The sequence below is a fragment of the Scomber japonicus genome, chromosome 4, assembly GCF_027409825.1.
Source record: "Scomber japonicus isolate fScoJap1 chromosome 4, fScoJap1.pri, whole genome shotgun sequence".
Classification (NCBI taxonomy): Eukaryota; Metazoa; Chordata; class Actinopteri; order Scombriformes; family Scombridae; genus Scomber; species Scomber japonicus.
The window spans coordinates 21,019,916-21,080,863 of record NC_070581.1 but is presented as its reverse complement, the minus strand read 5'-3'; the positions used below and the strand labels follow the sequence as shown (position 1 = coordinate 21,080,863).

Sequence of the window (60,948 nt, the reverse complement as noted above, 5' to 3'; positions counted from 1 at the left end):
CATCATTCATTTTGTTGAATGTCTGAAGAGTTGATTGTGAAATTTGAAAACTATATATACGCATGTCTCTGGTTCTTTAGCTTGTATGAATTTATGGTTTCTTGCAAGCTCATGCAGGCTGGGTAAAGTTGTATGCATGACACAATGTTAAAAACTATTAACTATTAAAACTATTTATTCTTATTAAGAAGCATGAACATGGATTACAATATAAAAGCTTTTTATTCCTATGAAAAAGTTGGAAAAGGTTAGACTTGAAAAATACGAGAATTGTGAATAGGAGTGAGTTTGTGCATGTGTGTGTGTGTGTGTGTATTCACCGAGCACTTAATTAGTAACACCTGTACAATCTCATGTAATCCAATGCAACAGCTCCACAATAAATTCCACTGTCACGAATCTTATTCATTTTAATTTTTTTGTTGACATTGTCAGACAAGTCATAATTCTACTTTGTGTTTATTATTGAGGTCATAGTAGATGGGGGTGGTCTATTGGAGTATTATGTTTATGATAAAATGTATGTATGTATTATGTTAAAAAAGTGTCTCGTGTATGTTAATAGGGTGGACAACACCAGCCCATTGACAAAGTGAGTGTGTGTGTGTGTGTGTGTGTGTGTGTGTGTGTGTGTGTGTCTGTCAGGGGAGGGTATACAGTGAACCTTGTGTGTGGATGTCTGTAGTAATGAGGAACTGCGGAGGAGCTTGTTTCTTAGGAAATGTGTGTGCTGTGATCAGGAATCGTTGTAGGTTTGAGGAAGTGGGAAAGTTAATGGGGAAGAAAGCGGGTGGAGCAGCTAAGCATGTAGTGTGTGTGTGGGTGTGTGTGTGTTTGTGTGTGCGTTGAGAAAGAGTGATGTGTGGCATGACACAGCAGGGGGTAGAGCCCGGCCTGAATCAGTCTGGGTAGTTGGCTGCTGAGGGTCGGATAACGGAGAATGTCAGGCCATGTGGATTAAGGCTGTAGGTCTGTAATGCCCAGGCACAGATCTCTCTCTCTCTCTCCCTCTCTCTCTCTCTCTCTCTCACACTGTTCCTCTCTCACTATCTATCTCTGTCTCTTTCTCTCTCTCTCTCTTCGAGTAGGGTCCGCAAACACAATCCCTGCCTGAAACAAGCTGCTTTACTCAAAGCTGTACTCCCTCCTGCCAACGTGTTCCTCCAATCCGCCTGACATGACAAGCATGACCCCAGCGTACCGCTATGCCACCTCCTCAACCCTTACTTCTTCCCCCCTCTCCCTCTGTCTGCTCATGGGTTTAGGCATCATTAGGCCACTTACACATGTATTCAGTCCGGGGAACACTCATAACAACAATCCTCTCAGGAGTGAGAGTGGTGGTGTGTGGGGCTAGCGGGAGGTTTGTACAATGGTGTTGTGCCTCTGTGTGTGTGGTACTTATATTCAGGAAGAGTCCTTGAAACACAAGGTGGTAGGGGTGTTGTAGACTTGTGTGTATGTTCGTGTGTGTGTGTGTGTATGTGCGTGTGTTTGTATTGAGGAGGAGGTTCAGTGTATCAGACTGAATAGCACTCTTTTATAATATTCTGCTTTTCCGAACCCTAACCCTAGTTTGACTTTTAAAGAATTAGTGTAAGCATGTTGTTTTCATTTTTAAAGTTTGTCTATGAGGCTGGTGAGATGGCATTAAAAAGCAGACATTGAAAAAAGAAACACACACATCGGTGCATAGCGCAGGAAGTGAAACCAGGTCCCTTCATGATGACTTGCGTTTGAACTGCGACAAAGGGATGAGCAACATAAACGCACTTGAGGAAAACTTTTTTGAAGTCATGCATTAATTTACTCTACCATCGCGAACCCCTGCTGAGGAACGCAGCAGCATAATTGGTCACATCGAATTAAACAGCAAAAAAATCTACAACTGTCATAAAAATAGCACAAGGTGCTTTCATAGCCCCATCCACCACCCTTCACTATCAATTTACCAAGGGGAACAGCTGTGTGCTGCTTGTGCCATCCTAGCCCTGCTTGTATAGAAAGCAGAGCCTGCGGCTGAAAGAACACTATCTCTACCAGGTGCAGGCAGGGGATGGGGGAAGGCTTTACAAAGGAATATTTGGCACAAGGTGTGAGACAACAATATGTGTGAAGGTGCAGCTTAGTGATACTCAAATCAGTATTGGGAAATGACAAGGCTTTTATAAAGAGTCCTCCCTCAGAGAGAAAGAGCAAATTAAGAGTATGGGAATGAAGTCCATTGGTGGTAGGAAGGAAGCAAGGGAAGGAAAGGATTGAGGGGCAAGAGGAAGGAGGGAAGGATGGTATTAATGAAGGAGGAAAGGAAGCCAAAGAATGAGCAGATTTCTCAAAGAAAGTGGAAATGAATGAAGCACGATGAAGAATGACACCAGGAGAAGCAGAATGAATCGAGGTTATTGGATTTAAAGGATGTATAATCATCCGGAGGATACAGAGAATGTGTTTGTGCTTGCTGCCCACACATTTTGTTCCCGTGTGAAGGCGACATGCAGGGGGGTGCTCATGCTGTTCACACCACTGCCTGTCCTCGTGTCACCCATAGGGCTTCCTCTCGTCCCTAAGGCCTGTATGTCTATTGTATGTATATGATTCGGAGATGCCTCTGGACGAAAGTGCAGACAGCACCCTCATCACCCCTCAAGTTGTGGTCTTCTTTGATAAGGACAACTCCTGGCTGACCTCACTGTGTCCATCTGCATGTGTGGAGAAAACACATGTATTTTCCCCAGTTAAGGGATGAAATAATCTTCCTCCCAGATGAAAAATATTCAGGCTTTTCATGCCCTGGATTTCTGAGGTTTCAGCCCCCGTATGCCTTGCTCTAACCCTCCTAGCAGCTTTGTTTTATAGGGAATTCAGATCTTTTCCTGTTTATCATATCTTAGCTCCCTGTGTTATGAATCCCACATTAAACTGCCCTCTCTCCCTCTGCATCTCGCTATCTCTGTCTCTCTTTCTGCATGTCTACCCTCTTGATCCCTTCCTCCACTTTGCTACCCCCTCCAAATCTCATTTACTCCATTGGAAGTAGTGGGAGAAAGAAAAGAGAGGAGTACAAAACGACCTTCTCTTCCCCGAAGCAAGAACATCTTCTTATTGTGGAGGTCACCGTCTCAGTGCAGCCCCACGCTCTGAACACTACTCTGCTTGTTTTAATGATGCACAGAGCGGAGGGAGAGGGAGGGAAAGAAAAAGAGAGAGACAGAGAGGGAGGGGGGGTGGATGAAGATGGGAGGATTGGCTATTTTTTTCTGTCGACTCTCTTCACCCCCACCCCCTCTCCTACCTTCCCTCCCCCTCTTCTTTGCAGAAAGTGCACCTCTCTTTCCACATCCATCTTGAAAGGTTCTTCTAAGCTGTCTAACCTCTCAGCAATATTATATATTATTGCTTGCCTCAACCCACACTGAAACCTGGGTTGCTATGCTACAATAATATGACCTCTCATCTCTTCTCCTCCACTACATTTCCTTTCTCATCGCTTCCTCCTATTTCTGCAGGGAGGCAGGGGAAGGGGTTAACAGCATCCCCCGTTCACCCCCCCCCCCCCACCAGTGCCGCTGTTTGATTTGACCCCACTGACCGTGTGGGGTCATGACCCTATTCCACACCACAACAAATTATCTTCAACCCTTATGGAAGGAGGGTTCTAATAGTAAAGTCATCCTCTATCTATGGAATTATGTACAGTATATGGATTGTATGTAATCTAACTATTCATGGCTTCTTTATTCCTTCAAAAAGTAAAAATGATAGAGAGATAGAAATATAGATAGATACAGGCTGATATGAACTGCTGGTTCTGAAACTCTCAACCCAAATCATAATGCACAGCCAAAAATCCCTGTTACATCATCCATCTCCAATCCCTTCCTCCTCCTCCTCGTTCTCTCCCTGTGCCATCCTCTTCTTTCTCTCTTATCTCTGCTGGCCTCGTCTCTTGGGGGTCGTTCGTTTTTGTCATAATCACCTTGGAGATTGGGGACCGGTGCCCATGGCAGAGCTGAGCAGAGGAGAGGAGGAAAGAGGATGACAGAGAGAGAGGGAGAGAGAGAGAGAGGGGAGGTGTTGAGATGAGCAGCGGAGGACAGTCTTGCATGGGGGTGGGGTGGGGGGGGGGAGTGGAGGGGCTGACGGCTTGTCTGGCTCAGCCCCGGCTAATGTGAGGGGACAGCCTTGGCTTTGCCTAAACCACACTTACGCCGTCGATGCCAGGCAGAGCGGGGTGGAGAGAATAGACGGATGAAACGCTCTCCTTTTCAGCGCTGCCTTCTCCCACCCGCTCTGACTGCATTTGGAGGTGCGTGGGGCCCCAATGTCACACCCTGTAGGTGTTTAAGCTGCTTACTTACACCAACAAGAGAAAGAAATGAGGCAATAGAAGACAGGGGGAGAGAAGGAGCTGCGAAAAGCATGAGAGAGGGAGAATGGGAGAGAGTTAGAAGAGGATGGGGGCGGAGGTCACGGTTGTGGGAGGTTGTAATCTGTAAGTATCCCAGTTTGACTGTCTTCGCACCAAGGAAGGGTTGTTTTATGTGGTGGATATTCATCAGTCATTACACCAGTGCAGTTTGAGTGTCTGTCATGTATCTGAGTATGACGATTACGTACTGCTTTGACAGAGACAAACGGAAAGAGGCATAGTCATCAGGATGATAATAAGATAAGTCTTTTTCTCCTGCTCCACCCTGCTGACACTAAGAGTTAAAACATTTCCCAGATTTTTACACCCAACAAGTAGGAGAGGCTGACTGGGAAGGCGTGGGATGGACCAGTCAGGAGATGGTTTCCTCAGAGAGGGGGGGGACTAAGGTTGCTGTGTTTTCCAAAAATCCTATCTTGCTGTAAGGCATGTGTATGTGTTTAGGCCTATGATTGTTTCACTGAGGTGTGAGAGGGTGATGATGACGCATGTTGGAGGGGTTTAGCATGGGGGCAGGGAGTGATAAGGGGTGGACACAAGAAAGGCCTTTGTTAGGATCATTTAGGGCTACTATGCAAGAGTGGACACATACACATAGAAGCAAAGGGTCAGAGGGTGACGGCTGGACAAAGACGACTCACACCAACACACACGTTCAACATTGTGCACTCGCTCTTTTTCTCTGTGAGTCGCTCTGGCTGTTTTAACTCCTATTTCTGTCCTCTCAGCAGCCTTCTTGTTGATGCATGCTGGGTAGGTTCTCAGACACTCCCTCCTCAGGTCACTGGCTCTGTTTGTCCTAGCCCTCCTTTCCTTCAACCCCTCCCCTCCCCCTCATTTCCCTCCAACTCCCCTCTGCCTCTCCTCCTCGCCTGACCAGTTCTTCTAATTTGGTTTCTAATTTTTTTTTCTGTACCTCATCTCCTCTCCCTTCAGCTATGTGGGGGTAAAGTACAGCCCCTCCCTCTTGGCTGTGTTTGTGTTTGCTCTGTGCTTATGTGTGTGTGTATTTGCACTGAGTGTGTGTGTGTTGTGTGTGTGTGTGTGTGTACACACCCGCTTGAATGTAAATCCCCTAAAGTACCCAAGGTTTTAGGCTGCATGGTCCTTCTTCAAAATAATGATTTAACACTGATGGCCTTTGGGAAAACAGGTCCCGCACATATACCACAGTTAACATGTAGAGAGACACACAGTAGCCTAATGAAAAAAGAAAAGACTAGCAGACCAGACAAACGTGTTAAATGTGATCCACAAGTCAGACTACAATCCCATTTTGTTATACATCTGCACACCAGATTTTTTTCAAACATCAACTTGACAATGCGTGTGTGTGTGTGTGTGTGTGTGTGTGTGTGTGCGTGCGTGTTTGAGAGGGAGATAGAGAGGAATTGAGCACAGCGTGGTGGTAGAGCTTACAGTAAATGGAGACATTTAGGAAAGCAGTAGATAGACAGACACAAACACACAGATCAAAGAGATTTGAGCATTACAGTACACTTGGGAACAAAAGGAATAGCGAGAGAGAGAGAGAGAGAGAGAGAGTCAAAGCGAGGATGTGAGTGAAGGTGAATAGAAATCCCAATCAATACACCATCCAAGAACTGTTCGAGCCAGTGAAGGAGCAGAGAAACTGAAACAGAGAGAGAGAGGTAGAGGAGCAGAGAGAGGAAAAGTGGGTCAAATAATGAGATGAAAGGATGAGGACACAGAGATGGAGGGAGGGAGAGATGGACGGAGCTGTGATAAAACAAGAGCGAGGTCGGAAGAGAGAGGAAAGAGCATGAACGAGGGAGTCGTGAGCTCCCGACCCCTGCTGACCCCTCAGCCAGGAGGGCCCAGAGAGAGCAAGGCAGGGGAGGGGATGGAAGTGGGGGAGGTTCGGAAAGGGAGGTGATATTGATGTGGCAAAAAGACGGGGGATGGGAGGCAGTGTGTTGAAGAGGGTGAGGAGGAGGAGAGAGGGTCAGGGTCACAGGGTTTGGGGATTAGCTGACCATCCAAGGACAGTATAAGGAAGTGTTTTCTCTTCACCAAACCCGAGAACAAGCAGTCTGTCATTACAGTCATCAAATTTAATTCACCTCCACATCTTTCTTGAACACTATGTATTGCTTTACACAAACCATTCTGATAACTAACTATCATTTAGCATCTTGTATACGTCACACATTTGACAGGATAACATCACAGTTCCTATTAATTTCCATTGAGAGCTTTTCATTAACGCTTCGGGGTAAAGAACACTTTAACTATATAATAGTGAGACTCAAATTATCCCACAATGCAACATAATATGTAGTGAGTACCTAGAAGATTAGCAGTCATGAATCGAGTGCCAATAATCACCATCCACTGTCAAGGCTGAATTACCAACTAGGAAAAGCATGCCTCGGGGTCCCATAACTAACTCCAAAGCCCTGAAAGCTTCAGATTTGCTGTGTCATCTGGTTTGTGTCAGGTTATTGAAAATTTGTTTGGGAATATTTAAGCACTAAAGCACAATATGACATCATAAGGGCCTCGGACAGGTCCATACAACAGGGACAGGTTTTCCAGCATAGAAAAACAGGTAGTACTGTACCAGCTACTAACAGGCTACGACATATGCTACATGCTTTCAGTTGCCAATAATAAGAAAAGATGCAGGCTTTACCTGAACCCTGTCGAACTCCACTGGTTTTAAACCATAATACTTCCGGGATGAGGGTTATTATTTATTGTCCATCAAAGCCTCAACAAAAAGTTTCAGCAGCACGCCACTTCCATATGTTCCTATCTCTACTCATTGTGTCTGGTGTCTGCCCTCTGATACCCCTTTTCCACCGAGCTGGAGCCAGTGCTGGTTCGGAGCTAGTGCTAGAGCCAGTGCTCACTAGATGCTAAACCAAGCACCTCTTACCAACAGGTTGCTTTTCCACCGGCAAGGAGCCACGCAATTGCGTCACTGTATAACGTAGCCAGCGCCCGCCTTTGAAGCACTTCCATGATTCACCAGTGAGAGGCAGCAACATGGCGCAAGGCATCTAGCCTGCCGGAAACGAAGGAGAAGAAGAAGAAGAAGAAGAAGAAGACAGCCCTGGCAAAAAAATGATGAAAAAAATACTTTTAATCAACAAATCTTTAACCCTCTGTAAATGCTACGCTAGTCTGCTAATGAACGTTAACCCCGCTAGTCTGCTAATAAACGTTAGCCCCGCTAGTCTGCTAATAAACGTTAGCCTCGCTAGCTGGCTAATAGACACTAGCCGCGCCCCTAGTCCGCTGACGTCATCGGTTCTTGCTTTAGACCAGCAAAGAGTTGGTGCTTGCTCTGGCTCCTATTCTGAGGCTCGGGACTGGAGATTTGGCGGTGGAAAAGCAAAGAACCGGTGCTTAGTCAGGCTCTGGCTCCGAACCAGCACCTCTCTCCTAGAAATGATGTATTTATACTACTAAGCTTCAACAGCAAATACGTCTGACTAGATCTAAAAATGTTGGTTCTGTCGTATAAGTAAAATGTTCAGTGACAAAAAAAAATTTTCCACTAGCATATCAGATTAGTGGGTTTTTATGGTTGTGTTTTGGTACTTTCAGCATGTGGTTAAGGTTATTTAAATATCATGGTCTGTTTAATACAAACAAGTCTTCAGTGACTCAGCATGAGACACAACATGATTTTAATATCTAATAACAATCTCTCAATGACTCAAACTAACCCTTGGAAACAGTGTTGGTTTGATAAGACCTGGCCTCTTGAAGTTTGGTAACCAATCAAAATGATAAATACTGACCTGTAAAACTGTGTGGGAGGAAGAGGGGTTGATTGGGGGCCCTTTGCAGGTCATTCCAGCCATTATCATCCAAAACATTTTGATATGATAGAATATGTCAGGTGTAAATAATAAAATGAATGATGGCTGAATTCCATTTAGCTGCTTCCACTCCAGGGTTCTGGTGTTGTGCATACTGTCATGGCCTATAATATAATATAACTTTCATATAACACAAGCATAATTAATGTAATTTGTAACACCTGCACTTTTCCTACTCTTTGCATTTACAGACATTTACAAGTTATTTTTGATAATTATTAAGTTATTTTTGTAATGTTGTTGCTGTTGTTTTAATTTTGCAAGAGGACCCACTGTATGAACCTCGTAGTGCCAGTGCTACATTTCATAATGTACATCTGAAATCATCAACATAAAAATTTAATGAGCTTTCGGATACAAAATGAAGTATGATACTGCATCTACGGGGCAAACTTAGAGAGTTTTGGGTAAATTTGAATTATGTCTCCAGAATACCCACCATGTTTTTTTCAGTATGGTTGGTCTTTGCTTCTTTAAATGTATTTTTTTTTTTTTTTACTTCTGCATCTGGACTAGAATCAACATACAGTATGCATAGTGATAGAAAACCATGCTATGCACAAGCTCAACTTTTTAAAGATTGTTTTACTTGGAGAACCCATAAAAAAAGTGATTGATGAAAAAAAGCCACTAACCCTAACCCAATTCCATTGTTGTTGTGGCTCTGGATCTGCATCTGGATGCAGCTCTGGTGTAGGAAGGAGTAGATTTTTAATTGAAGTGTACTGTCATCTATTGTACAGACATTCATAAAATTAAATGTGTCAAGATAATTCATCCACTACTTAGCTCCAAACATATAATCAGTGTACAATACAATAAAGTCTACCAGCACATAAATAAACTTACTAAACAATACTCATCTTCCAACACCTTGTGGCAAGTATGTAACATAACCAAGACTCCTCTGTCTGTGCCTATAAATAATGAATTAAGATCACTATAGTGAATATTGACTGAGTGAATGTGGAGGGTTTTAAAACACAAATATCTTTTCCTGAGCCTACACTCACATGCACATTCACACACTTATTGTTTCTCTATCGAGTAAAATCAATACATTTGCAGAATGTTGTGTATTGCCATGGAAATGTTTAGCATCATGACCCCAAGCAACATTCCTTCCTCTGTTGCTCTTCACATACCGCCATCCTCTCTCTTACACCCTCTATTTCTGCTCTCCCTCCCTCTTTTCTTTCTCTTTTCTCATTCCTACAACCTACATCCCTTGCTTTCTCTGCCCCCCTCATCCCCCCCCACCCACACACACACGCACACGCACACACTCTCCCTTTCTTCAGCCTTCTCGCAGTCCAGATGGCCTAGCTGCCCCCACACACACTCCCCACATACACTCACTCCATGCACTCCACCCCTCCCACCCCTCTCCTCCTCTCCCCTACGGGAACAGCACTCCCTTTAGAGGAGTACACCTCACCCCCCCCCATCCCCAGCATCACCACTACTGTGTTCTCACACAAAATGTATACCCCCCCTCACACACATACACACACACTCTTCAACACATCTCTACTGTCCCTCAACAGACCACAGGCTTATATACGCCCACTCACATACACACTGACACAGAAGATCTCGTTCAGAATTCGCCCCTTCTGCAGCATAATGTCTGATGGGAGTATACAGTAGTAGGAATACTGATATTGTAGGTGTGATGAGTGGCGTAGTGGGATGTGGCCAGTGATCAGATCAGAGCATGGCTGATTGTTTTAATTTGCTCATTCAGTCACAAAAAACAACAAAGAAAAAAAGATTATTCGATTTCGGGAAATGCCGAATCTGCACACTGATCTTTTTGATGACATGATGAGAAACTGGCATTGAGAAGAATGCCGTGAACCTATCACAAGTGCAAACCCTACCTGCGTAGCCACAATGGCACAAGCACTAACATGTCTACATACGTACACTCATGTTATCTTTTTAATTTGCTGGCGGAGGGTCAGGCACAACGTGAGAAAGAAACAAGAAAGATGGTTGTCAGGGCAGAGAGAAAGGGAGAGAGCAGGGAGAGAGGTGTGACTACTACAGTATGAAAGAAGAGAACTATTGTTGGAGTGTGTGTGTGTTCATTGGCCAGGGAATAAAGAAGAACAGGGGGTGAGTTGGTGTACAAGCCAAATGTTTTCTAGGGCTTGGTGTGTGGCGGTGGTAGTAGTGGTTGTGAGAGGGGGGTGTAGGCCAGGGGAGGAGGGTGTGGTTAACGGTTATAGCACTCACAGGAAGCCGTGAGGCAGGGAAAGGGGAAGTGAACCACCCCCACACTGTTCCAAGGCCGTGGCAGCGCTCTCCTTGGGGCTGGAACTAAGTGACCTCAGCTCACAGCTCCCACCACACCTTTTAACCCTAACACACACACACACGAACACACATACACATACACAAACATACAAATGATGGTCACTTGCTCACATAAACAGTGATTGCTGACGTAGAAGTTGACCATCACGTACCTATTTGTCGAGCGTTGCACTGACTGCTGTGACAGCAGCTCATTTAATTTTCATGCTGTTGTAATAGAAACACTTGGCTGTTTGCCTCATGACGCTTTCTGTCATTGTTTGGATGGTGTTGCATGATTTAGCCCGATATCTATATTATTTCCAGTCATTTTCTAAAGCATCGAGTGTTTGGGTTGACTTCCCACCTACTTTATACGCACAGTTGAGCAGCATGAAACAATATGAAAAAACTTTCTTGTAGAGTCTTGATGATGCAGGCAATCTATCATAATCAAACTCATGTGATAGATGAGACCTGAGAGGATTAAGGACTTTGTAAAAATAATCATTTGAGTATGGATGCTTTTTGCACTAAAATGGTTGCTGCACAGACTCAAATCTGACAGAAATCTTACATATGAGAGTGCCCTTAAATCCACCAAAATAACTCTGCTATAAAAATGAAGAACAATTAAATATTTATTCTGATGTACTAACTATCTTAAGCAATTTACATTTCTCTAGATATTGATTTTCATAGTATGGCAAAATGAGTTGAAAGTAAAATCAATAAATCAATGAATAAATCAAATCTCAATCGATCCAAAAAAATGCAAAAATAAAATAAAATGCAAAACCACTTACAATGGCTCTTTGAATATATATAATATAATTATTTTAAAAAAGTCCAGAAAGCAAATGATCTGATCATGCAAGCAATACCTTTTACAGTCTTCATATGTGCACATGAAGTCAACCACCTTTCCTTACATGACATGAGATGACCTGAACATCCTCTCTGAGACTCAGGCTGCACTGTATGGCAGCCAGCTCAGCTCACACTTGTCCACCATGATCTAGCCTTTTGGTCCACACACATGCTTATTCAACTCACTAATTCCCAACTGACTGACCTCAGGCGAAGTGGCTCAAACCCTTCAACCCTAGTCTGCTGACTCACAAAGCAAATCCTGTGGGGTTAAAGCTAGCGAGAGCTCATGTTAAAACACACACACACACACCAATACACCCCCCCCCCCACACACACACACAAAAATGACACATTGGTTAATCGTTTCTTTCTTTTATTAAAACATTGTTGATTAATTGACATAAACAGTATGACATGAACACAGTTGATAAAAATGAACACATACACAGATTTTTATGTTTTTAAATTCCTTCAACACCCTTAAGATGAAAGTCAGTGTGTAAATTAAAATAAGAGTCAGCGTTCACCAATGTGACCCAGGTCATCCCGGTTGCACATAATGTTACCTTGGTGACCGGGTTTAATCTCTCCACAGAGAGCTGGATCCCAATCTGACCCTTAACCCTGATGAAAGAAAGGTCAATGGGGTCACACACTCCTCTGGTCCATTTTCTACACAACCATTTATTCTCTGAAAGTTTTCATTGGCAACAGAAAGCTGGCGTGAATTCACATAATAGTAACACAGTTGTCCTGATGTAATTACTGCAAGCCAGAATAAAGACTTGCGAGTTTGCGGCAGCAAGAAAACAAATATAGCGAAAATTTTGCAACACTCCATTGTCCTTGTATGTATTGGCAGGGATTTGACAGAGTGCACCTGCTGTCTCTTTAGTGTAAAACAATAAGACTTTCTGATGGAGAGATACTAGCATAAATACCCCGTGACATATCTGAAAACCAATACAAGCCAGTGTAAGTCAATAAAGGACATTTATAGCATACAATCAAACCAAATGTACAGTTGAGTTTAAAATGCTACATCAATGTTAACATCCTTTCTATAAAATCATAAGACAATCTTTGCAAAAAAAATTTTCAGCTTCAGCAGACAGAAAAAAAAAAAATTGTCATAGATGCCAAAGTGTATTGAGAAGTCACATCGATTTTACTTGTCATTTTTCTGCATCATTAGCTGTTATGATTTTCTCGGGCCTGAATATAGGCCATACTCTCTGAGGAATAACATTTTCTTGAAATAGTAAAGTGGTGAAGAGCTTACCTATCTTGTCTGGAATAGTTAATGGAAAATAGAACTGGAAACTTTCTTGCTAAATATAAAACAAGTTTGAAAAGATCGGATCGGAAATATTGAGGTTCCTCTGTTTCATTTTGCACTTCATTTTATTCCTGTGATTTTTTATATTGCATTACATTTTAATCTCAGTGAGAGGTCAGGATGTAAAATGATATTGCATTTTCTCCCTTGAAAGGGTACGCACGTGCCGCTGCACAGAATTCACCAGGAACGACTTTAGAAAAGCAGATCTTAAATATCTTTCCTGGGGATGAATGCACACAGACTGCATGGTTTGTGAGTTTTTTTTGTCAAAAAATGTTTGGATTTATGAATCAGTCAGAAAGCAAGGAGACAAAAATGACAGGCTGTAACAAGTCTACCAAGCTGAGCAATCAGAGCAGTGTACAAGTTGCATTTCAGAGAATAAAAGGATGGATAAAAGCTGCATTTGCACAAAATTTGATATGGTGTGAAGGCTGTAATGCTTCTTATCCATGGACTGCTGTATGAAAAGGATTACAATATACCTTTTCAACATTTCTTCCACAGAGAGTAATAACATGAAACAATAATTATGGATTTTACTTTATTGTATTGTATTTTAAAGAGTGTTGCATTTTTATAAAAGTAATAGGCTATGTCACGGATTATATACCTTTACTGTTAATTTCTGTTTTATCGCTGATTCAGTAAATGTTCAATTACATGTGTGTGTTACAATTTGGAAAATATTAAGAAAGAGTTAACAAATAAGTGTTAAAAAAATACCTGATTTTATGTTTGGCTCTTAATCTACTTAAGTAAATGATGGATGCAGCAAAAAATATTCCTACCACACATACAAATATAATCAAATATTAAGTTGGTACATATAAAATAGTAATTTTGCAACTTATTTTAAAAAAATCCTTAGATATTTGTCCTAATTGTTGGTGATAAAATAAGTGAATTAGTACAATGTTATACTATACTATACATACGTCTTATTTATGAAGATATGAGTATACGAATATACTTCATTATCCTACACCTTTGAAATGTAATGTACTGTCTGTCATCTTATCTGTTCTGAAATGATATAATTATTATGTGAAATCAGCAGTCTTATTCTTCATCAGACATCAAATAAGAACAGCAGAACTGACGAGCGGCTTCACACAAAACAAGATATTCAGCATGGATAAGAACATGGATATCACTGAAGAAAACTGTTGTTTGTCTTCTCTCTGTTATGAAATAATATCAAATTTGAGCTGTCGCAGGTGTGTGCCACGTGGCAGATGATACAATGTGAAAGCAGCATGTAAGCCATCAAAAGTACATTTTCGTCATTTTAAAGAATAAACATATTTGAGCGAAAATGACTAGATTGGTGACTGAGATTTTCTTTTAAGATTTAAATCGAACTTATAAAAAATGAATTTCCACAAGAATCAATGGCCTCTGCTCCCTGGTTTCTGTGTACATTGCTCCCTCTACTGGTTAATAGGAAGAGTTATATTGGAGGAAACTGTTGCTCTCTGCATGCTTTATCTCAACATTATAACAGCAGAGTTTTGTATGAAGACAAAATCTTCATTTCATTCATTTTTCAAGCTGTAAGAAATGGAACAAGTATGTTTTTTTTTCTCCATTGTGTTGACACACAATATTCAACCTGATTTGATACAATATTAGAGCGGAACGGAAAATGTATATTTTGACAAAAAAGAAAGCTAAAGTTAGAACTGCAGAACTGCAGACATGAAAAGAAATAGTCATGAATTATTTTCTATTCATGAAAAACAAACACACACAAAAAAAAAAAGTAATGGTCGTCCATCTAATCAGCAGATAATTGAAAACCTTGCTGTTTGATTATGAAAACATATTTCACCCCAGTCCAGGCAGGTTTTTGAGGTTTCTTCTCATACTCTGCTGAGGGGGAGTTAGCGTTTCATGGGCTGACGAACCTGAGATTGAGCCTGAAATCACCATTCTCAGGTTGGACAGTCCTAGAAAGAGCCACTCAAGAGTTTAAGCAGGACTAGGTGTCTTTCTCAGGCCGTTCCGTGAGCCTCAGTATGCAGCGACCACACAAAGATGAAATTACTTGTATCAGATTTGTAAGATTGTATAAGATTCAAGATTGATTGAGTTGTATAAAATATGTCCAACAGAGGATGATTCTGGTGCAGATGTGTTAATACAGCTGCAATTGTGCACCTTCTGGTAGAAACAATGGTGGGTGTATTATCCTTTGTAATACGAAACTTTTAAATCCACTTGATAAAAATTTAGAATAGAGACGATGTTTAAAAAGACAACACTGTTGCTGCACCGAAGTTACTAATCACCATTATTATCAGAAGCATGTATTGTTTGTAATTGATGGCCCTTGATATAATTACAGTGTCTGCCGAAACAAGCTTTAATGTCAAATTTTGGCTTTTTGAGACCAAGATGAACTCTATTGTTGTTGCTGTGTTGTATATTAAGTAAATAAAAGTAGAAATACAAATAATGCATCATTTCTAATGTAAAATAATTAAGATTGTGTGCTGTAGCATGGTCAAGTTAAGATTTTGGCGCCAAGAACAACCAGTAAGAATAAAACTGAGAAATTATATTTTTCTTGATTGATTAAACTGTCATTTTCTTCATCCTGGTGATATAATTTCACTCCTAATATAATTAACACTGAATAGTTTTATATGTTAGTAATAGAGAGAAGATACAGAAGCTGAGCGCAATGATGAAATGAAAATATTACATCTGGTTGCAATAAAATGTTTTAATCAAATGGCCAACTAACAGCCACAATTAAGTACATTTAAACATATCAAGTATACAGATAAACTATTCTCTTTCTCATAGTTGTGCAAATTTTTCTCATTCAGAAAACTCTGAGCAGAATGTAAGAAGGTTAACAGCACATCTGGCTCTCTGTTGTTAGCTAACCTGCACTGAAACCACTCAGAGAGCAATTAAACACTCAGCTAACCAAGCCTAATGCATGAGCTGCATCTCATACTAAAAACATCTAAATCACACTGGCTTGACTTTATGAGGGTAGTCCAGTATCTTAGAATTTTTACGCTCATGATGAATGTAGATGGAGAGCAGAGAAGCATGCTCAGAGGAGAGAGAGAGAGAGAGAGAGAGAGAGAGAGAGAGTGAAAGCAGGAGGGAGAGAAATGCAAAGACAATACTTTACCCTCTTCAACAGACTAATCCAAAACCTCTTCACATGATTCAGAAATACTTCACCGTCTGAATAATTCATCCTGAACTATCTGCATTAAGCCACTGTTCTGTGTTGGCCTACTCATGCCATCACTTCACATTTACAATCCAGACACTCTCACTGCCACATAGTACATTAACCAAACAAATAATAATCATAAATTCATAGTTACTTTACAATGTTTCCTCTCATCTTTCAACAATCATCATTACAATAATTGAGGAACTGTGGCAAGTTTGTGTAAGTCTCTAAGAGCTTTAAAAAGTCTCCTATGCGTACTCCTTACCCACATGGCAGACCCTCTGACTCCTCAAGACCCAGAAGAAGAAAAAACGGGGGGGAAAAAAAGTCTTCATCACCTAAAGTCAAGACCAAAAGAAGGCAAACAGGAAGACAGCAGAGCAACCTGGAGCTAAAAGTGATATGAGGATGAAAAAGAAACACAGGTTGCTGAGTTATAACGGCCACTCCTGCTGTCTTTACAAAGCTGTGACCTCATCATGCTCTACACACACACACACACACACACACACACACACACACACACACACACACACACACACACACAGAGAGAGAGAGACACACATAGAGCACCTTCCTGTTTGTCAGCGCTGGTGGTAAACTTTCCACTGACATCTTCATTCAAGGGACTAATATAGTTTCTGTGCATTTTGTCATTAAAAAAAAAAACATATGTGAACTGAATTCAATAACTCTATTTATGCAAATAGCAGCATGTAAAAAAAAAAAAAAAGAAAAACGATAGAACTCATTTGCATGTGTACTGTATGTGTTTGTGTGTAGGGAATGAATCAAAACTGCCCTTTAACATATTTCCAGATAATTAAAATATTTCATTACTTTGACAGCTGCAGAGTTAACTCTTGATAAAACTAGAGCACTACGTGAAAATGAAAAAAAAAAAAAATGCTGATGAGCTTTATGATATTCTTAGCTCCACCATGTCTTTTGACTGTCCTTCTCACACCTCCTCCTTCAGAAAAACGTGCCTCTCGTGGGTCAATATCTGTCTAATAAGCTGCTGGTTTGTAATTGTCCATCAGCCTCATCAAATACCCGTCAATCAAACTTTACCGTGGCTGACGTCTTGACAGCTGTCAGTGATAATTATGGAAAGTGATGGAAGATATCAAGGTTACTTTCCATGAGAAGAGGACAGCCACAATATCCTTCCTGTTCATTTTCAAAGTGTAAGTGTAAGTACTGTCTCCTTCTGTCTTGAAATATTTGATAAAGGCAAAAAATATGTGGGTGTTTTTAACATGCTGGAGGAGTTGATGTGGTTTAAGATGTGTTTTGTACATTGCTTAAGAAATTCAAATAAGTTGTTACTATGGCTAAAATATGATCTCTGTTTAACTGTGGTGAACGATAGATAACACAACATGTAAATAACTAATGAAATAATGCACTGGGAACAATTTAAAAGCTCTATTGCACTTTAATTAAATATATATAAAAACATGCAGCAGAAATGGTAAACACAAAACGGTGGATTTTTTTGTACAGAATGACTCACTAACAGTTGCATTCAGCAGTAAGTACACACTGTGCAGTTTAACAGGTGACTAAACAGAAAGGTCATTTTGAGCCAACAGTAGTAACCGTACCTGTAGTTCATATACATTTCTTTTACACAATAAAGCAAATGATGAATGATGAAATCCAAATAATGTAAATCTTGTATGATAATTGTGAAAATGAACTTCATATGCAATACTCTTCTCTTTCTGATGTCACATTGCATTAGCTCAAATAACCATAAATATTGTAGGGGATAACCCCACGTCTGGCAAACAGTCAAAGTCTTTCTGTAAAGAACAAGGCGATACAATTTAGGCACCAGATTAAAAGAACTGATTAATTTCATTCATTACATTTAATACTAATAACAGGAAAGAGGAACAGGCACTAGCAGGACTTTCTTCAGTTTTTGACATATAGATAATATGATAATTAATTCATACAGTATGTACCCACTTTACAATAAAAATACAATCACATGTTTTGCATGAAAAATGGAGGTGAAAATCAGGTTGTGTAAGACTGAAATGAACACATCATTTGTTTGTGCAAATGATGTGACCCATTTCCATAGCAGCAAATAATATGTATGACTTGCCTGCTGACTGGTCAGATCTAGCTATAGTAAAAAGATGTAAATGAGGGACATGCTGCATAAATATACACCAAGAGTGCACACTTTAAGCCGTGTGATGAAAAACAGCATTTTCAGCTGGTTAGGTTTGCATCCATAGAGAAGGAAAAGGGTGAACAAGACCTAAAAAAGAAAGACAGATACACCTACACATTTTCCGATTGAATGGTCCTTCAGAAAGCGCTCATGGTGATGGAAGTTGAGTAACAACACGATTTCTTGTTCCGATTTAACTTTGTGAAAGTTGTGGGGTAGAAGATAACCTTAAAAAGCATTATTCTTTTTCCTTTACGGCACGTGCATATTCACATTCAGTTGTGTCGTCCACAGTTCACCCCTTAAGGCCATATAGATATATATATATCTTTAAATAAAATGTCTGTAAATTCCAACACAGCGATTGTCACAATCTAAACCCTAAAATAAAACATTTTGACTTAATAAAATTCTGTACATATAAAAATATTTTAAACATCATATCACAACTTTCCACAACAGCAAAAGATAAAATAATATAATATAAAAGTTTCAACAGGGTGACTGTACATCAACAATGTTCTGTCCTGTTTGCAGTTTATTTTTCAGGGCACTTTGTTTGGCCCCTATAAGATGCATGTTACAGCCCCACAGAGGCTTAGAGTACGTCTTCATATTGTCCTCGGAGGCGCACAGGCCTGAATCCCCAAATGAGTTAGCGCACTGCCAATAACTGAATCAGTAACTAGGCTCATCCATCTCTTCGTCACTCCAGTCGGGGGGTGCATCTGTTCCAAAATATCGATCCCCAAAGTTTCCTACAAGGACAAAAAAACATTTAAACACATCAGTTAAATTGAGCAAATGTGAAAAACTACTGCATATGTAACACTTTAAAACTCTTCCACACTTTTATATTCTTTTCTAAGCTTTACTCACCAATGCCAGGTATGATGTGGAAGAGATCGTTGACCTTCTTGTCTACAGCTGTGGTGATGATCTTGACCTGTGGGAACGCGTATGCCACTGAATGGACCCCCATTTCAGCCATTAACAAAGACACCAGCAGAATTTTGTCCTCCTGAACATCATGATCCTGAAAAAAGAAAACATGCTCATGAAAAAAAGCTACATGTAGAGTGCAATTAATTTCATGCAATGTGTACAATCAGGTGAACCCACCAGTAGGACTCGTACGGCCATCATGGCGGCAGCTCCAGTGGACACGGTACAGTCCATCAGAATCACATGATCTTCACTGATGTCTTTTGGTAGACGCAGATAATGGAGCTGAAAATGTTAAGACAAAGGATGTGGGTTAATACCAAAATGTTACATGCATGACCAGTACCTATATCCTGTTGCTATGTTATAGGGGACATTATGCAGAAATTCCCCAACACCAGCATTTCCTGGAAATGACAAGTAGATAAACAACCCTTTTTTATTGTGAAATATTAATAATAATAATGATAATAATAATAATAATGATAATGCATTTTATTTAAAGGCGCCTTTCAAAGCACTCAAGGTCACCTTACAAGGCACATATAACACAACAACAGTACATCAAACAATATAAATCAGGTGACATTTAGTGCAAAGATAAAGAATAAATATGAATGTGACTACAAAGTGCATTAGTACTAAAAAGGAGATATGGGTTCTCCAGGAAACTGGTTGGATAAGAGCGGCAAGGTAGGGATAATGTGTCCCGGTAAGAGAACACGGAGGCGGTCAGATAGATGTATCCTTCATTTATTTAGCTGTGGTCTGCAACAATAATACAAACAAATAAACAATCATTTTACTATCATATAAACAGTAAACTAGCTTAACACTGTACTAGCTTAATATTAGTTGTACAAACAATAATGTAATAATCATTAAACATCACCTAATAATCACACTCACCACTTCTCATTTACACACAGCAGGAAAACAGGAAAATGATGTGAAGGAAAACTCTGCTCTTGACCGCATGGAAGAAAGGAAAAAACTAACGGAGCAGAAGCATGCACACAGGTGGTGCATTCAGGAACGTCAGTAAAACTGAGACACATTCGATAACGTGGGACAAATAAGTTCTCCATACAAACACGCTATAAACAACTAAATCTCTCTTGAACAATGTGGGCTTTCGAACACAGCCGCCCCCGACTGTCAACATTGACAGTTGAATCCAAGGTAGAAAGGTCACTCAGGTAAGTAAGTCCTCGGTTTCCTCATCTTCAAGCTTGGGGAGTTGGACCAAGCGAGCTACTGGTCGAATGTATGTCCGATCCTTGACCTTCACAGCAGCAGTCCGAATACGCCCATCAGCTCCAGGATAAGTATCCGTCACCTTACCGACGGGCCATGAAGCTCGTGGGAGTTGGGGATCCACGATGAGCACCACTTGGTTTGGCATGAGGCATTTCCCATCCTTCTGCCACTTCTGTCGCTTCTGTAAAGTAGGCAAGTAGTGACTAATGAACTTGGACCAGAAGTGGTCAACAAGGACTTGACTATGTCTCCATCTGCGATTTCCAAGGGTGTTGCTTAGGTCATAAACTGCTTGAGGGAGTGAGGCATCGTAGCGTCCCATCAGCAGAATGCTAGGTGTGATGGGATCCGGATCTGCTATGTCTGATGAAACATAACCAAGAGGCTTAGCATTCAAGATGCCTTCCACTTCCACTAGCACTGTCTGGAGCACCGTTTCAGATACAGTCTGGTCTTTAAGTACAACCTTGAGGGCAGTCTTTACAGACCTTACCTCTCTCTCCCATGCTCCACCAAAGTGGGGAGCACTGGGAGGATTGAAGCAGAAGGTGATCTGCTGTTCTGCCAGCTGTTCCTTTAGAGAAGGAGTCATCGCTTCAAAGGCTTCACGTAGCTCTCTAGCTCCACCGACAAAGTTTGTCCCATTGTCGGACAGGAGCTCAAAGGGTTTGCCTCTTCTGGCTATGAAACGACGCAATGACATCAAGAAAGCGTCAACATTGAGGCTGTCAAGGAGGTCCAAATGCACGCACCTGGTTGTCATGCACTTGAAGACTATGCCCCAGCGTTTCTCGGTTCGTCGTCCAATCTTCACCGTGAATGGTCCGAAGCAATCGACACCAGTCGAATAAAAGGGTGGCTTATACAGCCGTAGACGAGCTGGTGGCAAATCCGCCATCTTAGGGACTGAAGGATTGGCTCGCCATGACTGACAATGCATACAGTTGTTTTGGTACCTCTTGACCGCTTCCCTACCACGCAGAATCCAAAATCGGCGACGCAGTTCAGCCAGGACTCTCTCTGGTCCAGGGTGCAGGAGCGTTTCGTCGAAGTCCTGGATGATGAGCTTAGTCAGAGGATGCTTTGGGTCTAGTAAGACCGGGTGGATTGCATCTGTCTCTAGCTGTTCAGCTCTTCGGAGTCTCCCACCGACTCTAAGGAGTCCTGTCTCCTTATCATACTCAGGAGATAGTGAGCCCAGCCGGCTATGGGATGGTAGGGGTCGGTCTGACATGAGAGCCTTAACCTCCTCGGGGAATGACATAGACTGGGCTTGCTTTAGATGGAGATTCTCTGCTTTGATGTAATCAGCTGCCTCAATAGATGAACTGGTGCCTGGATCAGCCGCCCCGTGTAGGGGTCGCACTGTTGCTTGCATGAGGTCCTTCCATGTAGAGAACAAGCTGACATCAGGAAGCTGAAGAGAGGGGTCAACAGTCACATGTGCGCAGAAAGAGGACTTCTTCAGTTCACTATCCTCTGGCCCTGGATAGACAGATGGACTGATAGGCCAATGATTCTCAGAACAATGAAGGAAGTCAGGACCTTGGTGCCAACGGTGTGGTCGGGAGAGTTCCTTTAAGGTCTTGCCACGCGTGATGTCGTCAGCGGGGTTATTGGCACTATCCACGTACCTCCAGTTGCTCACATCTGTAAGGTTCTGGATCTCGGCCACACGAGTGCCCACAAAAACCTTGTAACTACAAGATTCTGACTGGATCCAGTGGAGGACTGTTGTGGAGTCCGACCAGAGTGTGACCTTCCTGATAGGTAAGGTGAGCTCAGTTTGGATGACACGAGCTAGTTGAGCACCAGTGAGCGCAGCACTCAACTCCAACCGAGGGATGGATAGTTGCTTCTTTGGTGCCACACGGGATCTGGCTAGGATGAAAGCAACATGAATTTCCCCTTGATCATCCTCCGTTCGCAAATAGGCAACAGACCCGTATGCTCTCTCAGAAGCGTCGCAGAAAATATGGAGATCTCGGATAGATGTAGGAGAGTCTGCGGAGGCTGGTGCATAGCATCTTGGGATTTCCATCTGAGCCAGGTCGGGAATTTCCTGTTCCCATGTTAACCATCTGTCTCGCAGGCTCTGTGGTTGAATTGGGTCATCCCAACCGATTCTTTCCTTCCAAAGGTCCTGGACGAGAATCTTGGCTCTTGTTGTAAATGGAACAATGTACCCTAACGGGTCGTACTGACATGCAAGTACCTTGTAAACGGTCCTTAACGTGGGTTCTGTTCTCTCTGCTGGTCTGTGTTTGTACTTCAGTGAGTCGCGGAGGCAGTCCCATCGCAATCCAAGAGTTGGCTCCTGTAGGTCTGTACTGGATTGGGAGAGCCATAGCTCACTGCTCTCAGACCGTACATCAGGTGGAAGATGCTCAATGACAGCTGGAACGTTGCTAGCCCACTGGCGTATCTCAAAACCGCCGGAGTGGAGCAGCTGGCACAGCCTGTCTACCAGGTCCTTAGCTTCCTCTTTTGAATGTGTACTGTGGAGACAGTTATCCACGTAGAATGACTGCTCAACACAGTCCGCGAGGTCGCTGTTGGTTTCCTGAACGTGCCGCTGCAGGGCGTAGATGGCACAACAAGGACTGCAAGTAGTGCCAAACGGTAGGACTTGCCATTCATAGATCTTTGGCTCCTCTGTCCTCTGCATCCCCCGCCAGATGAAACGCAGGACTGGTTTGTCAGTTGGCAATAAGCGTATCTGGTGGAACATACCCTTTATGTCTCCACTCACTGCCACAGGATACTGCCGGAACCGAATGAGGACTCCGAGCAACGATGGGCCTAGAGTAGGTCCGGGCAGGAGAAGGTTGTTGAGGGACTTCCCGTCGTACTGGAAAGAACAGTTAAAGACTATTCTGTTCTTGTTGTTATGCCGCACCATATGGTGAGGGATGAACCAAGACTCGGGGGTTGACATAGCTGCCTCTGGTGGCACAACTGCTACATAGCCCATCTTTTCGAGCTTCTGGATCTCCTGGCAGTATACCTTGGCTCGTTCTGGTTCTTTGGCAAGTCTCCGCTCTGTACTTCGGAGGCTAGGTAACACTGCTTCCATAGGAGCCTGAAGGTTTGGAGAGTTGGCTCGACGAAGCAATGGCGTGGCATATCTCTGTATCCCACCAACAGTGACCCTGATGGTGGACGTCTGAAGAAGGTTCAGGGCTTGCTGGTCTTGCTTTGACCGGGTTGCTTGCTTCTCACTCATAAAGGGGAGAGTGTCAATCTGCCATAGCCGCTCTACGTTCTGTAGGAGCTCACAGGTAGGCGTGACCGTTGCGGTGAACAAGCATTGCTGTTCGGATGAAGCTATGTGGTCCGTGCTGGTGGGACCTTGGAGCGACCAACCAAGTTTGGTGTGGACTGCAATGGGTCCTCCTGGTGGGCCCAAATGCACCGGCTCTATAGGTGCAAGAAGATGAGGCATGTCAGATCCGATGAGCAACAGAGGTTGGACATGGTCGACAGGAGGCAGAGGTAAGTTGCGGAGGTGTTTATACCTCCGTTGGAGGATTGACACTGGATAAGAGTGTTCTGACAAGCCTAGATTGTCAGATGTGAATGCTTGACGTACGTGATGCTTCTCAGCAGGTTCGATCGGGGAAGATACATGAAAAGTCACTGAAGCACCGTGCAGCTGCACTACGTCCTGGTGAACAGTCCTGATGGTAAGCGTTTCAGGATGTAATGTGAGGTTCAGATGTTGGACAGCTGATGGCAGGATGATGCTTCGCTCAGAGCCATCGTCCAGGACTGCGTAGGTCTCTAAGACTCGGTTCCCATTGTGAAGTAGGACTTTCACGATTTTCAGCATCACCTTGGGGGATCTGTTTGGTCTATCTAAGTACACCTTTGTCGTGGGGGCAGTCACCATCAGCACACTCTTCTGTGTTTGCTGGACTGCATCATGTAGTATAGTCAGATGCTGCTCCTTGCAGACATTGCAAGGTCGCTTGAGGGTACAAACGTCAGGCTTGTGAGATCGTCCACACCTCCAGCACCGTTGCCCGTCTGTTAACCAATCCACCATCTGTGCTGTGGTCAACGTCTTGAACTTGAGGCAACCGTTTAAGAAATGCTCTTTGTTGTTGCAGTGTGGGCAGTATGGTTGAGGTTTAGATGAAGGCCTAGGCTGGGCAGGCCGTCCTTTGGAGCCTCGCTGATCACTAGCAGCCAGGAAGAATGCTGTGGGTTTCTCCTTTGGTATACTGAGAGGACGTTGATCCCTTTTGGTTGGCTTGGGAGCCTCATAGTGGTAGAGTGAAGCTGCTCTACCTGCGATGCGCTTGGCCTGAGATTTCATCTGTAGCCAGGAGCTCAGATCTGGTAAAGTATAGGTTTGGTCAGTTCCTGTCCGAAGAATGCCTTGGTTCAGACAATATTCTACGAACCCATCGCGATAACTTGGCGGCATCTTGCTCAGCAGTCGGTCAACGTGGGATCCACATCTTAGCTCGTAGCCGTTCTGTCCCTCCAGAGTCCTAAGCATGCCTACTAGTGACTGGATCGACAAGGCGAACTCATCAAAGGCTTCAGAGTCTCCAAACCTGATGGCTGGGGCGTTCAGGATTGCGCCTAATTCACTTTGGACGAACTGGCGGGGTTGACCATACTTGTCCTGTAGAGCTTGCATAGCCATGGTGTACGGCTTAAGGTCGTGCATGTATGCTTTAGCGAGTTGGAGTGCACTATGAAGTTTCAAGTGTCCCAGGAGCACCTGATACTTGTACTGCTCATTGAGGTGCTGATGGCTATTTAACAAGTTGTCAAGGGCCATCTTCAGTAGGGCAAAGTCGCTTTCTTTACCACTCTCGAATATGGGGATCATTGGTTTCGGGATGCCATAGGACGAAGCGAGGATTGGAGAAACATCGGGCACTTGTGGACTGGGTTGAGTCAAAGCTGGAGTGGCGTATGACAGTGTCTGTACAGGGTGAATGAAGGCATTCGGCTGTTGGTAGTTTGCTGCCACCGAGCTAAGAGGTAGGGTCGCAGGAGGATGAGCTAGTTGTAGCAAGGGAGATGAAGCCAGCATTATTGGAGGTGGAGCTACACGTTGAGTAGCAGGAGGCAGAGCCGTGTCTCGAACGGGAGGCGGAGCCAGACGTTGCGCTGGGAGCAGAGGCGGAGCTACGTGTTGCACTGGGGGGGGAGCCACCTGAAGTGGAGGCAGAGCCCAGGGACCCTGTGGAGGCGGAGTCACGTGTGGCACTGGAGGTGGAGCCACCTGGAGTGGAGGCGGAGCTACAGCACCCTCTGGCGGCGGAGTCACGTGTGGCGGAGGCAGAGCCACGGGTAGCGCCGGAGTTGGAGCCACTTGAGCCTCTGGAGGCAGAGCGGCCGACACCAGTGAATGAGTTGAATGGGCAGGAGAGGCTCTTGCACCATCTGGTTCTTGTGCTTTCTCTTTAAGAAGAGATGTAACCATCTTAGCTATTTCCAGATCGTTAGCTCTCTTCTTTATTTGTCGCCGTTGTTCAAGTTGCTTTGTTAATGATTCTCGGGTGCTAAGAACTTCCTCCTGTAGCTTTTGGGCCTCTCTGGCTTGAGCTTGAAGTCGCTGATACTCTACTTGGACGAGTTGGTCCTCTTCCACCTGCTGCTGCAACTCCTCAAGCTCTATCTGCTTTACTCGCTCTTCAAGCTGGGCTGCCTCAAGGTCTGAGAGAGATGGGAATGTCCTTTGGGATGCACGTGAGTACCTTGTGAGTCTGGAATTGGAGGTCCGGGAAGAACGTGTTCGCTCACTGTGTGAATGTCTGGTGGAGGGAGCTGGCTGTGTGGCTTGGTTTTGTCCCTCTGGAGGGAGAGTTGCAACCACGTAGTCGCTCAGGTATGATGGAGGGTGTCGTTCCCTCTGTGAAACACGTTGGGGTGCAGGTTCAGTCTGTGCATCCATGTTTGTTGGTTCCATACCTTGATTGATGCTCTGATCCGGCTCGAAGGACCATAAAAAGGAGATATGGGTTCTCCAGGAAACTGGTTGGATAAGAGCGGCAAGGTAGGGATAATGTGTCCCGGTAAGAGAACACGGAGGCGGTCAGATAGATGTATCCTTCATTTATTTAGCTGTGGTCTGCAACAATAATACAAACAAATAAACAATCATTTTACTATCATATAAACAGTAAACTAGCTTAACACTGTACTAGCTTAATATTAGTTGTACAAACAATAATGTAATAATCATTAAACATCACCTAATAATCACACTCACCACTTCTCATTTACACACAGCAGGAAAACAGGAAAATGATGTGAAGGAAAACTCTGCTCTTGACCGCATGGAAGAAAGGAAAAAACTAACGGAGCAGAAGCATGCACACAGGTGGTGCATTCAGGAACGTCAGTAAAACTGAGACACATTCGATAACGTGGGACAAATAAGTTCTCCATACAAACACGCTATAAACAACTAAATCTCTCTTGAACAATGTGGGCTTTCGAACAAGTACAATAAATAAAGATTGCATAGTTAGTGTGAGACAGAGTATGCCACTCTGAATAGGTGTGTTTTCAGGCGGGATTTAAAGGTGGAGACAGAGTCCGAAGTGTGAATGTGTTAAAATGTGAATAAACCCATAATATTAAAAAAAAGAGTGAACTTTGCCACTTTTGTGACGTTGAAGGTGAATGTAGGACAGAGACAGCAAAATGTTTTACACAGCAAAAAGAAAAATGTGTTACAGTTTTGAAGTTCAATAACCCGTATGCCATTAATTTAAATCTGCACCTCTGGCTCTCCTGTGTCCTGGTTGGTCTGGATGAGGATCTTGCCGATGCGGACGTCTTTGCAGACGGCCCTCAGAGCCGGCTCCATGGTCTCCCCGGCTCGTAAGATGGACACGCCTGTGATCTACAGAAAAACAAAAAGAAGGAGAAAAAAAAATGAAACAGAGGTTAATTGCATCAGTTTGGGTACAGACAAAACTCTTCTGAATGGTCTTTAGAATTAAAAAAAGTCGTGAGAGAAGACGGCAGGAAGTAAATGGAGTTCACTCACCCTCTTCCCGTGGAAAGTTCTGCCTTCATAATCCTCTCCCTGGGGGGTCTGGACTATGTGGACCTGAGATAATATTAAAAATCATAAGAGTGTGAGCACAGTGCTAATCATGGTACCGTACTGTACTACAGAAGTCCGAGAAAATAGTTTGTGGCTATCTACAGTGAATTTCTGTCAGTCAGATAAAGCAGTTTGTGTCACTCCTTGTTTCATGTGTGCGTGTGTTTGTGAAATGCAAACGTGTATCTTTAAGTTTAGGTATAAAAACTTTCCATTGTGGTGGCTTGGTAGGTTTCCATACCTGCGCCACAAGCCATTACATGTATCTGACTCTCTTTTTAGCCAATGCAAACTTTTTTTTAAATACTCATCTTTTAATACTCTTTCTCCATTTCAAGGCCACGAGTTTTATCTCTCTCTTACTGCCTATCTGTCTGTCTCTATCCATTGGTTATCTCACGCTTTCGTTCTCTTACATGTCTTTATCTACGCCCAGGTATGAAATGATTCAGTCAATGTCCTACTTAATAAAAAAGAATTACAGAGCCTTCATGCTATGAATTAATTAAGAGAATATATCAGTCTTTAGCACCTGTGAGGGGAGGAAGGAGAGTGCTCGCTCGATCAACAATCGCATCAACCTCTTGGAGTAGAAGATGAACTCATCACGGCTGGTTTCCTTGTTTCTGAATGTGGTGATAAGGTAAAAAAAAAAAAAAAATACACACCCTTTATACTGCAGTAGCTGATGTTTTTTTTTATTGAATTACATGTAGCTGTCAGTGTAACACATCTGTTTTCTTATCTTTTACCTGATGATGGTGTGCATACCCCTGACCTGAGGTGTGCTCTCTAGAACGCTGAGGGTCTGGGGGAGGGGTTGGGCTTGGTGTGCAGAAGCCAGGGCTGCCCTGTAACCACAGCAACAAATAGTAGAGAGCGGGGGTGGTGTGGGGTGAGGGGAGCGGAAAGAGAGAAGATGGACAGAGACATAAATACAATTCACGTGAACATGAATGCAACACTTCTCTGCACACGTGTATGGTATGTGCAAGTTCACACACAAGCATGTACACACGTATTGTATGCACATTCAAACGCACACACAAAAAAAGATGTGTAAGTACATGCAAAAAAAGTCACAAATCATTTTCAGTAGTAGTCAGAGAAAGTTGATATTTGCAGTGTGTAACCACTGTAATAGGATTGCTTGGGAAAAAGCAGACACACCAAATAGCAAAGCATGGCCAAGTGTTGAGCATTTTAGTGGAAAATTACAGCATAGAGACCATAACAATGAAAAACAGCTTCTTAAAAAGACAGAGAATTAAAACTGTTCAATTTAAAAACTAACATAACATATTTGAAATAAAGGAACATTTCACTGTAGGTCCTGTTAGGTCTCTACTACCTGTAATAATTCCCCAAAATTCTACACACAAACAAAAAGGTTTGTATATTTTGTTAACCTAAGTTTAATGTGGGCTCTAACCTAAGGAACAGACACACTGTTACAAATATTCATTAATGCAGTCATGTTGACTGGCATTGCAGTATGAGTCCCAACATCTCCAGTACCAATAATGTCACTGAAATTCACAATAGCCAGATGCAAAGAAAAAAGAAATCATAGCAAATCTGCTCACATATCCCAGCGAAGTTTCCTCTATGGGGAAGAGTTTTTTCGACGAAACACAACAATCACAAAACAGGGGACACAGAAAGACGAGGAACAACAGATAAGAGGAGGAAAGAAAAATGAGAAGAGACACAACATCAGGTGGATGAAGGGATGAAGCGATTATCACACACAGTGAAAAGTGTGACAGCTGAGACTTGAAAATGTCAAATGTCTCGGAAATGCGCTTACCACATGTGAACTGCCATTTAAAGTAAAGTCATGTTTTCCTGGTTATCACTTGTTATATATATTATGATACTGAGAAGAAATGAAATGCATGAAATAAAAACCCATCCAAATGGCACCGTAAGAGGAGGGCGACGTGCTGGGAGTTCCGCACTTTGAGTCTGTCTTTATTGCTTTTTATATTTTCTTAATATACGTATGTGTCTTTTTATATAATGGAGCCTCTGAGTCAAAATATTTCAAACAATTGTACTTGCATAACCGGGAAAGAAATATCTTGAATCTTAAAAATGAAGTGGCAGGCCGTGTCTTCTACAGATTTTTACTGATGCTTGGGTAAAAGAGAGTTTTGGATCAGATTTTGATATCTATACACGTGCAGCTATTGTTTGTCTGCGTGGGAGATGCACAAGATATGGTGCGGCTGTCACTCTTTCACCATGTAGAACAGTAAAAGTTGGTATTTCAGCTCACAGGCCCCAGCACATCCTGTGTCTAAAGACAGACACCAAGCTCACTTCCTCTCTCTCTCTGTCTCAGATACTGTGGCCGACATTCAATGGAAAAACTCAGCGCTTTGTAGTAGGGTATTGGAAACTTTCTCTGTGGCTGAGGTATGTGATAGTCAACAATAGCTGTAGAAAGAGCTTCCTCTCTCTCGCTTTCTGTTATAGTCACTCTCTCTCTCTCTTATTCTTGTTGCCGCCGAAAGGAGGGGTCAGTGACTTGACTCATAGGTGTATTTTTAGACACAGAAGGCAGGAAGAGTGTGAGTTGTCATTTCTCTAAAAGGCAGAGAGAGGGAAAACCAACATCTGTACATTCAATGCTGGCTGCACCGCACCAATTTCAAACTTTTGATCTAAACTCGACTTTGTTGACTGCAGCTTTTTCTGCATGTTCCATATTTATTCCATGCTGGTGTGGAACAAATTTTAATAGTGTTTTGGCAAACTTTTATCACTGATCACTAATTAGCCGTATTTTGGACTACAGATACAAGACTGCCGCCTGGTGATGTCTCATGGCAGCCAGCAGATCAGTGGTAGGTAGAGGTTGGTTTTACGGCCTTGTTTTTCTCTCCCTCCGAAGAAGCTGGAGTGGTTGGGGAACAGGGCAGATGGTGAGGAGAGAATGATAGACAGGATAAAGGCCACTCTACCTGACGCTGAGCTCTCGCTGTGAGCCATGGAGGGATTTGGGATGATGGGGGTGGGGGGAGTGGGGGGTGGGGAAGAGTGAGAGAGCAGTACATCAGCAGCTTGTGTGTTACTGTGTGTGTGTGTGTGTGTGTGTGTGTGTGTGTGTGTGTGTGTGTGTGTTATGATTTAAGTCACTTTCAGGGACACACACCAGACTTAAAACAAGTTCACTAAGGACAGCCTGTGCTGGACAAAAGTTATGTTTCCAACTGGCAAAATTCTGATTTTTGGGTAAGTGGTTAAGGTTAGGGTGAGGGTAAGGTTAGGGTTAGGGTTCTTCTCCAAGAAATGAATGTAAGTCTATGTAAATACCCCAAAAGTGACTCAAGTAAATGTGTATGTATAGAGGGAAGGAACTAAAGCAAAGTGTTACATTAAGAAAAATGTGCCTTTGGTGACAATTAAAGCATGTTGAGTAAAAAATCCAAAAAGTTAAAAATACAGCACTCTCTATTTCAGTATTTCAGAGTAATTATGAAGAGTTTGACATGTAATGAATTAGGACTTAGAACCTGAACCATAGAGAGAGGATTTCTATTAAGGCTGCACAACTAATAGTACATAATTGTGTATGACTATTTAACGATTCCATGATAATACACATGTGTGATGATTTCATTTCACTTGAAAACATACCTGAATATATAGATGAGTGACAAATTAAAGGAAAAATAAATGTTAAGTGTCTTAGTAAGGTGTTGGGCCACCATGTGCTACCAGAAGAGCTTCAATGCGCCTTGGCATTGATTCTCCAAGTCTCTAAACTCTCCTGGAGGGATGAACATCATTCTTCCGAAAGATATTCCCTAATTTGGCATTATGATTATGGTGTTGTAGGGTGCTGTGTAACACGTTGGTTAAGAATCTCCCATAGGTGTTCAATTTGCTTGAGATCTAGTGACTGCAACAGCCACAGCATATGATCATCTGTCACATCGTTTTCATACTCCGTGCCCTATAGATAGGAGCACTGTCATCAAGGAAGAGACCACTCCCATGCCACTCTTATGTACTCCCATTAGGACAGAAATCATAGGATAAAGGTGATCACTAAGAACAACTTTGTATTGATTGATACTTCTCTCTAAGGGGGCAAGTGGACTCAAATAATTTTTTTCCCACCATAATTTGTCACTCATCTGTATATATTAATACTTAGTTAAACTTAAATAGTTGTTGTTACTTTGTGTAACTTCACCAAATAATAATAATAATAAAAAAACAACATTAATAACCACAATTTCAAAATTGTCGTCACAGTAGTTCGCATCTCAATCAAATGTTTCCATTCTCAGCTATCATGCACATTCATTCTCCCCTGAAGTCTGTGCAGTGCATTTTCTATCCACTAGAGGGTCTGTTGAAGCTTGTATTTACTGTCCAAAAATTACAAGTTTGAATCATCCCTAAACCAAATAATCTTTCAGTTCTAACAGTAACCTGCACTGAATAAAAGAATCAAATAAATAAATAACACCAGGAAGGATGAAAAGCCACAACCCTCTGCTTATACATTATCCACTAATATTAAACCAGCATTACATATTTACTGTGTGTGTGTGTGTGTGTGTGAGAGAGAGAGATAAAGAGAGAGAGAGTGTGTGTGTGTGTATGTACCTCCTCCAGCTGACTGTGGACATGCTGCACTATCAAATCGATGGCCACCATGTTACCACCACCTGACAGGATGAAAAACAAAGTGACATGAACAAGATGAGGTTCATCCTTTTCTTATATTGCTAGTATCATAGTAGTAGCTATGTAAATACATTTTGTGTATATGGAATATGCACGCACCACGTGGCACCACAATATCAGCCAGTCTCATGGTGGGTTCAATGTACTGCTCAAAGGCTGGCTTGACAAACTTGTTGTACTGTTTGATGACACCCTCGATGTCTCGGCCCCTTTCTGTAATGTCCCTCCTCAGCCGCCGCACCAGCCGGATGTCAGAGTCTGTGTCTACAAAGATCTTCATGTCCAGCAACTGAAATGAAAACATGAAACACACGGACAATGTTTAGCTGAATACAAATCTCATAACACACATTCACACAAAGGAGAGATCCGATAAATGGTAAGCTAAACACACCCTCTTGATTCTACTTTTAGCTTCGTGGTGTTTTAGGTCAAACTCGAGCAGCAGACAATTTCCTTTCAGTTGTGTCATGAAATAGCACCACATTTCACATATACAGATATTTCCTCGAAAGGTGAATTAACCCAATATTTCCTTTTGTCTTGACAATAAATTCTCAGATAAAAAATGTGTGTGTTGAAATTACAGTTGAAAAATAAATGTGTCAGTGCTCTCTGGTGGACAAACTATGTGATGTAGGCATTGTTTCTGAAGCACTTCAAACATACTGTTTGTTTAACATTGCAATTTCTTGGCAGTTCATGTACTGTACCAGCCAACATTTAAATCAGTTGCTCAACTTTGTTTTGCATGGACAATACTGATTGGTATAAGTAAAAAAGTCACGTTCCACTTATGCACAGAAAAACATGTTTGACCACATGCACAGATAAAAATACATCTGACGTCAACATCTTCCACTGACCAGCTGAATATGTAAGAGGAGATAACCTTGCCCTACCTGCAAGAGCATTTTATCAGCAAAGGCCATGATTCCCTCGAAGATAATAACACTTGCTCCATATACAGTTTTCTGTGGAGGACACGTGCATGTACTGTAGCATTATTACAGTATAATATACATACAAAACACAGTGCATGATATACAGACAGGATATGCTGAAATATACTGTGACAGTCCCTTATAGTAATATACTGCTGCTATATTGAGAGAATATTTACAGCTACTTTAGTGAATGGGCATTAGAAATAGAAACAAGTAGATGGGATTCACAATAATGGTTTGTCAGTGACCATCTGGAGAAGCAGATTTGCAATATGACTCTAAACCTCTAGCAAGGAACATTAAATCCCTCTTAGGGAATCAAGAAACTGAGATTATATGCAGTAATTTTGACATGCTACTCATTAACTTACAAAGTGCTTTTTCATGTGTTTGGATATGTGCATTCATCCTTACCCACTCCTTCTGTCTCCCATGAGTTGTGAAGTCATAAACTGGAATTTTTACACTCTTGCCCTGTTTGAGTTTGCGCAGCGTGTGTGTCAGCAAACCAAAGTCAAAGGCGTCAGGATGGTCAAAGTTGTAGTCGTTACTGGCAGCCATGGTCTGCTCTTCTGAGGACAGAACCTGAGGACAACCATCGCAGCGGTGTTGGAATAACTTTACAGTAACCTTGCCAAAACAATACAGCTTTTCAAGCACAATACAAACTGACTCCCTGAGCCAAATACTAAAAAGTGCTTCCGCTGCTTAGACACACATGTTAACATTTGCATGGTAAGTTGGTAAATTACAGAAATGAATTCTATTATAAGAAGTATACATGCTCAAATCTTGTGCAGGAACACTTGCACACAGATCACTGTTCAAGAGCAGTTCAAGTTAGTAGACCTAAATTTAGGAGAACATCATGCGCCACTGTGACGTCTGTACCAGGTGGTATTTGTGTTTGTCCTTAGGGTGGTCGAGCATTAAAACCCCAGACCTGGTACGTGGCCGTTTCAGAACAGTAACACCCCCGTCTCAAGTGAACAGATTACCCTCTTAATATGATAAACCGATGTTACAAGTTCTCTAGCGGCACTAGTGGCTGTGAGCAAACATGAGACACAGGAGATATGAATTTCAAGGAATGCATTCCTCAGCAAGTGTTTTAGATGACGACCTCTGGTAACACGGTGTGCAAACCGCCACTTGCTGAGGGACACAGTACCACTGGTCACTGGCAAATCCCTCCTACTCGGCACAGTCTGAACCGCTGCTGTCAGATTGTGACAGGATTACATAAGCAAGAGAGTGGGTGGAGGCATGGAGGGGCAGGAATGATGGCTCTTGCTTGATTGCTCTCCACCACTCTTTCTCTCCCCCAATTCACTAAGCACTGCGTTTCTCTTTCGACTGATCTGCCTTCTAGTATTTCATCCTTTCCGTCTCCTTTTTCTCCAGTCACTCCTCTTATCCTCATTTTTCCAAGTGATTTCATGGACTTGTCTCATGTCAAGATTTTAATCTCTGGAAATTAAAATAATTTGGAGCAATGCACAAATATGTCAAAATCATGGTATATGTGTTGAAGATGATTCCTGTATCTTAACCACTACAACATTCATTACAACACGTTTGGGGCTGCAAGCGGACGCACACCTTGTAAAAGGAGTCCATTGATAGTAGAACCACCCACGGAACATCTAGAGCTTCGATGATTTTCCTGGCCACCGTTGTCTTTCCTGAAGCGCTGCCACCACAAAGACCTGTGACAGAATATTGACATTAATGGCGTTTTCCACTATACAGTTCTAGCACTACTCGGCTCGACACGGTTCCAGGAACGACGTTTTCCATTACAAAAAAGCACCTACTCAACGCGGGCGGGGTCGTCGTAGCACGGCTCCGCGAAACTGCCTACGCGACACAAACACATAAACAATGGAGGACATGGAGGCGATGGTGTACTTGCTGCTGTATGTGTTTTTTTGTCAAACACAAAGCAAGAAAATTGAGCCGTATGGCTGTAACGCTGTTGCCGGTATTTAAAAATGCCGGGTTCAATTCTTGTGTGGGACGGCTCAGGACTCTTCCAGCGACAACTCTTCTGACTAATCAGTGGCCGGCAGTCTGTTGACGTCACATTTAGTATCAGCTCAGCTCTCTTGGAACCTCGCCAGAGTAGGTACTAAAAAAGTACCAGGTACCAGGTACTATCCCTAATGGAAACGCAAAAAAACCAGTCGTGCTAGAACTGTATAGTGGAAAAGCGCCATAAGCCATTCAGTATACACATGGTTAATTGTAACATACCTTTGCATGACATGAAGGAACCCATTTGTGCGTATGTGCTTTAGGCTATCACTTACGTTTGCAAAGGCAGGCAGAAACAAAGATCATGGTTTTTCTCAAGGTAAACATCCCCATTAACAAGTGAAGGAATTTTCATGGATTTTGTTTCTCTTGAGCAAAACACACTTTCAAGTCCAATAACTCAGCAGCAAAGCAGAGCCACCTCTAACTCAGTTAAAATGTCAATAATCGCGCTGAATGAGTTTGTCAATATCCATTAGTCATGAATGTGGCCATGCCTAATTTCTACAGAAGACCCTCTTTATCTGCTTACACGTGAAATCAGTTCATTTCAGTTCCAACACAAATATTCCTGTGTCCCTGAGACATGTAAGCTGCAAAGTGTAAAACTAAGTACTCAGTTTATAAGATCTTGATCCAGTGCAGGGCTGCTTTTTTCCTTCACATTTGAGAACTCAAATTTGAGAATTAGCACTATACTGTGAGTGTTAATTCAGATGTATGCACTGATAACTGTCTGTCAATGAAACAAACTGAAAACATCTTTGTTATTACATCATGGTGTGCATTTGATCTAAGCATCCTACCGATGACGAAGGCCTCTTTGGACTGTGTTCCATGTTCGTTGTACCAGGGCGGGCGACCGGCAGTGTAGATGGTTCGTTTGGAGGTGCGTAGGAGAGGAGGCTCAGACTTGCACTGGCTGGTGGTCCTTTTCCTAGGTGAAAGTCCTGTGCTAACCGAGGGGAGGAGCCGGTCCAGTGATCCCTCACCACCTCCACTGTGAAGCAATAGACACACAACAGAGGTCTCCATCACTGTTTAGCAAAGGAATACACATTTATAACTTTTTTTGGCCTTTAATGTGTGTTCTTTAAAAAAAAATGTAACGGAGCAACTTCTGGTTTTGCATACAACCCTATACACCTTTAAATGGAGGAATTCCTGTCTGTGTTTTGTACAAGCAGCACCGTTACGAACAATCATGTTTTATTAATCGATCAATAATAAAACAGCTTTGGGTTACAGTATGGTGGGGATTCTAATTTAACGTGATAAACTACACAAGACAAACACCATAGTACAAAACCTGCCTATTTGTGTCCTAGTACCACGAGTTGCAATTTAAAGACCTTCAATATAAGCTAATAAAAAATTATTTGGTGTTAAAATAGGTGCAGTAATAACAAAACGGTCATGTGAATGAGACACTAATACATAAATAAGAACAGTCATTAAAAGAAAAAAAACTCCTCTCTGTTATAACACAATACAATACAATCTGGCAGTTTGATGCATACTTGCCTAACGACACAAAGACATGTGGCAGTTTGGGTGTGTAACCTTGATCAGAGAGTAAAGACAGGTGTCCTAGTTAACTGATAGTAAACAAGACAGAGCAAGTATTGTGCTTCTACTGTCCCGGGTTAATGTTTAGATTTTACGTCTTCATCAGGTGAGCTTTGCTCAGTTTTGTGGTATATAAGTGCTGTACCAAAGTACACGATGTTCAATCAACTACAGTCCAGTGATCAGTTGTGCAACTGAGTTGTATACATGCAATATGCTGAGGGTGTATCAAGGAATAACACTGTGTTTCTCACTGCAATGTGTTGTAACATATAACAAAGTAAACAAGGTCTTCATAAACAAATGACAACAAGCTCATTCAAAAAGGCATGAGGCTCTTGAAGTGAGTTTGCATAGACTATTTAAATTAAACACGACGGAACCGCATCTTCCGCCTGACACAATACTAATGCAACAACTAATGACAACATTTCCACAAACAACAATCTTGTGTAATACTGAACGCAAACGTCTTGCATTTCAAAACTAAAAAGCTGCAAGAACAAAGTTTTGTAACTGTTTACTGCTAGTAATTAAGTTTTTAAATTGTGCTGACCAGAGAAGAAGGTTCAAATTTGCGATTTCACTGAAGGGAAGTGAAGAAGCATGAGCATTAACATTCTGTTAATGGTTATGGCTAATTTAGATGCAGAGCAGAGAACAACGATACAAAGAACTGGTCTAACACATTGCTTAGTACCCCGTCCAGAATCCAACTTCCCCTGGAAAGTTTGCTTCAGCTCTCTGACAAGAATCTGCTCTGAGAGTCTGAAGAAGCGTCTGTGGTGCATTATCAATACAGAACAACAACTTGAACAATCATCAGTGAACAATCACTTTTAATTCACTGTCACAATTAATAAGTAGCACAAGAAATATCTCCAAGAAGCATCACCAAAACAAATGCTGCTATGGTTGTTTTACAAACACAAGAGAGTATTGTCTAACTGGGTGACGGTTTCTAGCAACACTTACCTCATTATACGAGACACCAACACTGCACCGAGTGAAGACTGTAAAAACCCAGACGCCATTACGACAGTAGAATGTGTAAATGAGCAGTTTTAGACGTTCCTATTTTTCTGTTATGCACTCAACTCTCAGCTTCCACAACTTTATATAGGCCACGCTCCTCCCCAGGTGGAGCATCAACAGGTCAGAGGAGAAGCAAACATGCAAGAGAGAAAGTAAAGATTTATCTTATCTCACCGAGGTCACCTGTATATGGAAACAGGGAGCATGCTGGGACTGAGCAATAGACACAGACCATGCTCTGGAGGCAGAGCACACTCCAGCTGGGTAATCAGTTAAAAGCAAACCAGGGTGCCATAAAAGATTAGTCTCGTTGACTGTGCTGAATCATGCGCTTGTTCAACAACAACAGTCACTCAACCCTAAACATTGCAGTACACTGACCTATGACTGCAACATTATGTCAAAAAAAGGTTGACACTGGGTCACAGTGGGGTCTACCTGAGACCCCGCTATGATAAGAATCTTGACCCGTGGACCCTAACCCTCTGAACCCTTAAGGTCAGCAAAATATGACATGAATAAATATAAATAAATATGACACAGGGTCCTATCTTAAAGCTTAAATGGCAAGTTGTTTCTTTCTTTGGAAAAGATGTTGACTTATTGTATACTGTATATAAAAAACAAATGCATAATTGCTCACACATGCTGTAGATGAACTCAACCAAAACTGAAATTTATGACTATATACTTTGCATTTCAGGTTGGGATAGTGCTCTATATCTCATGATATATGTATTTAAATGTTTAAAAAGTCAAAGTTTAAAATAGGGCCACTTGTCACATGTTAACAGTGTTCTCTATCTTTAACCCGATAGATGATATAACAGCAGGGCCAAAACAATCCATTTATTGTAAACATAGTCTTTTTTTATGCTGCTGTTTTTGATTTTTGATTTTTAAAAATGTGTTTCAAATGTTTTAAAGACTACAGGTTTATGTTGTTTTTATCTATGGTTTTCATGGATCAATAAGATGAACCTTTGAAGTTCATCTAAACGAAGTGTGTTCTAGTGTTACGACACCTGATGAAACTCCTCACACACCTCAAATGAAACTTAAAGTACTTGCTCCCAGCTTGATTTTGATAACAACATTTTGATAACATAATACAATCATATTATCACACTGCAATCCTAGTGAAACTCCATAAAAGCCATACTGCTGTCACAAACACCAAATTTATATTACTAAGCAACAGATGCAAACTCTCCCAAAGCATATCAACAAAAACCCACAGGCGATATCACAGAGAGCTAGAGCCGCCACTCCTGTTCATCCACATTTTGAAAAAGCTATCTTAACCCTTGAATGGTTGTGCACGATAACACAACTGTTTAGTACACCTGAGGATAGTAGTACGAAAGAAAAAAAGTAAAAAAAATAAATAATAAAAAATAAATAAAATGCACTTACCTGCCATCAGATCTTAGAGTCCAACAGCCAGATATTCTAGCTCCTGAGTAAGCCGGTAAAGAGTTCATAACTGGAGAAAATATAAAGGAGGGTTCCAACGTAGGTACTTCGCAAGTTGTGTTTTAATCTTATATTAGTACAAACAGGTATACTCAGTACTTATATACACCTGAGGGCAATGAAACAATTAACAGCACTGCTCTCTGGTACAACACATCCAGAGAGAGAGAGAGAGATCAGAGGTTGGGAAGTATATAGGGGAGTTAGCTTGGATGAGAAACGAAACTTTAAACATCTGTTTAGCTTTCTGTTTCTTCCATTCACTGGAGCAATACAGGGAGATAGAAGGCACTGCAGCTTGGTAGAGAGAGTGTGCACTCAGTGTGAAACTACAGAAAAGCTTTTCCCTCCTCTTTCACTCGCTCTCCACTCCTCCCCTCAGCCAACAAATGTAAGAGGATAACCTACCCTCCAGATTATGTTCATTAGGTGGTATTAATAGCATCAGGTTAGAGCCAGACCTTCCCTCTGCTGGCACACACACATAAACACACACATGCCGAGCTTGGGTCATCTGTCTTTGACAGATCAGTTTCGCAATATGTGACCGGAGTTAAATAGGAATCAGAGGAGAGCGACATAGACACTGACAACCAGACTGGAAGAAAACTGAAAAACTGAACAAGACAAGAGCGAGAGCAGACAAACAGCCAGTCGTTATTCTCCTCTGATGTTGACGCAGTTGTTTGCATTCACAACAGAGATCCTTCAGGCTGCATTGGGGAGGTGAAGAAGGGGAGAAATGGTGGGAGGGAGGAGGATAAAGGGAATGGCAGAGGGGAGGAGATGTGCTTTTCCCCTGCAGGGACTCACCATGTCTCTGTATGCTTACCCCAGAGTCTGGAGACATCAGTATGGCAGCCAACACACACACACACAGACAGACACGCACACACACACACACAAACACACACGCAGTGCCATCCCTTCCCTCACTCCACTCACAGTGAAGTGCGGTGTATAAACAGCATGATGAAACCCAACACTACCTCTACTGCTCTATCAGCTGACAGTCTGAGGAACAGCCCTGGGCAACACACACATACAACACATAAAAACACACACACACACACACACACACACACGCGCACACACACACACACACATGCGCATGCAATCCTCCTTGGGCCACAACTTGTACAGACAAACAAATCATTATTCTTACAGATCAGAGGCGACACCATAATTGTTTTGGGGCACAGCAAAAACAAACCCGAGAACTGCACAGGCCACAGTTTGAGAACCACAGCACTCAAAGAAATGACTACATATGATTTAAAACCAACATTTAAGCATCCTCACATATTTGGAGTATGGACTTGACAAGATCTCATTTCTGTTTACTTCCCAGCGAAAACCACAGGGGAGAGACACAAGGGAATTCAGTGTTTTTCCTCTGATCTTCAGGATAGTTTTGGGACTGTCTGTGTTGCTTTAAACAGCGATCTGAAGACAGCTGCACAGCAAGAAAGCCATATCGAAACAAGAGTCCTGAACTAGTTGCTATGCCAAACATTCAGCTGTCTCTGTACGGCTACAGGGACAGCAGGGTTACAGGCCCGAGATGAAGTAAAACTACCAATATTTTATGTAAAGTGAGATGAATATTATAATATAAATCTAACATAAAAATAATGTAACAGTTCTCACAAAAATGGAAGTCACCCTTCAAAGAAGCCATAAAGGTATACAATATTTTTACACAACCCAAATTCCAAATGCTTATCTATTTAGAAACAAGGACAGGGTTACGTATGAAGATATATATTTATGGGGTGGACAAAACAACCAGAACATGTGCACAACATTATGCAAATCAAAGACATAATCCTGCAGCTAAATATTATATTTGCATAGCTTATAATGTTTAATTTTCTCATGTTATGTTTTTGAGGGCTTAGTTTATGGTGCTTTTGTGTTGGATCACATTATATTCACCTGCTGACAGTCAGAGCTTTCTGCCAATTTCATAGCACTGTATACTTACTAAGTTAGTCTCATTACTGAATATCACCAAGCACCTCTCACCAGCATCACGTTAGATGTAACCATGTGAGTATAACTTTAAAGGCTTGTGATAAGAAGAAACCCTCAGTGGATAGATCAATGCAGTAACTACACCCTCTAGTGGCTTAAAAAGGTACCACGCTGAAGGCTGGTGTGACTGTGGGTGGTTACAGAGAGGTAACAAACTGGGTCAATGTAACAAATAGACATCTATATGTATATATTCAGCTACAGTATTAGTCACCTAAACACAATAAACTGCCTTTCTATAGCCCTGTACTTCCCCTAAAGGGAAAGGGCATTTTTGTCACTTGCTCATGCTGCAGTAGCAAATACACCCTGCCACGCTTCTCCCCTCTGCTAAATCTCTACTCTATTCACTTTCTCAGCTTTATTCTGGATATTAGTGTATGTCTAGCTATACTTGTCACACGTTAAAATACACGTAGCTAACACGTTAGCCTATTTTGGCTGAACACCGTTTACTGTAGTGTTTTCCTGATTTGTAAAGATGACAATGAAGTTATTTTAGGAGGACACCTCGTGTAAAATGTTATGACTATAAAAGCTAAGTGAGAGAGTGGACACAGCGACTAGAGCTAAAGTAGTCAGTTTGTATTATATGTGTAATAAACTAAGAATTAAACGTCCTGGCTTCTCTTAAAGCGACATATTATTTTATGTAAGATATTATAAGCTACTCCCTTAACACACAATGTGTCGTGTTTTTGTAAAGATGCTTAACGTTACGGTAACAAAAAAAAAAGTCACCAAGAAAATCCTCATGTGATTTAAACGGTTTCCAAATACAACCCTATATCAAACCATGGTTTACCTGTTAGACATTGAGGAAGTTTTCTCTTCGTTCTCCATCTTTGACAGCCTTTCTTCACGGCTAACTGCAGATATCGCTATTCTGTTGACAATCAGGTGTTGGAGTCCAGTTCGCGCAGATGCATTATGGGATTTGTAGTTCATTTCGCATGTCACTATTGGCTCGCTCCACCATCATCATCTCCATGGTGGACTTCAAGGCCCAGAATGCAGCTGTTCCTTTTTTTCTTTTTTTAAAGTACAGCAGGCAGCATGTCCCGTACAGTATTATGTTCATATAGGGCCTTCCCCTACACTGGCAGTGGGCGAGGTCCAACAGGCCACGTGTAAGTAGAAGATGGAAGATTGACTTGTACGACTCTTTAGATTCATTAAATATTTTTCAAGGATTCAGTTATATTATAATAACCAGGGTTGGGAAGGTTACCTTGGTAATGTAATAGGTTACATACTAGATACCCTATTTAAAATGTAACAAGTAATGTAACTATTTAAATTACTTAATCAAAGTAAAGTAATTTTTGTTACTTTTTGATTACTTTTCTATGTTTTCAGCTGTTAGGTTAAATGTACCCATTAACCCTACAAAATCTAAGTTCAGGTGTTTTTCATGAACAGTCACATGATTTATAAGGGAGATAACTTCTTACAAAGATTTAGATTTAGCAAGATTTATCTCTCACTTGAAAATGTATTTATTAGTTCATGTAGATTTTGGAATATAAAATAAAGATATTTCATGAAAAAAGGTAAAAGTCTGGCATATATATATATATATATATATATATATATATATATATATATATATATATATATATATAAAATATTGTTTTCAAAGAATTAGCCTAGAAATGTTAATTGTTAAATATTTATATATTTAAAAAACCCTTTGTAGTAATCAACATTTTCATCAGTAATTGTAATTTAATTACAAACTGTAATCAATGGATTACAATTACATTTATTTTGTAATAAAATTACCTAACACTGTTACATGTAACTAGTTACTCCCCAACACTGATAATTATACATATACATCAAACAATTTATTCGACTTTATATTCCAACAAAGTAAATCGTAACTATTGGCATTAAAAGTATAAACACAATAACCTTGCTGTTTCAAATTGCATCTGTAAGTCTGTTTTGTAATAAATCCTGCAGTACATTAAACAATACAAGCCATTATGAAAATGTGAAATATCACACACACACATAGCATAAAGAAAGACACTTCTGAAGTTATAAAAGCTGAATTGTTAATTTAAATAACTACATTTTAGGAATAAACCATTTTTAACAGCAGACATTTTGACATGTCATAGCAGGAAAAAGACAGCTGTAACTAATTATTGATGTCCCCTGCCATTTAGCTGTGTCAGTGAACCAGCATGCACAGAGCAGTACTGCCATTATTCATCTTATTATGATTTATATCTTTGTGTGACAAGTCAAAATGTCCACTGTGAGAAAGGTCTATCACATTTTGCCAATTATCCTCTGTAGTATGTGTGCTTTGGATAACAAACGTACTGTAGCTGACACCAATTTAGTCAACAAACTTTTATTAATTAGTTGAGGGATACTAATGCACAGGTAATACAACAAGTTTGGGAGAAAAATTGTAACAGCTCAGACTCAAAGGAGTTGTGACGCCTCCTATGTTAGGTACTATACAGCTTAATTTCAGATATGGAAATCTTTAATACATCATTAGTCTCATTTCACCTGTTACCTATATATCATAACCAGTTATGAGCTACAACATCACCTCTTAAAACTCTCACCAGTTTCACCACAATGGCCCCGACAACAGAAGTGGACGCCATTTCCTGTCTTTAAAGTAGGTAGCATACAAAATGAGCCACTGTTGTCCAAATAAAAGGGAAAAAATTCCGAGGTGGTCTAATGGGATTTCTAAGGATTAACCTTGGTTTTGGAAACAATATTGCTGATAAAGGGAAGACACTTGAGCCTGCTGTTTCTCCAGGTACAAAAGTCACACCACACACAGTCCAGGTAACTAGAAAGCTCCAACAACACTCCTATTTCAAGCCTATTTCATGGTATAGTAAGTGCACTAAATACAGAAACAAACACATATACATATGCCTTGTTGTCCCATATTGAATAGATGATAATAAAGGACTCTCTCAATGTGTTTGTCATCGTGTACTGAAAAAGCTCAATTTATGTGCATCATCAAAATGGATAAAATAACAGTGTATGCCGACACATAGGCCTACAATGTTCTTTGTGGTCTACAAATTCTTTCAACCTTTTTTTTTTTATTTTTTTAGATTTCATAATATGTAAAAAGCATTTTCAAAGCAAACAAATAAAAGTAGGGGAGTGAAAAAAGCCATACAATTTTGAGAAGACACATCAATATCAAAATATCAGCAAGCCAACAAAACCAGCTAAATATGGTGTATTGCTGTACTCTCTAAACATGTTGCAGTTAGCTCACACTGCGGGATAGATATGTGTTTTCCACATCATAGGAAGACAGATAGTAAAGGGTGTGATAAAATATAAAATACCCACTGTTAAAAGCAGTGCTAAACTATCATATTGCAACACCAAAGCTTGTCAGGTAAACACAGTCAATGTGACGTTATAAATGAAACGAGTAACAAGCAGCTGATGAACTGATTCTGTGCCACAGCATAACACTCAACAAAAAGTGTTACCAATTCTAACATCCAATCTTACAAAGGTGCTAACTGTTTACCGCACACACACACGCACACGCACACACACACACGCATACACACACATAAAGGTCTGGATAACTCATATTGAAAAGGTCCAAGGACCAATCAGTGCTTGTCTAACTTTTTCTCTCCGCCAGCTGAACCTGGATAGAAGGTAGAGGTCCATCCCACTGACAGAGACAGACACATGCATAACCATCCCCACCTGAATACACTCCACCAGTTGATTAAAAATGGAGAAAGTCAGCTCAAATCTTTGCTTTACTATAGAAAAAGTTCACAGCGTAGGGATGACACCACCTGGGACACACAGATACATTTTTTTTTTTAAATGCTCTGTTGACATCAGTGCTTGATTTAAATGATAACATTGACTTTCGTTGGTGCAAAATTCAGAGGACTTGCCAGTAAGGAGAAAAAAGGTAGGATGGATTAGTGGACTTACTGGGTTGTAACAGGTCCTTAAGGTAGAGTGGCAAGTAAAGCACCCTTATTATCTTAGCAGAATATCCTCACATTACAACTTTATCCAAAACTATCAGATTGCTATCTAGATAATACACACAAGAGAATATAAAATAGATTTATGATCTGTCTTTTTCATAAGCAAGCAAGTCATTATTTTTATGGATAATTATGGACTTTTCATTATCTCAAATCATTAATAACTGTGGATTCAAGTACTTTAAACACGTTAAAGTGAAAAATATTCTCTGATTGCACACGTTTTAAATTTTTAAATTGAAATAATTTGATAATATTTTCTTTTTAAATATGAAGCTAAACTAACATTAGAGTAAGTGGAGTAGAGCAGCCTTAAAATTCAACAAGACCAGTTATGGCTTTGTGTGGTGAGTCAAAATTATATGGTCATGTTGGATTACATATATTAACAAGAAAGAGTTAGCCATGCTGCTCATTACCCATGTAAAGACAAATTTAGTCTTTCTCTAGTTTAATTTTTCATGAGAGTAAAATATTTCCACTCCTGTGCCTGACTGCCACTAGGTTAGGTTGAATAATCCCGGAGTGCAAAAATACAAGAGGGGGAGCGAGAAGGGTTAAGGGTTAAAGTGCAAGACAATAACTTTGAGCGACCAGGAATTAATTCATATACATTACTATAAGTGAATCTTCATTTGCAGTTTTTTTTCTGTTTAATAAAAGATTATTTTCCTCAGCCTCTCTATAAAAGATAGCATTCTCTTCTCAGCTCTTTGATTCAAGCTAAAGCAGTAGCCAAAATATGGCCTCTTTTAAAATGATGTTACCTCATTTGATTGTGCTGCAATGGTGCAACAAGCTTCACACATAATTCACCCTTCTGTCAAACATTTAGCTTTGCCAGTCCTATTTTAGTCATAACACTTCAAGTTTTTTTTTTGTTTAAAATCAATTAAACAATGCCATATTAAGTATTATTGTGACAAACATACTCACAACATTTTTTTGGGTATTCTGCTTCAGTGTAAAAGAACTGTGGAAATAATCTTTTGACACTTGATGATGGTTCTCAAAGCAGATACCTTCCATCATCATGTGATGCAGGTAAAATAAAGATAAACGTCACTGAAATGATAGCCACACAGCTGTATGAAAACCAGACTGGAACATGATTAACAACTGACCAACATTTTAGCTTATATGACATTTGCTTACTTAAAACATACAAAGTAAAAAACAAAGTCAAATCAGAAAAAAAAAGTTCAAAACAACATTGCACTACATCACACACTGCGAAAATTCTGATTGCTCATGATCCAATTGGACGTGTTAGGCTTTATAATGACAGATGGCATCATTGCTTTGAGTATATAGATATATAGATATAGATATTGTTTATGTACACAGTACAGTATATCTGTGAAAAAAATGTGAAAACACTATCTATCAATAAATGACTTCACCATGCTAATAGAATATCCTTTGTAAAACCTCTCAAACACAACATGAATCTTGTAAAGAGAAGCACACTCCATTTGTTAGGAATACTATATCTGTTTAGAAAATGCTATCCATGTAGAGTCTGGATTTTATCTTTGATTACTACAGATACCCCTGCTGTGAGTACAGAAACTGAAATGTGGGCCTTTAAAAGGAGACAAAAGTGGAATGGAGAAATTAAACTCTACTGTTACATGAGTACTGTGTATAACAGCAGACACATTAACCGTGGGGCTTCAAAACCAAGATTTGAAGTCTGTACTAAATGTTTTACTTCTTAATGTTTGATTCATCTTTCTTCTCAGTGCCAAGTCCTTGTGGAGTTAGACAGGTCTGTTAGCTTCCTGGAATAACATTTACAGTAAGCGTCCGCTCTGGCTCCTGGGTCGACAAAAGCAGAGCTACTCTGACAATGACAGCCTCTTGGGTTTGCTTCGTCTGGTGGAAGAGGCCTTAGGCTGTCTGTTTTGGCCTAAATGAGCGCTGTCCGTAGAGTCGGGGATATGGGTGGGAGACTGTGATGGGCCAGAGAAAGGTGTCACAGCAGGGGTTGAGTTTTGAGGAGTGGTGGGTGCTTCAGTTTGTGTTTGGAGAGGTGCGTCCACTGGGGGGTGGTCTTTGGGCTTGCGGCCCCTCTTCTTGCCAGTGGTGGCACCGTTCCTCACCTCTGCTTTAATGCCATTGTCCTCCGGCACTTTACCCTTGCTACAGGAGACCACTTGACTGGCTGCTGCACGGAACCAGTTCTGAGGCAATAAAACACACAGTTAGTGATGAACCTAAGCTTTGATGAAGGAATAGGCACATGTATACAACTGTATAACATTCCAAATGTAATTAGTAAGGTGTCCCTGATGTCCCAAAAATGGTAATTATTAAAGATTTGAAGCTTATTTAGCGACGTTTCAGGAGCAGGACCTCACCTCAGCTGCACCATTTCCAGCATTCCTTTAAATACTACTTAACCCTGTCCTCATCTTCTGTTCTCGTACTCTGTGCCCCTCCACCGACTCTATTTCTCTCTTCCTGTTCTTCCCCTCCTTTGAAGGGCCCTGAGGGGGTTCATCATTGCCTGGGTGATACGGCAGATTCCCTACGAGCTTCCCGAGAATGCAGTCAGCAAGCGGAAGAACTACGTACATCAGTAGTTTTTCTTAATAAATAATTTAAGCACATCTTGTTGAAGGTGTGGTCCTTGCTAGTGAAGCTCATATTATGAAAACAAGATATTATATTGTGGGAAAACATTAATGTGTTGGAACAAGATCTACATATTGAACATGGTACTGTATAAAGGGAACAAGAACAGTCTGATCTGCCAACAAGATCGATATGAACTTGTTCCCACAAGTTAATGACTTCTTTGCACAACATAAAACATAAGCATCTTGTTTCCTGTAAATGAACACCATGTTATCACAAGATAAATATAGAATCTTCTGCAACTTGGCTGGTTTGACTCTATATTAACAGATATTAAAATGCTAACTGTGACAGTGTAACTAGAATGACTAAATACTAAATGACATGCAGAATGGGCTTGTTTTAAGATTACTTGTGAAGTTAAGTCTGACCCACCTGTGAGTGTGTCTTGCTGATGTGGTACTTGACACCACTCTCTGAGCTAAACTCCTTCTGACAGATCAAACAGGTGTACTTCCCCAGTTCTCCACCACTCTGCAACACACACACACATAGACACACACATGTTTATTTTTATATTACTTTGTTTTTAAATCAGGTTCCACTTCTTTTTAATTCTTTCTTTTTTTGCTGATCATGTTTATTGATATGCTGTATTATATTGCATTGTCAGTGGTGGATTTGCTGCAGGTGGGTGTTTGTACCTGGCTGCAGTTGGCAAGGTGAGCTTTTAGTCCAGACACACTGGAGTAGACAGCTTCACAATTCTGACAAAAAAAACCCAAAACATAAATATCCAGTGAGTGAACAAATTCATCCAATGAACATCCTGTAAAAAACAAACTTTCTTTTAAAGCTTTTTGTTGTGTTCAATGGTAAATCCTTCAATGAACATTTTTGTTTTATTTAAATATGAGAATTAAACAAATTAACCAGTCAGTGCTCTTACTTCATTAGTGCAGCAAATGAAGCCCTTCTCCTTGACTTGGGTCTTCCAGGTTTCTAGTAGCTCAGGACTGAAGTTTGGGAGGCCAGGACGTGTGTAGTTTAGCTAAACACAAAAAGAACATTTATGATCAGTATTCTTGGTAGTATTACCATTGTACTGTGTGTGTAGAACAAGGAGATAGACTCGGGGATATATTTATCCATTGATGACCACTTACACCCGGTGCCTGCGTGGAGCCTTTTCATGTAAAGTTTGGCTTTGATGTGTCAGTGTGTAATCCTGTATGTGTTTCTGTAGGTGTGTTGAATCATTCATTTTTGTGCTGTATGCAATGTTGCTGACGGTCTGTACCTGTGCCTGTGTGTGAGATAAGTACACATATATGTCTACTACTTATGTCTATATGTGGATCATGTGTGCATAATGGATCCACTCACCCTCTTGCTGTCGGGCACCAAGTCATCCTTGATGCGGCGTTTGGTGCCCCAGTCTTTGGCCAGCTCATCCTCTGCGATCTCCTGCAGGTGAAACACTGCCACCTGAGCTGAACGGCGCCTCACTCTACCACTGGGGGTCCGTTCAAAGTCTACCTCCACTTCATTCTGTGCTGCCTTTTCTTTGACTCGCTCCCTCTCCTTTTCTTTTTCCCTGTCCTTCTCGCTGGCTTCTCTTTCCCTTTCCATAGTTTGGATGGATGGTGCTTTCTCTTGCCAGTTCCTCCTTTCAGGTTGGCTTTGCTCCCTTTTGCCTCCTGATGGAGACTCCTCAGAGACCACCTGGTGAGGAGTAGGACACTTTGATTATAATATGTAAAGAAGATGAGGAGTCGTATTAAAATCTAGTAAAAAATTCTTATAAACATTAAATGGAAAAAAGACCAGTCTCCTATACTGTACTGTAGATTATCTTACCCTCTCTTTGCCAGTGTTGTTGTTGGTGTCAGGGATGTTGTCCTTGTTGGTGGTTGTGGTGGCTGCCATTGCGGTGGTGATGGTTGTGGAGTGTTCAGTGCGTACATGGTAGTCTCTTCCAGCCTTGGATCGGTAGGTTTTTCCACAGTGCTGGCACAGAAACACAGGCTTCTCATCATCAGATAATTCTCTTCCACAACGCTTCTGGTGGTACTGGTAACCCATCAGACTGGAGAAGTGGGCTGAACAGCCCTGTATACACATGCAACCCATAATGTTTGTGTGATTGTATGAGGCCAGTGACAGAAATGAGGCAGAATGAAAACACACATTAAGAAGGAAACTGGATAAATGGAGCTTATGGAACAATATTGCAGCATTTGGCTAGTGGTTAGTGTTAAAAAGACAGGCAAACAGGAAGAGACTGCTCATTTTTCAGCATGAAGATATGTCACTATAGAGAGTCTATTTTTTGCAGCTCTTTCTCTTCCTCGCTCTGTCTTTTGCACTCTAGTGTGAGTAATGGGAAGCAGGGTGTTGATGTGGTTTTGGGCAACATGTCAAGAACAAGGCATAAAGGAAAAAGGAGGGAGAGAGAGGTAAAAGAAGGCAGACACAAAAACAGGGCCCGAGGAAAAGGGAGAAACAAAATCGAAACTGGCAGATGAGGAGAGAGGAAAATGTGACATAGAATATAAAAAAAAGTTGGACAAATGGAAATGGAGGACAAAGGAAAGCAAGAGCAGTAAAAAAAAACGAGAGAGAAAGGGACATCGGAAGAAAGAAGGAGTGCATACCTCACTAGGACACTTGATTCGTCCCATCTGTTTGAGCACTCGGCGCAGCCTTTCTCTCTCCTCATGCTCGTCCCCCGTCTGGCCTTCACTCCCCGAGGGCTGAGGGGAACAAACACAACGTCGCATTAGCGTGTCCCACCACAACACCTCCCCGTCCTCCCTGACTAAAAAAAAAATGGTGATGAAAATGTGTTTTCCATCTCTGGTGTTCACACTGTGCCAGGATCATTAAATGGTTTCATGGTGAGGTTGTTTCTCAAGGCATGTTTATGACAACTGTCAAACTCATGTTTTCACTCAAGAATTGGCTGGTGCCAAACCCCAGCCAAGACCAGAACAACAGATGGCAGGGCTGCCAGGGAGAAGAAAGAAGAGAGGAACAGGGGACTAGAAAGAATATGGATCCCAGTGGAGAGAACTTCATGTGTTTTCTTATGTGTTAACACACTGAGATGACTGACACACAACCCTAGCTTTCTGTCAAGGTAAGGAGGAGATGAGATACCGCCAAAGTACTTCACTAGTCAAGTAAATCACACTCAGGCCTGCAGGCGTGAGTACAGACACCAGCTCAGCCTTTGATTTACACTGGCAGGGGAAGAACCCATGAAACTACATCTGCATGTATTCTTAATGCCTCTATGTGAGACAGAGAAAGCAGAGAAGAGTGAGATGAGAGAAAAAGAGCAAGAGAATAGGCGGCGGTATCACAGTAGCAACAGCGACATCAAGGTCAAACTCAGTGGGTGATCCTTGTCCTTCTGTCAGCCCGCTGTGTTTTCCCAGACTGCACTGAGGCTGTGCCATGTGACCAGACCAACAACACACTGGACCCAGGGTTAGTGCAAACACTAGATCAGATCATATAGAGATCGAATCAAATGGTATCGCACTACTTGTAAAGGACTAAAATACAATTGGCTTCACATATAAATTATAGAAAAATCAATAAAAGATTCAACAACCAGGGACATTAACAGATAAAAAATAACAAAACAATAACATAAATATAAAGGAGTAAACTCATCTATGAAATATTTCATATTTATTTCACACTTCTACAGACAGGATATAAAGGCAGATGGATTGTCATATAGGAACACTGGAAAATCCAATATCTCAGTGTCCCCCAAAGGGTCATATTTACAGAAACAACACCTCAGTGCCTGTCAGCACTCTATGTGTGCCGTGGCCACAAACACAACACCTAATACAATGTAAGCCTCTTTACAGAAAAAATGATTTTGTCCAGTCAAAGACTCAAACAGCTTCTGGATGTACATGTTTGTAAAAAACAAAAAGCCATATACAGAAATATTTGCATAACTGGCCTTTCAGTGATCTCCATACTTAAAAATACACTCATAAACCCACTAAAATATATACAGAATAACGTAAATAGAGTAACAGCAGTTAAAGTAAAAGTATCTACCTAAATAATGGGGGTATGTCTTAAAATTCTGTCTTGAATTTAGTATTTTCTGCAGCCGTACTAAAAAAGATAGTACGGCACTAGTCCAACCTGCTTTAATCAGCAGCTACTGTAGTCCTAACACACAATTGCAGATGCCAACAGGCTATCATAGAATTAACACTATGATAGCATTCCGGCTGTCACAAAAGTTTGACTTATCTTAAAAATGTTTCAGGAAAGTTTAGTTGTTTGCTGAGGAGAACTACTGTATCTGGACAAACGTTTGAGGATATTAATTTTAACAGACGAACAAGCCCTGTCTCCTGTTCTGCTGAATTGGAATACTGCCAAAAAGGTCAGGGCACAACACGTCCAGACTGAAGACAAATGGCAGTATCAAACAGTTTGAGTTGGCCGACAGATGGCACAGCTAACTATCATTGCTTTTAAACTGTCAAACATCAGACATCCAAAACCCCTAACACACAGTCACACTCCATATCATATACTATTTGTAAGTGTTCACACACAAAAACATAGACGCAGCATGCCGCAAGGTTTTCTGCACGTACATTCATTAATCTTCCATGATACTTTTTGAAACAGGCAGTGTTGAATTATTCAGCAAACTTCATAGCAGGACCATTGCTCTAATGCAGGAGTGTCATGATAATATCCTAATGAAGCTCTTTGCTGTCAGACTCAGGACAGCTGAAGAAAGGAATGTGAGGACTTCAAGGACAAGAATACCAATCACTGGTTCAAATGTATGATCATTTACAAACCCCATGATCAAAGAGGAGGGTATCAAAGCTGACAATGAATATGCAACAGATTAAATGTACTGACTTATAGCTCATACCTATATAGTCGTCTAAATGCAGGACAACCCCCTCCAGCGAAAACTGATACTAGAAGTAGTACACAGTGGATTATAGAGTCAAGTGTAAGTGTGACCTCTTCCTGAATGGGTGTAGTGCTTTGGTGTGGTGTCTTGTACCTAATAACCCTGTTCAGTGGGTCAGTGGGACAGTGGTGAAACATGAGCTTCCTGATTCCAAAACCTTTACAGGGCACCGTTAACTGTTTTGAATTTCAGCATAGTGAGGCATTCCAAAATCATGTGTGTTGTGTTGTTGTGTGTGTTTGTGTGCACCTCTGTGAGTGTACCTTGGTGCTGTGTTCGGCCATGGTGTGGTAGTTGAGGCCAGCCTTAGACCTGAACTGTTTGTGGCACTGCTGGCACCGCAGGGCATCCTGGAGCTGCAGGGGTTAAAGGTCAAAACAGAAGAAGGAGAAATGAAAGGAAATGATCAGGAAGCACATTCTTACTTGCTTTCCTTTTTATTGGATCTATCAATATAGTAACATTTCATCTGTAACTTCATAGTGTGTGTTATTGGTGAATAACTCTGATCAAAGACAACGACATAGCAAACTTTGTAAGAACCCAATTTAATACACAGTTTTCCTTTCTTGTAGATTTCTTGCCTAGCTTCAGTATTGATTTGGTGACACACGTGTTTTTGATGGGAAGTGACCCCGTGGTAATGTGATGATTTTGTCATTGCTTAATGGCAGACTGTCACTTTAATAGAGTCACACAGGCCACTGGGCCAAGGAGCCATTAAAATGACTGTAGGAACACAACTCTCTGAGGGCCTGGAGGCCACTGTACCATTCAAGATGGCTTGTCCTCAGAAAAAAAGCTCGATATAATTCAGTTGGATTACCCTTTTCTGTGCTTCACTTCCTATCTCGTTTAGTACAACGTTGGACCAAAATTGAGTGCAACGGAAACAAACGGCAGACGCTTACCGGCTAATATTTGCTTTCATGTCAGAAAAAATAATAATAATAAAAGGAGACTACATGAGGAATAAGGCTGAGATGACTTTACTGAGACATAACCAGATATTATTACTACAAGCTTCTGATCAATATCTTTACTGTAAAGGCTCCCCAGACCCTGCACAATTGGGTCCTTAGGGGGGTTGTCTTATTATGTTGCAGTCAAAGTTATAATCAAATGTGGAAATTACAGCTCTGGGTTGAGAGAGTTTTATTTCATACCCAGACAGAAAAAAAGTTTCCTAACAATTATGACTCAGAAAAGTCAATATGTAAACAGTTTTTTGTTGATGTTATATATGGATTCTAGGCAATATTAACACAACATTTGTATTGTATGGTGTCACATGTTATACAGTTCCAGATTTAAGATTGCTTTCCAAGTGAACTGCCTACCCTCAGCATTCAGAGGGTATTACATAATGGTTTCATTTTAAGTACATACATCCAGAAGCAAATGCAATAAATGCTAAAAAAAAGGCTGGTATTAATATAGGAAATGATAGGAAAAAAGGATTCAGAGCAAGCTCTATCAGAAATGGTGACAGCACACCCACCCCTCTCACAGTCTGATGGACGGCTGTATCGCCCACTGACCTTCTGACAAATCTCCATGTGTTTCTTTAGGCCGTGGATTGTTTTCCTGGTGACGATGGAGCAGGTGGGACACACAACTTCACCTCGCTCTGAGATTGCTCGCTGCCATTGGGTGTCAGGAACAGCACCTTAGAAACATGAGGATATTATTCTCAGCCAATCATGTATTAGTGGTATGATGTCCTAGTGCATAAAACATTTCCCTTTGCGTACTTAGTTTTCCTGTTTTCTAGTCTTACAGTTAAATTTTATGCTTGTCTTGGCAAGTAACAATGTGTGAGTGAGTCACTGATGCAAAATAATCCCTGACCTGTTGCTTCCTGAACAGCAAGCGTAACCAGAACTTCTTGATCATCTGGAATGAGGTTTTTTTTTCATTCAACTAGTTAATAAATTGAATAATCATTTGAAAGTTTTACTCATATTTTTTGTCATGATCTTAAATTGTTTTTACATTTCTGATATAAAAACAGGCTTAAGAAAAAAATTGTTTGGCACAACTTGTCAGAGCCGTAAATCAATCACTACATCCAGCAGGTATTACATGTCAGTTTGAATTGATACTTTAAAACGCTTCAAGCTTGAGGCTGAGCATCAAACTTGGAAACTCTCCATGGAAATCAATATAGGAACGGTCAGGTACCGAAAGTTTATTCATTTAACAGTGATGGACATATTAAACATATTTAAGCCCCTTTCACACATGCAGCCTCTCCTTCAAATGTTGTGCAACATTTCTAGCATGGAAGCAGGGCTTGATATTCAGGGAAATCTGTACTGCCAATTTCTGACATCAAGACCAGTAAATGGACTGTACTTTTCTCGTTATTATGACTACTCCAAGCGCTTTTACACTACATGTCATTCACCCATTCATACACTAATGGCAGGGGCTACCACGCAGGGTGCTAACCTGCTCATCAGAGGGAAACTTGCCATTCATACACATTCATACACCGTTGGCAAAGCAACAGGAGCAATTTGGGGTTAAGTGTCTTGACCAAGGACACATCGCCATATGGACTGGAGGAGCTGGGAATTGAACCGCCAATCTTGTGATTGGTGGACGACTGCTCTACCATTGCCACAGCTGCCCAGTAGAGCTGTGTTTTGAATGAAAGCAGAACAATTGCAGGGACAAGCACGCATTACGTCTGTCTGATAAAAGACACTTTCATGTGATGCAAACAAACAACAAACAAACTTGTTGAATATTAAATAATATAGGCACCCGACAACAGCTCGTTACCCGCCATGTTCCTGACAATAACAAGAGATGTCTACACATGCGCCCTTATCTTCTTTTTCTATTGTTGAATTTTATGGAATCCATATATGTTGCATGGCTGCCCCATCTATTCCAGCATTGTCATGGCATGTGTGAAAAGGCACAGGGCCTGAAAGATGATCAGTTACCAGTAACTTATCGAAAAATTTAAAAAGCTGATCTAGGTGTTCACCAGAGCTGGTTGTGGCTGGGTCTTTCTTGGAGGGCTGACTTGAAGGTCTTCTTTGAGGCTCCTCACTGAACCCACTCCCCTCTGATCTCTTCGCACGGCCTGCCTTCAGCTTCTCCTCCACCTTAGTCATACCTGCAACACACACACACACACACACACACACACACACACACACACACACACACACACACACACACACACACACACACACACACACACACACACACACACAGGCACGCACAGGCACAAACAGACACAAAGTCATGGTAGTAATTAACACTCCCATTGAAGGTAAAATGAGAGATACAAGAAAGAGGGACAGATGAAGGACAATGCTGAACAAGCGAAATACTAAAAAAGGGAAAGTTGATACTCAATTTAAAAAAAATGAGAAAAGGAGGTTGTTTTGAATTATACTGGATCAGATTGAAAAGGACTACACAAGAGAGCAGTACAACTGTGATGAATTGTTTGATAAGTGATGATAGTACAGCCCTATGTATGCTACAATATATGAGTCACTGAAAATGTTCAGCATATGAATGAGACAGAAAGAGAGAAAGAGAGAGAGACTGAAATGGCTGTGTAAGTGTTCTTGTTGTGAGTCACTCGTTCATTTCACAGGATATGAAACACCTCTACAGTTAGAAAGGTTAAAAACCCAGTACCAATAATCAGCGGCAGTAGGGATCGTTTACAAACGCTCATGTGCTAATCACATGATGTAGTAAGGTGGACGTGAGCAAGCCTCCAACCCGCAATCCCCATCTTCCAATAGTTGTTTCCATTATGTTTTGTCGGTGATGAATCAGTCAAGCACATAATAGCAGTCTCTCCATCACAACTTCTTTTATTCAATTATTAATGTCCTAAATGAGGTTGTTTGATTGTTATGGGCAAGTTCTCATAGGAAACATGTTTTACTGCCAACCAAGTATGTAATGAGGCCAATTTTGGATTCTACCTTTCAATCCAAATGTTCCAGAGATGGAAGGCTGCTCTCCAGTGAATTTCTTGGGCGTTTTCTGCTTCCGTCCTGGCTCAAGAGAAAAACACAGAGCAGAGAAGGGTCAAACACATAAGGGTCAGTGACAAATAAGGGTTGGTGAGATGAGCAATTCAAAAATATCTTAAAAAAACTTTAAAGCTGCATCAGGTTTGTTGTTGGTTGTTGTTGGTTTTATGTCATTTGAAATGACATTTGCACCATTTTCTACCAAAAGTAAGACTGAATGCTCCTGAAAATGTCAAATGGTGTAACCACAAAATAATGATATATATTCAATATTTTATTCACCTACAGTGTATTTAAGTGTATAGGAATAATTACTTCATTAAAAAAACACCTGCAATGGTTCCTGATTTACATGATTCCCAAGATTAAATTTAATATTTAGACCAACTGTATTCCATTCCATTTATTTAATATAAAAAAAGTTATAATCTAAGGTCATGCGAAACTCGTTGATAGGGTGCTTTGTTGAGAATTTAACAATTTCCAGCAAGTGTAATTATTTGGTAAAACATTTTTATGGTTGCACCACTAATATGTTCTCTCAAAATCGATTAAAAGTAGAAATTTTATGCTGGGTCCACAAAAAAGAATGCGTACAATGCATTCATTCATTTATTTTTCAGATTTTTAACCCCTTTAAATTTGACTAAACCACATTAAAAAAAAAACTCATTGACCCATACACAAGTACAAGCTCATAATGAGAATATGTTGTCTGGTACAAAAGACATGCTGTAATCTTACTGTGTCTCATTCGCTCTGGGTCTTCGTCAGGGAATGAAGGGGGAAGACTGCCCCCTTCACTTTCACTGCCCTCTGCATCAGACGACGTGCTTTGTGACTGCGACTGCTGGGACTGAGGCAGGACTGGCAGGGATTGGTGAATCTGTTGTGAAGGCTGGCTGTGGTTGTGCTGTTTCCTCTCGCTCTTTTGGTGGGCCAGCTCTCCGTTCTGAGAGGGCGTGGACACCTCATGGGTCTTTTTTACTTTGAAGAACACTGGAGAGGGGGGACTGTTCTCCATGGGCCTGAGTTCACAGATCGAGTAAGGACAAGTTTGGGCAGTCAGCATTATGACATAGCTAACACCATTATGTGGGTCAGTGTGAGTGGAAATTTGAGCTCTAAATTCCAGTCACCTTTTCTTGGTGTTGGACTTGACAGGGGTCTTTTGAAGCTTAGGTTGATCGTCCTTGGCCTCCATACTAACCCTGTCTGGGTGATTCCAGAGCTTGTGCTTCTGCAGGCGCACCTTTGTGGCAAACGCTGCCTCACAGTAGGGACAGCCATGACTCAGCTTCTCGGTTACGGTGGCCTGATACAAACACAGACAAGAGGAGAGGGGATTTAGAGAGAGAGCTCCCTCGCTACACAAAAATAGACCACAGTAGGTATTGTAGCTGTTACCGGAAGCTTTCAGTTGACTAATCGTGTTCCTAAAACAGCACGACTAATTGCTCAAGCGTGATCAATAATCACTATATATTTGGACTGTGAGCATTATGAATTCTCTAAATGTAAGGTGAGGCTTATACTGCACTGTGATCTAGTGTTAAAGTCTTCTCTGAAGCATAAGGTAGGAATAGTCGCATAGCAGGAAAGAGCAGAGGTTAGTGACTCACCCCCTGGCAGCGTTGATAGTGGTACTTGACGCCATAGATGCTGGGAAACTCTAACCAGCAGCCTGAACATGGACACTTAACCCTGGAGCGGCGCTTAAACTCTTCCTTCCATTGTACTATCATATGGGCCTGCTCAGGGGTGAGGAAGAGAGAATTGAATACATGCAAGGATGATCTCTATACAGTTTATTGTGCATATTCATGGGAAGCTGCCTACTCTGCGCAGGAGGAATGAAGGCCACTTCAAACACCCACTCTGTTGAAAGAGAGATACTCACAGGGATGCTTCTCAGTTCCTGCACTTCTGCTTTAGGACGACCTTTCCTCTTCCCCTCTGCTGGCTCATCGCACACAGGACCTGGCAGAACGAGAGAGAAAACCATTTCTGAATAAGTACAGAACACTGCCTGCGCCTCATTATTCATGGAGTATACGTTTTAATTACAATGGGTATCATTAGAATCTACACTAGCTGCATTCAGACCTGCTATGTTTTATATGTATCTTGATCTTCACACTTCTAGATACATTTCCTTGATATTTCACAGAGCTTCATAGATGCACAACTTCAGTAAAATACCTTTTCAATCCTTCACATATTAACTATGGCCACATATTAAAACAAAATATGGACATGAACACATGACCAAAACAAATAAGTACAGCAAGGTGGTGGGTTTGAATAGTAAGGAGTGCTGAGATCTTTGGTGTGATTGTCAGAGAAACTGATACAGTTCTAGCACTACTCGACTCAACTTGGCTTGACTCGACTTTTTTTGCGTTTCAATTAGGGATAGTACCTGGTATTTTTTTAGTACCTGCTCTGACAAGATTCCAAGCGAGCTGAGCCAATACTAACTGCGATGTCAACAGACTGCTGGTCACTGATTGGTCAGAGTGACAACACTTGAAGAGTCATGAGCCGTCCCGCATTTTTAAATACCGGCAACAGTGTTACAGCCATACGGCTCAATTTTCTTGCTTTGTGTTTGACAAAAAAACACAGCAGCAAGTACACCATCGCCTCCATGTCCTCCATTGTTTATGTGTTTGTATCGCGTATAAAACCAAGTCATGGCAGTTTCGAGCAGCCGTGCTATGACGACCCCACCCACGTTGAGTAGGTACTATAGTAATGGAAAAAGTCGTTCCTGGTACCATATCGAGTCAGGTAGTGCTAGAACTGTATAGTGGAAAAGGGCCATAAGAGAAAGAGTATACGTGTGTAGGAGTGAGAAAGAGAAAGAGAGAGAGAGAGAGAGAGAGAGAGAGAGAGAGAGAGAGAGAGAGAGAGAGAGAGAGAGAGAGAGAGGGAGAGGGCAGAGTGGGTAAAGGCCTTCTCTTGAGCCAAATAGATCAGCTATAAATCGCTAGTGCCTGTGTGAACCTCTGACACAGCACACAGCAGACCGACTGCCTCAGTTCTCTGTGCTCTCTATTTCTCCCCGCCTCCATCTCTCATATTGGCGCTTCCCTCTTTTCACACCCCATGTCTAGCTTTCTCACTTTTCTTCCCTTTACCTCCCCACAACCCTCCCAATATTTCTCCATGTGAACTTGTCCAGAGGACAGGCAGTGCACTGGCTCATCAGTAGTCTCTTCTGGGCCACAATTAGACCTCTGCACTACCAGCCTTGCACTCCATTTCCTCTATACAGTGCTACTGAGGAAGGGATGATGGAGAGAGCTGAGGATGAGTGTATACATGTGTAAGAAGGGTGTGTGTGTGTGTGGATGGGGTGTGGGGGGGGGGGGGGGGGCAAAGGGCGGGAGGAGAGAAGAGCAGAGGGATGCTGAGACAGATAGGAGAGAATTGCAGAGGCGGATGACTTCCTCTGACCAAGCAGAATACTGAATGATAGTGCTGCAGGTAGGAGCTGAGCTGTACTTTGCTCTTTAAAATGATCTATCTTTACATGTGCTCCTAACTCCCCTGCATTGATCTGGATAGCGGCAGCAGAAACAAGGCAAGAGGGAGACATACAGAGATTCTGCTAGAACCTATTCAGTTATATCAGATGTAGAAAATGTCAAAGGGAAACTACTTGAAGTAGAGATGATAGTCCTTTGTGGTTAAGTGGAATGCAGCAGTGGTCTTGCATCAACTATTTTAAATCTGTTTCACTTCCCCATGCTGAGAAACATGACGATGTGTCTGCCAACTGCTTTCTTCTTCTGCAAACTCATTGACAAGCAGTGACAGGATGCACACATGTCTAGTGCAACCCCATTTGTGATGGGTCCCAAACTGGATCAGAGTACGCTGTGTGCCTACCAGGATTATAAAAATGGTTGGAGGATTTTTCATCAAATAAATGAATTGACTTCCTGCCATCAATGTTCATACAAAAAAAAAAAAAAAAAAAAAAAGGATGGGCTCCGACCCAAAAAAATCTCTCTGTCACTGATGTTAATGTGTATAAAAAAACACA

At 41.4% G+C, this 60,948-nt stretch overlaps 2 protein-coding genes across 4 annotated transcripts in view; both read right to left on the bottom strand.

Moving 5' to 3' along the window:
• Positions 1 to 17,431: 17,431 nt before the first annotated feature.
• Positions 17,432 to 37,805, bottom strand: uckl1b (uridine-cytidine kinase 1-like 1b). Of its 2 annotated transcripts, none has more exons than XM_053318431.1 (15): positions 37,720 to 37,805; positions 35,982 to 36,175; positions 34,741 to 34,847; positions 33,553 to 33,723; positions 33,094 to 33,165; positions 32,291 to 32,480; positions 32,111 to 32,172; positions 30,454 to 30,470; positions 28,237 to 28,335; positions 28,017 to 28,110; positions 27,425 to 27,487; positions 27,155 to 27,277; positions 19,321 to 19,428; positions 19,078 to 19,234; positions 17,432 to 18,956 (listed from the first exon to the last, which is right to left on the bottom strand). In XM_053318431.1, exons 1-15 carry the CDS (start codon positions 37,776 to 37,778, stop codon positions 18,877 to 18,879), a joined length of 1,596 nt encoding a protein of 531 aa, XP_053174406.1. In that variant the 5' UTR covers positions 37,779 to 37,805; the 3' UTR covers positions 17,432 to 18,876. The 2 variants fall into 2 exon arrangements, with proteins under 2 accessions (XP_053174406.1, XP_053174405.1); XM_053318430.1 differs by lacking the exon at positions 30,454 to 30,470 and adding an exon at positions 29,071 to 29,090.
• A 5,839-nt stretch (positions 37,806 to 43,644) lies between these two features.
• The window catches only part of znf512b (zinc finger protein 512B), a 26,812-nt gene continuing 9,508 nt past the window's right edge, over positions 43,645 to 60,948 (bottom strand). Inside the window, exons 3-17 of one of the 2 annotated variants that reach the window (XM_053318428.1) lie at positions 58,795 to 58,874; positions 58,517 to 58,645; positions 58,034 to 58,209; positions 57,639 to 57,922; positions 56,844 to 56,915; positions 55,880 to 56,011; positions 54,420 to 54,547; positions 53,142 to 53,234; positions 50,558 to 50,656; positions 49,761 to 49,910; positions 49,287 to 49,625; positions 48,850 to 48,951; positions 48,605 to 48,667; positions 48,336 to 48,434; positions 43,645 to 47,503 (exon numbers count right to left, since the gene is read on the bottom strand). In XM_053318428.1, coding sequence (XP_053174403.1) covers positions 47,159 to 47,503; positions 48,336 to 48,434; positions 48,605 to 48,667; positions 48,850 to 48,951; positions 49,287 to 49,625; positions 49,761 to 49,910; positions 50,558 to 50,656; positions 53,142 to 53,234; positions 54,420 to 54,547; positions 55,880 to 56,011; positions 56,844 to 56,915; positions 57,639 to 57,922; positions 58,034 to 58,209; positions 58,517 to 58,645; positions 58,795 to 58,874 — 2,291 coding nt within the window. In that variant the 3' untranslated portion in view covers positions 43,645 to 47,158. Of the gene's footprint in view, positions 47,504 to 48,335; positions 48,435 to 48,604; positions 48,668 to 48,849; positions 48,952 to 49,286; positions 49,626 to 49,760; positions 50,013 to 50,557; positions 50,657 to 53,141; positions 53,235 to 54,419; positions 54,548 to 55,879; positions 56,012 to 56,843; positions 56,916 to 57,638; positions 57,923 to 58,033; positions 58,210 to 58,516; positions 58,646 to 58,794; positions 58,875 to 60,948 lie in introns of both variants that reach the window. The other variant, XM_053318427.1, reaches the window with a different exon arrangement.

Excerpts from the sequence above, each read along its gene's own strand:
- uckl1b (XM_053318430.1), bottom strand. The coding sequence starts at position 37,778 with ATGGCGTCTGGGTTTTTACAGTCTTCACTCGGTGCAGTGTTGGTGTCT. Across the intron at positions 33,724-34,740 it reads CAATGGACTCCTTTTACAAG|GTTCTGTCCTCAGAAGAGCA; the intron begins GTGTGCGTCCGC and ends GGTTGTCCTCAG. Across the intron at positions 27,278-27,424 it reads GAACTTTCCACGGGAAGAGG|ATCACAGGCGTGTCCATCTT; the intron begins GTGAGTGAACTC and ends GTTTTTCTGTAG.